The 72,089-nt window shown below is 37.8% G+C and overlaps 2 protein-coding genes across 6 annotated transcripts; both read left to right on the top strand.

Annotated features, from left to right (window-relative positions):
- Positions 1–6,860: 6,860 nt before the first annotated feature.
- On the top strand, positions 6,861–10,254 carry LOC129514822 (mitotic spindle assembly checkpoint protein MAD2A-like; the record flags this gene model as incomplete). Its single annotated transcript, XM_055333525.1, has 3 exons — positions 6,861–6,976; positions 7,945–8,048; positions 8,742–10,254. Coding segments are annotated over 3 exons (393 nt in total), but the record flags the coding sequence as incomplete, so codon positions are not given.
- Positions 10,255–25,057: 14,803 nt separating this feature from the next.
- LOC129514825 (rho GTPase-activating protein 20-like) lies at positions 25,058–59,874 on the top strand. Of its 5 annotated transcripts, XM_055333529.1 has the most exons (14): positions 25,058–26,550; positions 27,481–27,648; positions 37,839–37,988; positions 40,459–40,499; positions 41,117–41,198; positions 45,856–45,933; positions 48,349–48,409; positions 50,962–51,147; positions 52,729–52,904; positions 54,227–54,388; positions 56,145–56,254; positions 56,776–56,965; positions 58,379–58,490; positions 59,449–59,874. In XM_055333529.1, exons 6-12 carry the CDS (start codon positions 45,907–45,909, stop codon positions 56,816–56,818), a joined length of 765 nt encoding a protein of 254 aa, XP_055189504.1. In that variant the 5' UTR covers positions 25,058–26,550; positions 27,481–27,648; positions 37,839–37,988; positions 40,459–40,499; positions 41,117–41,198; positions 45,856–45,906; the 3' UTR covers positions 56,819–56,965; positions 58,379–58,490; positions 59,449–59,874. The 5 variants fall into 5 exon arrangements, with proteins under 5 accessions (XP_055189504.1, XP_055189506.1, XP_055189502.1 ...); XM_055333531.1 differs by lacking the exon at positions 40,459–40,499; XM_055333527.1 differs by lacking the exons at positions 40,459–40,499; positions 41,117–41,198 and adding an exon at positions 38,904–39,004.
- The last annotated feature ends 12,215 nt before the right edge of the window (positions 59,875–72,089 follow it).

Below are 72,089 nucleotides of genomic sequence, written 5' to 3'. Positions count from 1 at the left end.
CCAAGAATAGAGTATATTTTTAATTTCTTTTAGGACCACAGCTATGTTTTCCTTCTCACAGCAAATGGTAAGATATCATCAGTATTGGGAATTGAAGTCCACAAAAGAGAAAAAATAGTTCTTCAATGACCAAATGTGATTTTCAGAAGTCATGTTTAGTGAGTGACATGATTAATCTTGCATTTAAAAAGGAGTCAGAAATGATAAAAGGAAGAACATCTTCCTTCTTTTGAACTACATTTCACTCCACAAATACTAATAAACAAAGAGTAGAGAGTCATGTGAAAAACCTATAAAGGATAGTTCAATACAGGAACTTGCATAGAATTATTTTCCATTAACTAACTAGAACCTGCATTAATGTAAATGAAATCTATTTTAGCTTCCAGGAATGTCATTGATTCTTTAAGGGACCTAAAAGAATAAAGAATGAATGTATAAGAATAGTAATATGATGGTAATGTGTAATAATTATACATCTACCTAATTGCAGGATATAGTGCAAAGTGTAATCAGTACTGTTGTTGTGCCCAAGATTGTGAATCCAAGAAACCACCGAGGAGCTGACAACAATGCAAGCGCACGAGGGTTTATTAGCAAGCTCGAGCTTGGGTCCAAGTATACCTGACACAGCGGAACAGGGACTTGGACCCCGAAGTGGGTTACAGCTGGGTTTTTATGGGCTGGTCTAGGGGATTTTCAGAAGGGATGGAGGAATTTCTCAAGTTCTGTTTACATTCTGATATGGGGCTTTCAAGGGCATTGAGCTCTGTTCTTATTCTAATAGGGGACTTTCTACCATGGGCTGGGCTCTGTTGTCTTTCTGATATGGGATTCCCTGCCAAGGACACTGAGGACATTCTGCAGTTTTCCCCATAAAGTTCAGCTCTTATTCACAGGGGCCTAAAATGGCTGTACTTGTGCTAACGCTAAACTTGAGGTGGAAAAGCTTTGATTTTTCTCGGCCTCCACACTGTGAAGAGCAATTTAGTAATCATTAATAATTCTCAGGTGTTTCCCTCATAGCCCAGTGATACAAAGCAATTGTTGTACATTTTCTGCCGATATCAGCCATCACTTTAAAATTGGTTTTGTTTATCTTTACTGAGTACAAAAATTGGCTGTTTTTTATATCAAATAACTTTTAAATATGAAAATATTTTGATATTATATTACATATGTTGTACTTAAATTACATGCTGTAGCCTTCCACAACTCACCCTGATACTTTTGGTTTTCTTACATGCGAACTGAAATGTCCTTTGAAAAAAATCCTTCATTAGCGGTTAGGTCTCGTTTTGTTGACATATCCTAGAGATATGATAATTCCAGAAAGAGGATAAGGAGACAAGAATTTTAATCACTAAATCACAAAATCTTTTATAAAATTGAATAACCTCCAGATGCTATCCTTTTTAGCCTTGTAAACTAATGGAAACATATTTCAAACTGTAGATTTGTCTTCCCTTTAATGAGGTCACTTGTACCTTTTAGTGGTCTACAAGTAGCAAGCTAAATAAAAGAATGTCTTCTTTTTTTTTTATACTCTGATAGCACTAAAAATGAACACAGCCTCTCTGCTAAGCTTGTCTACTGTTATCTCCAGCCTCATAGGCATATTTCATTTAAATTATTCCTTGTCTTTCATGAACATACACATTTGGTCTTGGCATGTAGCTGGGCTAGTGGCCATTTTTAACGTTGTAGCATAATAGACCCATGGGAGGAGAAAATAGTGTTCTATTTGTTAGTACTTCTCAAAGTACTTTGGTTTGCATACAAAATTACCTGGGGATCTTGGTAAAATATAGCTTCTGACTCAGGAGGGCTGGGGTAAAGCCTGATGATTCACATTTCTAATAAATCTCAGGTGACCCAGTGCCACTGGTCCACTGACCCTCACTTTGTTTGCTAGGTATGATCAAAGTGATGTATTTTCATCTTTTCTCTTGAATTGAGTGCAAGCTTAGGGGAAGGGACCTAACCTATCTTTATCTATTCTTCAGCAGGGCGAAGCGCAGCACTGGGCATCTGGTGGGCGCTCAATAAACATATGTTGCATACCAGACGATACACCAAGAGTAAAGACTCCCTGTTCTCTGGTGCCCTAAATTTTGTTTTCTCTCAGAATGTATAACAACAAGGGACCCTCTTCTCACCTAGTAACGTGATCTGATTACAAGTCAGAGTAGTAAATTGAAATTATAAGGTTGCACCAGAAGTCACAGAACCAGGATGACAATTATACAACTTTTTTTTTCACCTCTTCCCTGCTTTCCTTTGTCTAGCTAGAACATATTCTAGGAGTGGTGCCCTCTTCAACTCCTCATGGTCCAAAGTGCTGAAGTATTAAGCCTCTTAGAGGGAAAGTGAGGGAGGAGCACAGGAGGCTGAGGGTAACACCTTGAAAGTTCTCTTTAATTTGAGAATATCAACAGAGGGTCACCCAGACTTACACATGCATTGCTTTGACCTTCTTCTAAGATGTAAAATTGTTTGTTCTTGAGGTTATTTATCCACAGTTGTTTTTTTAAGTTAGAATTGCTCCTAAGCATTTTTGGAAACTGAAGAGGTCACAGGTGTGTGGCTGTTGCATTTTGCCCCTAGATCATTAGGCATCCACCTTCAAGAGTGTACAGTGAAGCCATCCTGTGGGATGCTTGGGCAGCTTGCCTTCTTCGTGTGATGGACATGTAGACAGTCTTATACCCACTCTGTGCTTAGAAAATCAGTGTTAACAAAAAGACATTAAAGGCATTCAAATTGGCAAAGAAGAAGTCAAACTCTCCCTCTTTGCCGATGACTTGATACTCTACATAGAAAACCCAAAAGCCTCCACCCCAAGGTTGCTAGAACTCATATAGCAATTTGGTAGCGTGGCAGGATACAAAATCAAAGCCCAGAAGTCATTGTCGTTTCTACACACTAACAATGAGACTGAAGAAAGAGAAATTAAGGAGTCAGTCCCATTTACAATTGCACCCAAAAGCATAAGATACCTAGGAATAAAACGAACCAAGGAGGTAAAGGATCTATACCCTAAAAAGTATAGAACACTGCTGAAAGCAATGGAGGAAGACACAAAGAGATGGAAAAATATTCCATGCTCATGGATTGGCAGAATTAATATTGTGAAAATGTCAATGTTACCCAGGGCAATGTACACATTTAATGCAATCCCTATCAAAATACCGTGGACTTTATTCAGAGAGTTAGAACAAATTATTTTAAGATTTGTGTGGAATCAGAAAAGACCCCGAATAGCCAGAGGAATTTTAAAAAAGAAAACCATACGTGGGGCCATCACAATGCCAGATTTCAGGTTGTACTGCAAAGCTGTGGTCATCAAGACAGTGTGGTACTGGCACAAAAACAGACACATAGATCAGTGGAACAGAATAGAGAACCCAGAAGTGGACCCTGAACTTTATGGTCAAGTAATATTCGATAAAGGAGGAAAGACTATCCATTGGAAGAAAGACAGTCTCTTCAATAAATGGTGCTGGGGAAATTGGACATCCACATGCAGAAGAATGAAACTAGACCACTCTCTTTCACCACACACAAAGATAAACTCAAAATGGATGAAAGATCTAAATGTGAGACAAAATTCCATCAAAATCCTAGAGGAGAACACAGGCAACACCCTTTTTGAAGTCGGCCACAGTAAGTTCTTGCAAGATACATCCACGAAGGCAAAAGCAACAAAAGCAAAAATGAACTATTGGGACTTCATCAAGATAAGAAGCTTTTGCACAGCAAAGGATACAGTCAACAAAACTCAAAAGACAACCTACAGAATGGGAGAAGATATTTGCAAATGACATATCAGATAAAGGGCTAGTTTCCAAGATCCATAAAAAACTTATTAAACTCCACAGCAAAGAAACAAACAATCCAATCATGAAAGGGGCAAAAGACATGAACAGAAATCTCCCAGAAGAAGACAAAGACATGGCCAACAAGCACATGAGGAAATGCTCTGCATCACTGGTCATCAGGGAAATATAAATCAAAACCACAATGAGATACCACCTCACACTAGTGAGAATGGGGAAAATTAACAAGGCAGGAAACCACAAATGTTGGAGAGGATGTGGAGAAAGGGGAACCCTCCTGCACTGTTAGTGGGAATGTGAACTGGTGCAGCCACTCTGGAAAATTGTGTGGAGGTTCCTCAAAGAGTTAAAAATAGATCTGCCCTATGACTCAGCAATTACACTGCTGGGGATTTACCCCAAAGATACAGATGCAATGAAATGCTGGGACACCTGCACCCCGATGTTTCTCTCAGCAATGTCCACAATAGCCAAACTGTGTAGGGAGCCTCGGTGTCCATCGAAAGACGAATGGATAAAGAAGATGTGGTCTATGTATACAATGGAATATTACTCAGCCATTAGAAATGACAAATACCCACCATTTGCTTCGACGTGGATGGAACTGGAGGGTATTATGCTGAGTGAAGTAAGTCAATCGGAGAAGGACAAACATTATGTGGTCTCATTCATTTGAGGAATATAAAAAATAGTGAAAGGGAATAAAGGGGAAAGGAGAAAAAATTTTTAATTTAATTTTTTTTTTTAAATTCCTGAGTCATATATATATAGATATATGTTTTCTGTTTCAAGAGGTTTTATTTTTAACATTCTATTAATTGTATTTTTATCATCTTGAGGGCTAAATCACCCAGGGCTATACTCAGATTACTTAGCCTGAAATGTAAAAGTAACTAAGAATCTATGTCACCTTAATTTGATGAAGAAGCAAGGCCTGCCTAAGCTACTGGTTTTTAGGTTGTCTTCTTTAAGACTACACTGATGACATTTCACCTCAGTTGTATGTAGACCTTCCTATTTAATTTGTCCCTTTTATTTTAGTGAGAATGGAGGAATTGCTCTTCTTAGAGGCAAATTGTTTGATCTCTTTGAATCCCATCCTTCTAGCCTTCTTAAGGACTTTACCCTAGTTCTTCTCTGGTATTTCTGACTCCTTTTGTTTTTGAGATTTTCATTGGTTTCATCTGTCTTCAGTTTTAAAAGAAAAATCTTTCCAGCCACCCCAGATCTTTAAGTGACTCCCCAATCTCTTCCTTTTCAAACCAAAATTGAGAAAAAGTTGATTTTTGTCAAGGGGTCAGCAAGACTGACCCCCCCATATCCAGCAAGTGGCCTATTTTTGTACTACCTGCAAACTAAGAATGTTTTCAGACTTTTAAAGGCTAGTTTTAAAAGAAGACAAGAGACCTAGGTGGTCCAGAAGCCCTAACTATTATAAGATTTTTTTGTCTCTTGAAAAAAAAAAACAACAACTGTGTATTCTTGAGTATATTATCCCACATTCCAAGATTAATTCACGGCTCATTATGAGGCCCTCTTACTATAGTCTCTAAGATGATTTCTGACACATACATAACATCACTAACAATCTTTGTGTAGTTGACTCACAAACATACATCCAACCCATCTTCTCTTTGCTCATATAGTGACTCTCTTGATATCCACATGTGGCTATCCTAGTGATACTTGAAAACTAAATTTAAGGGGTCCTGGCTGGCTCAGTCAGTAGAGCATGCAACTCTTGATCTTGGGTTGTAAGTTCCAGCCCCACATTGGGTGTGGAGATTACTTAGAAATAAAACCTTAGGGCAGCCCGGGTGGCTCAGCAGTTTAGCACTGCCTTCAGCCCAGGGCATGATCCTGGAGACCTGGGATCGAGTGCTACATCAGGCTCCCTGCATGGAGCCTGCTTCTCCCTCTGCCTGTGTCTCTGCCTCTCTCTCTATGCCTCTCTCTCTCTCTCTCTCTCTCTCTCTGATGAATAAATAAATAAAATCTTTAAAAGAGAAGAAGAAAAAGAAAACCTTAAAAAACAAAACAAAACAAAACAAAAAAACAACTGTAAGCATCATGTCTCATTTCCATTCTCTTTCTCTCAATGAATGGATCAACCTTCCAACCAGTGGTATAAACCAGAAAGTTGGAAACTATCCCTGAGTATTTCCTCTTCCTTAGTCTCATAAGTATCCAATAAATCTTAACCATTTTAACCGCAAAATCTCGACTCTACCTATCCTGATCCATCTCTACCAATTTATCCTTCCTTAAGCCTTCAGTACCTCTAGCTTGAATTACTAATCAATTAGCGTCCCTAGATCCTCTCTTTACTTCCATTCTACTTTCCACACATCACAGCCAAAAGGATAGTTCTGAAATAGAAGTTTAATCACATCACACCCTACTTCAGACACAGTAATGACTTCCTGGTTCTTGAAGTATAAGTTCTTTAATTTATGTGGTCTTGTGTAGTTGACCCCATCTTGCACAAACCGACCTTGTTCATTCTCCCTTTCTTAATTGTATTTGTATTACCCTTTCAATCCTCTGGTCAGATACTTTTCACTTTTCAGTATTTAAGACCTGTACCCTTTTCTGTATCCTTTTGCATATTTAATGGTATTTACTTGTAGAACTGAAGTCAAGTGAGAATTCCCTGAGAATTTTCCTATATTCTCTCATTGGATCACATACTGCACCTTCTTAGTATTTATTACAATTAAAATTTTACATTTATTGCTGTAGTGATTAGATTAATGCTCATCTTCTGCAGTTTACCTTGGATTAGAGTATACTGCATGTTCACTACTCTGTCCTTAGCATTCAGTACTAACTACATCTGGTACGGATACTGAGAATTGGAAAAGGGAGCTAGGTTATTGTGAGGCAAGTTTTCTGTACAGGTTGGAGGAGTTCCAAAATACCGTGGTGGGAATTTGCTAAGGGTAGAAAGTGAGACCTGGAAAGAGTTACTTTGTAATGCAGTGAACCAAAAAAGATGCCTTGTTATGTACCGCAGATTGATTATACAAGTGTTCAGTTCAGAAACTGGTGGTAGTCATCTCAAATACTGAAAGCGGTGAAGTCCTTGAAAGGTGGCAGTTTGATATTGAGTGCGACAAGACTGCAAAAGATGACAGGTAAGTATGAATTAAACTGCTTCCACTTTCATAGATCTTTTTTTTCCAAAACTTGTTTTCTTGACTAAATGAGTTCTAACTATATTGAACTCATTTCGTGTAAGGTAGTTTGTTTCTAGCTATGTTAGTTTCGATCTTTCATCTCCCATGAAGAAGAATTAGACTCACAAACTGGGCTCACAAAAGAGTCGTGCCTATTATGGACTTGTATAGTGTACTTTTAATATAATTGCCCTTAGTCTAAAATCCATAAATTTCAACCTTTAGTATTTATGGTGCTATATGTAAGCTACATATGATGTATTAGGTGGGCCATTTAATGGATGTTGTCAAGGTACTTTTAACCATGAAGTATTATCCTAGACTTTCTCCTAGCTTGATATGCAGCTCTACTGTATTTCATTTAATGCTATGAAATTCCTAAGACACTCTGAACTGAAGTTCTTAGATCCCCTGGATGGGAAATGCCCCTCATTATATGCTAATTCTTAGCATTGTCCTAGGCATGCTTACCTGTAAACTCAGAACTCTCTCTCATAATGAAATGTAGTTTGTTCCTGAAGCCTTTGGTCTATTTTAGAAAATATTTAATTATAAAAATAACTTGATATAACATCTTATTTGAAGCACTACAGAATTAGACATTTAGGTATTCCTAAAAATGCCAAAATGATTATGCCAATTAAAGATCTTAGATACTACTTGTTTTCTTTATTTTACAATAAGCTGAATATTTCCTGACTTGAAGCACTTGGCAGGTTTTCTAGTCATCTGTTATTTAATGACCTGATACTAATATCAGGCGTAAAAACTGGAATAGTAAATGAAATTATAATCGTTATTTAAGAACTCCTTTTGAATGCATTAATCTGAGTTTTGAAGCATTTAATCAAACAAATAATCTTAGCAGTGTTTTAAATAACTTGTTAAAACTTAAAATGAATCAACTCATTTGTTTTCTTCGGTAGCACACCCAGAGAAAAGTCTCAGAAGGCCATCCAGGATGAGATCCGCTCCGTAATCCGACAGATCACAGCTACCGTGACGTTTCTGCCGCTGTTGGAAGTCTCTTGTAAGTATTATATGACTTCACGTTGGTTCAGATTTGTTGTGGAAAGACTAAGCTCTTACTTTAAGAATTAACAGTTTTGTTGAATTTTTTAATTATCCATGTCTGGTATATAAGTGAGAAAAACATCATGAATCCATTTTATTTACAAGTGCTGGATAGGGAAAGAATGAAAGTTTTCTATAGTACTGCTGAATATTTTGATGTAATTTCTTCCATTACTTTTATTTTATACACATTTCCTTGTATATAATTAAGACTTAGGTATAACTGTGTCTTTCTTTTCTAGCTTAGTTACTCCCTCATTCATCAGATATACCCTAAATGCCTACTGTATGCCTGACACGGTTCTGGGCATTGGGATACAGCGGTCACAGAACCAAGATGTTCTCTTTCTCTGGCTTAGATTCATGCTGTCTCGTGATTAATTATGTACTTTCTGCAAATATCTTTAATGGCTTTTCTCTTTGAAGAAAAAAAAAAACAACTCGAGTTTTTAATTAAGTAAAAAGGAGTACAGTATTTTCTGTACTAAAATTTCCATTGATGAAAAGCAATTAGCTAATATAACTGATTAGAGATCAAGCTAAACTAGCTTTTCTGACATGATAGGTGGCTCACATGTGAGGGAGACAGGAAGGATAGTTGTACCTTTCAAAAAATAATTGTACTTTAATGATCTTATCCCCAATTTAGGTTCATTTGACCTACTGATTTATACAGACAAAGATTTGGTTGTACCTGAAAAATGGGAAGAGTCGGGACCACAGTTTATTACCAATTCTGAGGAAGTCCGTCTTCGTTCATTTACTACTACTATCCACAAAGTAAATAGCATGGTGGCCTATAAAATCCCCACCAGTGACTGAGGATGAGATAAGGACAGTGATGTACTTGTAGTTCTTAGATGCGGTTTTCCTGAAACCAAGTCAACTATAGTTGATAATTTTGTATCATTGGTTAATTTTTAGACTGGGAAAACTTAACATTATACATCTATTGAACTGTGCATAATTGTCCCATTTTTGTTACCTGTATGAGTTTATACAGGGTTGGCATAAATTATTGCACGTTGTTCAAAAGGGAACTAGCAGATCACATCAGCATTGTTGTCAATTCCTTGAAAGTGGTAACTGTAGATGGATAACTTTTGCCATAAAACTAAATGCCTTCTTAAATCAGACCTTTTTTTTGGTCAAGGACTTTGACTCTGGAATATAGGTAGGAAGATATTAAATGTAAAATACAGCAACAGAAGTCTGAATATTGAGAGTCTTTGTTTAGATTCTGAAATTATCTAATGATAATCTGCAAGTAATGAAACATTGCTCATAATAGGTCTCTGCCATTTATTTCATTTGTATATTTTCCATATTGAAAACATTTCCAATTATTTGATTTTAATTTGTTGTAGAACTCGAACCTACAAAGCTACGTATATTGCCACTGTTTAAATTCCTGTGATACAGAAATCTTAATTTTTTTTATGTTTTATAAAATCAAGCTTTAAATGATGATGAAATAAAGTTAAATATGTATGTTTAAAATCTGTCTTAAAATATGTTTATATTGGTGTGATATTAACACAATAGAATGGATTCAGTATAGCAAATATTATCTTGTGCCTACTGAGGCCTAAGGATACAAACTTGAATAAATCTGGAGGTACTTTCAATTTAACGAACAAGCTTTGTTTATATCCCTTTAATCTTATAACCTTAGACTTAAAATAAGCATCATTCTCTGTATAAAATAATACATGTCATTTGGAATTAATTCATTTTAGCATGTAGTGGACTAGAGAACTTTTCTATCCTCTAAGCCTTATTGCCAGCCTAGTTTTCCTTATTTTTTAAGGGTCAGTTTAAGGCAAACTTCTGACGTCTTTTCTAATCTCTATTCTAAATGTTACCTTGTTTTGTAATTAAGTGCTTAGTATCAGACACCGTTCTAAGCTTTTTATATGAATTAACTCATTAACCTTCACTATAAAGTAAAAACACATAGCCTGTATCACTCATTCAGAAATTACAAAGTGAGCACGTGTTAAAGTGCCAAGTATTAGGATGAATGAAACAAAGTCCTGGTCTTTCTGAAGCTTGAGGTATGGAGAGGAAAATAGATGGCAAGCTTCCAGGCAGTTACTACAGAGGTTTATCTCATTATGTATTTGTCTTTGTTTTTTCACCTGAGTAATCTAATCTCTTCAATCCAGTTGCCTGCTTGTTAAGAATCCAGTTGCAGTTCTCTCCTTGCAAGACAAATAAGTGCCAGTATTTGATGACAGGTATAGTGAATGCTATTGTGAAAGCCCATTGCCTTGAGAATTGTTGAAGCTATCTAATTGAGGTCCACCCACCTATGTCCTTTTCCTGAATAAGAAAAGCAGTTCTGCAGAAATGAAAATGATGTTGAATTAAGGTATGGTCAAGAGTCTGGTTTTCCGAACATGAGGTATGTTACAAAGTGGACACTAGTAGATTAAAACATTTGAATTCTGGGCTGTTTGTAACCTCTAAACATGAAACATTAGGTTGAGAAGGAAAGCAGAACTGGAAGTTCAGTAAAAATATGAAGAGTTAAAAATTCTGGTCCTACTTTTGGGACAAAAGTTTGAAATTCTTTTTAGAAAGCAGTAACTGCTTTAGGAAACACTAAATGCCTCTGCTAAGTAACCAGAAATAATGTGGTCATTCCCTGAAAAATGTTCACCTGTAGCAACTTTCTTAATAGATCACTGATAATACTTAAATTTCTGTCAGTTGTTTTTAGTTGCCAAATTAAATGATCCTAATATTACCACTTATAATTTGTGACTTATAACACTACTGACTCCTACTAGTACATATATTGGAGCTGAGTAGGAGCCAAGCTACAAGATTTATTGGGAAAGCTCAATTGGAAAAGCTTTGGCCTATGGCCCAACTAAACTCGTCCTGCCCTCTTTTCCTATACCTTGAAGTCTACCTTAAGAGGAAGATATTTAAACCAACAGATGCAAGAATTGCAAATGACCTATGAACAGTGGGTATTATATGTAAGTGATGAATCACTAAATTATACTCCTGAAACCAGTATTACACTATATGTTAACTAAAATTTAAATAAAAATTTGGAAGAAAAAAAAAGCCCTACATGACTTCCACACCACGTTAAACAGAGAAAAAAGGTTTTACTTTCACCGCTTACACTGATTGAATGAAAGCAAAACCATGAAGTGCTAGGCTTCCTTATAGTTGTGCGGCAGTGGCAGTAAGTGCATATCAAACGTCATGGGCTACCCTACATTGCAGAGCCTTCTTTGCAGTTACATTAGAGCTCTATCAGGCTTCTGGTGGAAAACACTGCTCACTGCTTTGTAGTACAACTTGAAATCTGGCATTGTGATGCCCCCAGCTATGGTTTTCTTTTTTAATATTCCACTGGGTATTCGAGGGTTTTTCTGTTTCCACAAAACACTTAAGATAATTTATTCCGACTCTCTGAAGCAAGTCCATTTTATTTTGATAAGGATTGCATTAAATGTGTAAGTTGCCCTGGGCAGCATTGACATTTTCACAATATTAATTCTTCCTTTTCCTGAGCATGGAATATTTTTCCTCCTCTTTGTATCTTCCTCAATTTCTTTCCAAAGTGTTCTGTAGTTTTTAGGGTATAGATCCTTTATCTCTTCTCACCAGACAGTATTAAGATTCTAAGAGAGTCTGATGGGCCTGCCCTGGACTCTTGACTCAGTTTTGCTTACCATAGGTAGAGGAATGGAAACATGTTCCGACTGGGCCTATCAGGGTCTGAAATAGAGCTACAGAAGGGACTGAACCACACGTCTCCAGGATTCTTCTCCCAGTGTCATCAATTGAAGAGAACCACACGTCTCCAGGATTCTTCTCCCAGTGTCATCAATTGAAGAGAGGAGTCAAGCCTCCATGGGAATTCACACAGAGGTGTGTAATAGTCTCATCTATTAATTGGCTTTTGCACAAACAACAATAGAATAGCAATTCTTTCCCAGCAAGTCTGTGGGTTATCTGGAGTGCTTGTCTTCTTATGCAAATCTGCAGGGCACATGTCTCATTCTATCATTGAAGGGGCAATGAATGCCTCACCAGGACTCCTAAAGCTTATCTTCAGAACTTTCACACTGACATTTTTGCCCATATTCCACTGATGCAGGTAAGTCTTAAGGCTAAGCCAAACTTCAATGGGGCCAGGAAGTACACTCTTCCCATGGACTTGGGAGAGGGCTGTGTGAAAATCTGATGAAAGTGATAGTATACAGGAAAGATCAGGATACCTAAATAATGCTACACTGTAACGCGTTTTCCACCAGATGTCACTAATGCTACAATATTCAAATTAAGGTGAACTTTTAACTTTAATATTCAGCCTTTCCTATTGGAAATTAACATTGGGATTTCTGGCTACAAAGACATAAAGACATCAGAGGAAGAAAACACAGCACCTGTATTGGCTAGGTAATATTTCATTTAATTTTCCTGCTTTAGTGCACAAGTAGAATTGCAGGATCAATGGACGCACAAACAGCTCTACATTTTTTAAACTTTAGATGGTCTCTTCTGTCCATGATCAAGAAGCTCATTTGGCTCCTCAGCAAGCACATCAAGAGAAGTGTTTCTTCACCTTTCCTAATGGCTCCTACCCTTTTACATCCTTTTAGCAATTGAATGTCCATAACAAATTACTTTCCATTTACTGTACTTTCCAAAACTCCAGGTTTCTTTGGGAGCATTGTAATTACACTGTGCTCAGATGACTTTAACCAATTAATGGCACAACCAAAAGACAGAGGACTTAATCCTGTAATCTATCTATATCGTTCAAAGAATAAATCAAGTGTGAATTTGTGAGCAGTGGTGTAACACTTTCCCAACCAGTCAAAAGAACTGTTCATTAAATAACCTTTTACTCTTTAGGGAATTAATTTTTGGCTAAAGTTGTAAATAATAATATCTTCATCTTTTCATTAAATATGTAAAGTTCTGTTTTAAGTTATTTTTGTTCAATGTAACCATGATAAAAACTTGTGTGTTGGAATAACTATGGAATAGAAATGCTGCTAAATTTCAAATTTTATTAGTTACATCTTCTTAGAGCAGATCTTTATTTTTTATTTCTTTTTTATTTCTTTTTTACTGGAGTTCAATTTGCCAACATAGAGCATAACACCCAGTGCTCATGCCGTCAAGTGCCCCCCTCAGTGCCTGTCACCTAGTCACCCCATCCCCCCACCCACCTCCCCTCTCGCTACCCCTTGTTCCTTTCCAGAGTTAGGAGTCTCTAAGAGCAGCTCTTTAAAGATCTTTCCATTCTTCATGAATATGGCTTTGAAAGCCAGCAGCATTAACTGATGCTTATTAAAAAAAAATCTAGTTGGGAAAGCCACTTAATCTTCATTAGAGTTGACAATCCTCTTCCAATGTGGCAAAAGCATTGTAGCCTTAGCAACAAAACTATTAGAAAAAGCTTAGGGAGGAAAATGTCAAGAGTTGACCCTCTGATTACACAAGTCAGTTTATGTTACCATTTCACCTATTTTTGTGCTCTTACCATTTGATCTATTTTTATACTAGAGAAACATAATTTCATTTATTTGTATAAAGTCCATTCATCTGCGTTCATCCGCACCATTTTGCTACGCAAGCTTGTTTGCACAAAGGAACGCATGAGATCAAAATCTTTATTGTTTTGGCATTTTATCTGTGCTAAAAAAAGCCTCTGAGTATAAGCACGACCACTCATGCTCCACTTCCATGCAAGGGAAAGACCTCGGGGCAGCCCCAGTGGCACAGCGGTTTAGCGCCACCTGCAGCCCGGGGTGTGATCCTGGAGACCCGGGATCCAGTCCCACATTGGGCTCCCTGCATGGAGCCTGCTTCTCCCTCTGCCTGTGTCTCTGCCTCTCTCTCGCTCTCTCTGAATGAATAAATAAATAAATCTTTAAAAACAAAAAAAAAAAAGGGAAAGATCTCAAACCTCTTCAAAAACTAGTTATGGACATACCCAGTGGCTACCTAGACATGGATCTGAATTTCTTTCTGAATGGCAGTGTCACTGACTCACATGCATTATTACTTAATCCTCACAACAACCCTAGAGGGGGTATTGTTCCCATTTTACACGCATAAAACCTGAGACTCAGGAAGGCTAGGTCATTTGCTGAACTTCAGACATCCAGGGTCTAGCCCCAGGCCCGACCCCAAACCAATATTCTTTCTCACTGGTTTTCAGAAACTAGGCAACAGGGGAAGGTGCCCTGCTCCAGCGGCAGGGACTCAGCCAGAAAGACTGGAGTACTACATGACTCTACCAGCAAGCTGAGGAAGGAGAACTCAACACTATTTGAGTATTGAGTTGCATTAATTTTTTTAAAAACACTTTTTCAAAATAAGCTATCATTAAATGTTTACATATACATAGTATTTTGCTGTATAATAGCAGCATGCATTTTCTTCCATCAATGTTTTCTTCTCTCATTCTTTCACTTGTTTTTGTAACTACATGCTGTGTTGGAATTTGGGCTTCTTTATGGGTTGGAACCAGTTTGAGAAAGAGGAGAGACAGAAGGCGATTGAGATGTAGGTTATCATCCAAATTACAGGGTTCCCTAGTAAAGCTGGGTAGAGGCTTAGACCTCATGCAAAAACAGGGTTTGCTACTGCATCTCCATCAACAAGCCATGGGATGGCCAGACAACTGCAGTTGTCCTCACTCAAGCCCACTCCAATAGGGGACCAAGAAACTCTTTAAGTACAAAAGCTCTACACAGCTTCTATAGGTCTTAAAAAGGTCTGTTCTACGTTGCTTGGGATGGTGTGAGAAAGTGAAGAGAGTGACCCCAAATCTCTTCTCCAACACCATGTTCTGTCATCAGGATTGAGGTCGAATCCTGAAGAGGGGAATAACACGCATCCCTCCGAATGTTTGCCAGCTTTTTAATTTTTTAAATATATTACATTGTGGATTCCACTGGCATCATGTGAGTTGTTTTAAGTAGCATACTCACAGGCATTTTTTTTCACTTTTAGTAATTATGTATGTATTTTCATCTGTAGTCAGAAAGATACCTGGTTTTTTTTCCTAACATGTTTTAACACATATTACCCTGAGCAAAGATTGTAAAGTCCATGCTGAATACTTAAAAACATGTGTTTGTAGAAAAGTCATGAAGGCGGTGTACACATGATGGAAGGCTGAGAAACAATGTCATAACCCTTTGTACTCCGGCATCAGAAGGGGACCGGGCAGCTGTCTCTCTCAGTCGAGTGGTGCATGCTCACAGTGCAGCTGTGCTCACACAGTTCCCAAGTCGGCTTCTCCTACACAGAGTCCTTCTGGGACTGCTTGAAGGGCATTTTGCTTTTTGCCCATAAAAGACTAGCACCATGAGTCAGATAGTACTAAGCTGAAAGTTCACTCTCTAATTCTATTTCTTATCACTAATTATGCCCAGTCATGTTGTCCAAAATAGCTCACCAGACTTTATGAAATGAATACAGAGAACTATATCAATATTAAAATGTCCCAAATTTGAACAATATGAAACTCATTTTTGTTGCTCAACTTCCCCACAAACTAAATCCCCTTGCAAATAAAAGCTCATAGAGCTTTTATTTAAAGTCCAAATGCTCTCACTCTCCATTTTATACAATTGGCTCAGTGTCAGCCAGAGGCTTTTATTCAGAGCCAAGGTTCCTATAGCTGCAGCTGTGTCCTGGGATTTCACAGGAAAGAGCATAGCTTCTTCAGCCTCCTCAAAGTTGCTTCAAATCTCTAATTAGTTCTAGTCTCCAAGGGGTCAGCCGTCACAAAAGAAACTGCATATCCACTATAGAAGTTGTCACAAAACTGTGGTACCCCGATTAAGTGACTAATGTCATCTGACATTGCTATCGGCCAAAGAGCACAGCAGATAACTTAGTAGCACCTATGCTGGAGACAGCGAGGACCTGGTCTCAGTCCGGTGGCAAGCCAGCCAGCTGCACCAGCACTGAATCCACGGCCTGTGAATCTGTATGACTGAGCAGAAAGTGCCCATCAATAGTTGTGCTTCCACGTGTTTAATATAGGTATTCCTTTGCTTTTGCTGTTGTTACTGTTTTGGTGATGTGTGCAGTGGTCTCCCATATATATTACCTACTTTCTCTCAGAGAGTGACATTTGAGACATTATTGCCTTCTTCAAAAATGTAGATAGGTATTCTGGTTTCTTCATTTCCTTGTGTCTTGTGTCTCATGTTTTGGCTACTTTGGTACAAGATGGTGAGACCACAAGTCTAGAGAAAACCTCTACTCCCAAATTCTTCCAAGTCTGTTCTCTCTAGAACAGGGAAGTACACTCTCCTCTGAAAATGCATGAGGAATGGGATAATGAACATCACCCTACTCCCTTAGTACTATGTTTAACTTACTAGTATATGATGTTTTATTTATTCTGAAAATGATAATTGTCATCTCTCTTCCATAGACGTTTCATTCCTACCTAGGCAGGTTGAGTTGGGCCAGGCAAAGCAGTAGTTGGCCAGAATCAAGATTCTAAGAAACTAAAATATTGTGATCACAGTAAGAGACAATGAGTCAGGATTAGTCTTTTGTCAAGAAGTAAAAGAAGGATAACAGAGTTTAGCAAAACTTTAAGGAGATTCTAGATATCACAGATTAAAGTAGTCAAAAGTTAGTATTCCAAAGAGTTGCACCATTGAAAAGATAGAACGCGAGCACAAACCCAAAAGATTCCAAAAAACTTAAGTTCAGGGCAGAAATTTTTCTAGTCTCTTTTATTCCTTCCTGCCTCTGTAGGATTGGACTACTGGTGTATGGAGAGAGATTGCAGATGGGAAGGAAGTGGTGCCAAGAGCTGCAGCTGCAAAAAGTTGAGTTGGTTTTGTTTCTTCTAACTTTTAAACTTAAAATTAATACATACACATGTTTGAAAAATCAAGCAGTAGAGAGTGATACCAAGTGAAAAGTAAATTCTCAGCCTGAACTTGTTCCCCGACTCATTTCCAGCTCCCTGTTTTTAAGTATTTTCTGTTCTCCTGGTGGTTATCACAGTACCTCTGAAATATATGTTAATACTTGATTTCTCCTTTTATCTTGTTTATCAACTTTAGATAGCATCTATTGAAAGATGAGAAACTTATTTCTTTGATCCATCCATGTCTACGTTTTTCCAGTTACATTGCTCTGATATTTCTGGTGATTATCATTTTAAAGAGTATACTTAAACTCTATTTTGTTACATCAATTTTAGACAGTATATAATTGATTTCTTGCTATATAAATAAATAGGTGAGAAAAATCTGTGACATTATCTTCCATATCTCTCTGCTGCTTTAATATTCAGATTTCCATTGTTTCATATTATCAGTGTTAATATTAGTCAGATTCTCTTTTACAGTTGTTGTCTTCCAAGCTTTGTTTTTATGTTGATTCTACAAATTAAAATAGCATTTCCGTTTTTCCAATGATTAAATTACTCCTTACTGAAGGACTAAATAGCTCTAGTTATTGAGAAAAAAAAAGGTAACCTTAGGTCAGGAAAACTGAAAGATGAATGTTCCAAGTGTCAAGGTCAAATGGGATTCCTTGAACTCAACCTTCAAGACTTTCTATTAAATTCAATTTGGTCGATGATACCTTTAATATACAAGAAATATTTATCTGCCTTTGTTCTTATTTCATAGCCACCTCTTTTTTGGCTTCTTGACTCTAAAGATGTTAGTTGGTTTTGTTTTCTTAATTTTTTTTTTCCGTTCTCTTGTTTTCCTCAGGAGTCTACTGTTATAATATCTGTTCCACTTGCACTTTTTTTTTTATTGGTTTATTCTAAATTTTCTGGGTCTTTTTCCCAAATATGCAAGTGATGAAAAAGGTTCATCAGCACTGGTAGCATGATTTTCCACTGTGGTATTAGACCTCTTTCTTGAATGAAAAGATGGATGGCAGGGTCTTTGTACATATAAGCTAGTAGTACTGTTTTAGGGTACATTTCGGTATTTTGTTCATCATGTATTTTTTGAAAATTGACTTCTAAAAATATTACATTAAAATATCATATCTTCTTTACTTAGTTTTTTGGTGCATCTCAAATTTTGTGTGCCTGGTTTCACTCACTGCAGTATCTCTGCTTTGGGACAAGGACCTGGAAGGTTAAATGTAATTTCCAGATATGGTCAGTAGAGGGCAGCAAAGGGTAGTGGAGTGAACACTCAACTGCCAAGGCTTGGGCATCCCTTTTTTCCCTCTTTATAGAGATCGATTAGTGGTAGTAGAAAACCCAGAGTGCCAGAATCAGGAGAGAAATTACTCATAATACTGATCCAGGATGGGTATCAAGCTTAGAAGGCAGTGGAAATGTTTAGCCACAAATTCATAGCCTGGTATCTATCAAAGAGATGTGAACCACTGGACATTAGGAGGGGAATCATTAGACTTTCACAGTCCTGACTCTTACTCCCAGCCTGTCTAAAACCTAAGATCTCGTTCTGTAAAGTACCAGGAGTCTCGTATCCACATTGAGAGCTGATGCAAATTTCCTGTCTGACAGTCAGTTCATGGTACCAGCAGTGGCTCTGGGTTCCACAACCAGCCATTCCCGGGAGAAGAGGCTGAGTGGGACATGGGCACCATACGTAAACTCTGACAGTTGATGAAAACACTCACTTATGTGTCAGTTAAATAATTTGGGAGCCAACCTAAATGGGATGTGGCTTAAAATATATTTTCTTTCCTTTTCCAGGAGGGAAACATTCTTTAGGCAAGGAAAGATTATAGGACTTTGAAATTAGACAAACTTGACTCTATGGATTATTAGGTATGTGGTTTTCAGTGCCTTAACTTTACTAAACTTCAGTTTCTCCAACTATAAAGTGGAAATACTGATTCTTACCTCACAAACCTGCTGCAAGGAAATGAGATGATGTCCATAAACTGCCTGGCAAAGAACTTGGCAATTTGTAGTTACTCAATTGGCATTACTACAATCTCTCCCTATCTTTGGTCATGGAGAATACCCATGATATTGTTACTATTTTTGAATAAAAAGTCTCATCGTCTCCTATAAGCATAACTAAATCATTTGAAGGATTACTCTGTTAGATATCATACTAAGATTTCTGCGCTATGATCTCATTTAATTCTCATAACAACCCTATGAAGCAGGTGCTTTTATCACCTGATTTTATAAATGACAACAGTGAGGCTTCAGAAGTGTAACTAGTTTACCCAGTGTCATGTAGGTAGTAAATTATGAGGAAGGATTAAAACTATGTAATTTGATTCCAGACCTCATGCTCTTGCCATTACATAATGTTTTCCAATGTACACATGTAATCAAAGATTTAAAATTTTAAGCGAAGAAATCAAAGAAGAAGTTTAAAAATACTTGGAGACCAATGAAAATGAAATGGTCCAAAAACTTTGGAATCCAGCAAAAGCTGTTCTAAGAGGGAACTTTAGAGCAATCCAGCCCTACCTCAAGAAGCAAGAAAAATATCAAACAACCTAACCTTACACTACAGAAGCTGGAAAAAGAAGAACAAATAAAACCCCAAACCAGCAGAAGACATAAAATAATAAAGATTAGAGCAGAAATAAATGAAATAGAACCAAAAAAAAAAAAAACCCAAGAAACAATGAAACAGATCAATGAAACCAGGAGCTGGTTCTTTAAAAAGATCAACCAAATTGATAAACCTTTAGCCAGACTCATAAAAAACAGAGAGAGAGGGGACACCTGGGTGGCTCAGTGATTGAGCATCTGCCTTCAGCTCAGGGCGTGATCCCAGAGACCCAGGATGGAGTCCCACATTGGTCTCTTTACATGGAGCCTGCTTCTCCTTCTGCCTGTGTCTCTGCCTCTGTCTCTCTGTCATGGATAAATAAAATCCTTAAAAATAAGACAGAGAGAGAGAGAGAGAGAGAGAACTCAAACAAGATCAGAAATGAAAGAGGATTTCTGTTCATGTCTTTTGCCCATTTCATGATTGGATTCTTTGTTTCTTTGCTGTGGAGTTTAATAAGTTCTTTATAGATCTTAGAAACTAGCCCTTTATCTAATATGTCATTTGCAAATATCTTCTCCCATTCTGTAGGTTGTCTTTGAGTTTTGTTGACTGTATCCTTTGCTGTGCAAAAGCTTCTTATCTTGATGAAGTCCCAATAGTTCATTTTTGCTTTTGTTGCTTTTGCCTTCGTGGATGTATCTTGCAAGAAGTTACTGTGGCCGACTTCAAAAAGGGTGTTGCCTGTGTTCTCCTCTAGGATTTTGATGGAATCTTGTCTCACATTTAGATCTTTCATCCATTTTGAGCTTATCTTTGTGTATGGTGCAAGAGAGTGGTCTAGTTTCATTCTTCTGCATGTGGATGTCCAATTTTCCCAGCACCATTTATTGAAGAGACTGTCTTTCTTCCAGTGGATAGTCTGTCCTCCTTTATCAAATATAGTTGACCAAAAAGTTGAGGGTCCACTTCTGGGTTCTCTATTGTGTTCCATTGATCTATGTGTCTGTTTTTGTGCCAGTACCACACTGTCTTGAAGACCACAGCTCTGTATTAGAACCCAAGAAATCTCACAGAGGTAGACATAGACATGGCCAACAAGCACATGAGAAAATGCTCTGCATCCCTTGCCATCAGGGCAATACAAATCAAAACCACAATGAGATACCACCTCACACCAGTGAGAATGGGGAAAATTAACAAGACAAGAAACCACAAATGTTGGAGAGGATGCGGAGAAAGGGGAACCCTCTTACACTGTTGGTGGGAATGTGAAATGGTGCAGCCACTCTGGAAAACTGTGTGGAGGTTCCTCAATGAGGTAAAAATAGACCTGCCCTACGACCAGCAATTGCACTGCTGGGGATTTACCTCAAAGATGCAGATACAATGAAACGCTGGGACACCTGCACCCCGATGTTTCTAGTAGCCATGTCCACAATAGCCAAACTGTGGAAGGAGCCTCGGTGTCCATCAAAAGAAGAATGGATAAAGAAGATGTGGTTTATGTGTACAATGGAATATTACTCAGCCATTAAAAATGACAGATACCCACCATTTCCTTCAACGTGGATGGAACTGGAGGGTATTATGCTGAGTGAAATGAGTCAATCGGATAAGGACAAACATTATATGGTCTCATTCATTTGGGGAATATAAATAATAGTGAAAGGGAATAGAAGGGAAGGGAGAAGAAATGGGTAGGAAATATCAGAAAGGGAGACAGAACATGAAGACTCCTAACTCTGGGAAATGAACTAGGGGTGGTAGAAGGGGAGGAGGGTGGGGGGTGGGGGTGACTGGGTGGCAGGCACTGAGGGGGGCATTTGACGGGATGAGCACTGGGTGTTATTCTGTATATTGGCAAATTCAACACCAATAAAAATAAATTTATTTAAAAAAAAAGAAATGAAAGGAGAAATAACAAACAACACCACAAAAATATAAAGGATTTTAAGAGAATATTATGAGAAAATTATATGCAAACTAATTGGACAACCTAGAAGAAATGGATAAATTCCTAGAAACATATAACCTCTCAAAGCTGAGTTGGGAAAAAACAAAAAATTTGAACAGACTGTGTATCAGAAATGAAATCAAATCAGTAATCAAAAAACTCCCAAAAAACAAAAGTCCAGGACCAGATGGCTTCACAGGTAAATTTTACCAAACATTTAGGGACGCCTAGGTGGTTCAGCAGTTGATCATCTACCTTCAGGTCGTGATCCCGGAGTCCTGGGATCGAGGCCCACATCGGGCTCCTTGTGTAGAGCTTGCTTCTCCTTCTGCCTGTATCTCTTCCTCTGTCTTTCTCTGTCATGGATAAATAAATAAAATCCTTAAAAAATGTTTTTACCAAACATGTAAAGAAGTGTTAACACCTACTTTTCTCAAACTACTTCAAAAAACAAAGAATGAAAGCTTCTATGTATTCTATGAAGGCAGCATTACCCTGATACCAAAACCAGATAAAGACACTACAGAGAGAGAGAGAGAGAGAACTACAAGCCAATATCTCTGATGAATGTACATGCAAAAATCCTCAACAAAGTATTAGCCAACCAAATCCACCAATACATTAAAAAAGTCATTTACCATGATCAAGTGGGATTTATTCTTAGTATGCAAATGTGATTCAATATTCACAAATCCATTAACATCATACATCTCATCAACAAGAGAAGGGTAAAAAACCATGATCATTTTAATAGACTCCGAAAAGCATTTAAAAGTACAACATCCATTCATGATACAAACTCAACAAAGTAGGTTTAGAGGGAACATACCTCAGTAGAATGAAGACCCTATGTGAAAAAACTACAGGTAATATCATACTCAATGGTGAAAAAGTGAGAGCCTTTCCCCAAGATCAAGAACAAAACAAGGATTTCCACTCTCACTACTTTTATTCAGCATAGTACTGGAAGTCCTAGCCCCAGCAATCAGACAAGAAAAAGCAATAAATGGCATCCAAATGGGTAAGGAAGAGGTAAAACTTTAACTATTTGCAGGTGCCATGATACTATATGTAGAAAAGCCTCAGGATTCTACCAGAAATGGACTAGAACTGATAAACGAGTTCAGGAAAGTCACAGGATACAAACCAATATACAGATATCCACTGCATTTCTATACACTAATAATGAAGAGCAAAAAGAGAAATTAAGAAACAGTCCCATTAACAATTGTACCAAAAATAATAAGATACCTAGAAATAAACTTAAACAAGGAAGTGAAAGACATATGTATATATATAAAAACTATAAAACATTGGTGAAAAAAAATGAAGACGACACAAATGGAAAAATATTCCATGCTTATTGATGAGAGAACAAGTATTAATAAAATGTTCCATACTCAAAATAATGTACAGATTTGATGGAATCCCTATCAAAGTACCAATAGTATTTTTCACAGACCTAAAACAAGTAACTCCTAAGCATGCATGGAACCACAAAAGACCCCAAATAGCCAAAGCAATCTTGAAAAAGAAAAAAACTGGAGGTATCACAGTCCCGGATTTCAAGATATATTACAAAGCTGTAATAATCAAAACAGTATGGTATTAAAAAAATGGACAATAGATCAATAATACGGTATTATGGGCATAAAGATCACCTTACAGTATGTCTTCTATTTGATATTTAGGGTGAAAACATAGGTGTTCGGTGAAATAGATGAAAACAGACCCGGGCGGCCCGGGTGGCTCAGCGGTTTAGCACTGCCTTCAGCCCAGGGCATGATCCTGGAGGCCCGGGATGGAGTCCCACGTCGGGCTCCCTGCATGGAGCCTGCTTCTCCCTCTGCCTGTGTCTCTGCCTCTCTCTCTCTCTCTCTCTCTTTCTCTCTCTCTCTCTCTCATTCTGTCTCTCTCATGAATAAATACATAAATAAAGTCTTTAAAAAAAGAAAACAGACCCTATCATTATTATTCTATTTAGAGCTCATTCATCAAATTAAAATAACTCACAATGGTATTATGGAAGAAATTAAGCTTTAGCTATTACTGCAAAGGTAACTGTGACATGGTAAAAGAAAGCTCCCTTTATCTTTCTCAGACAAACTTTTCTCTCCTTTGCTTTACTACAAGGAGAAGATACTATCAAACACTGTATCCTTCTCAATTAATTCCTTAAAACCAGTGACTCACAATCCTGGTTACATGTAAGAATCACCCAAAGAGCTTTTTCCAGATCTGAAGAATCAGAACCTCTGGGGGAGGCAGTTTCAGAATGAGTGCCTGAAAAGCCTCCCAAGTGAGTCTGATGCATATCAGAATTGATCAACTGGACGAGATTCTAAAAGGAGAGGAGTTTTCCTGGCCTCTAAATCTCTAACCTCTCTGAAGGGAGACGCAGAGAATGGGACATAATCTGAGTTTGGGGAAGGTGCAGAGAGAAGTCTGCCTATATTTTTTACCTGAAATAGATTATTTTTTTACCTGAAATAGATTTTGACAGGTGCTTGATGGGAGGCCAGAAAGTGTTGCCCAATGAGCCTCCATGGTTCTAAATACAGTCAAGCATGGCCAGAGACTAGCACTTGTCCTTTAAAAGTGGTGAGAAGGGGCGCCTGGTGGCTTACTTGGTTAAGTTTCCTGACTCTTGATTTCGGCTCAGGGTTAGGATCTCAGCGTCATGAGACAGAGCCTCAGGTCAGACTCCACACTCAGCACCATTTGTGCTGCTTCCTCTCTCTCTCTCTCTCTCTCTCTCTCTGCCCCCCACATCTTGTGCACATGCACTGTCTCTTTATTTCTCTCTCTCTCTCTCAAATACATGAAATATTTTTAAAAAATAAATAAAAGTGGTGAGAAGCCTGGAGGCCACTATCTACATGCCACCTCTGTGTTAGTTTGGTTTTAAGATGAGAAGCCTTAATAAAGTCTAAAGTGGACTACCAGGACTTGTGCTCTCACCTCTACCTAATTTACAGGCTGATTTCACTCTCCTGTACCTTCTGCCTGTGTCTCCAATCCAGCAAAGTCTTCCATGTTTCTGAAACATCAGTTAGTCACATTCTGTCCCTTCAACTGACAAATGTATCTTCCCTCCCTTCCCCCTTCCTTCCTCTTTCTCTCTTCTATGTAATCCCAAGTTATTCTTTAAAGGTCATTTCAAATGAGCTCGTCAAAGAAGCCTTCCTCTCTCTCCATAATTGAAATCAGGTGTCAAGTCCCTCTCTAAATTTCTCATCTCACTCTTTAACTTTCCTCTGCAGTACTTTCCAGAGGCTGTGTTAGGCAGTTCTTGATGGCATTCTCTGTTTAATATCTGTCTTCCCCCCTCCTCACTTAAATCCTGGTTTTGTGAGACTTGGGCCTGGCTCCCTGTTGCCCAGACCTATCAAGTGCCTTTCTCCTAGTACAGGTTCAAACACTATCTGTTGAATGAATAAAGTAAATAAGAGAAAGACTATTTTATGTCATGCCTTTTTCCCTGTCCATCCCTGCCAGAAAACTATTTCATTCACTTGTTCAATACAGAATTTTTTGATTCCTCTGATGTGGCAATGTTTGTGAGAATTTAATGGTAAATCAGACATAGACTCTTTCCTGGAGGTCCATGGAGTCTAGTGGGGAATAAAAGATAGGTTTTCACGTGCCTGTTACAGGAGCCTGTAAGGGAAACCACAAACTGTGTCTGTAGGATCAAATTTCAGTCCTCCACAGTTGTCAAAGAAAGACACTGCACATATGGGAAGAGTGGGGGAGGGGCCCTCACAGGAAGCTGCATGACCTCCTGAGTCAGCTGGATTTGAATCCTTCATGTTACGTCCCGGCTGCTCGGATTCAGAGTCCAACCTGTATGCGCAGGAGCCTCCTCATCTGTAAAACCATCAGTTTCCTAGTGGAAAGGGAACACTGTCTTCATGTAACATGTTTTTAACAGGCTCCTGTAGGTGCTGTGACACTGAAGGAGTCGAGGTGGCAAATCATTTCCCATTTGGGAAATGCAAGTGAAATCCACAGTGAGATATCACACTACACAGCTATCAGAATAGCTAAAATAAAAAATGACAACACCAAATGCTCGTGTGGATGAGGGGAAACTGAATGACTCATACAGTACTGGGGAGAATGTGAAACGGCACAGCCATTCTGGAAAACAGTTGGACAGTTCCTAAGAAATAAAAAATAAAACTACAAACAAACAAACAAACATAGCTAGCATATGACCTGGCTCTTCCCGTCCTGGGCATTTAGCCCAGAGAAGTGAAGACTTCACGCTGACACCGAAACCTGCACGCAGATGTTTATAGTAGCTTTCTTAGTGACAGCCAAAAGCTGCAGACACTTCGAACTCCTTCAACAGGTAGTTAAGCAAACTGTGATACATCCATATCATGATGTACTACTAAGGGACACAAAGCAATGAACTGTGAATACTTGCAGCCGTCCAGATGAATCTCCAGTTACCTCAAATGGGAAAAAGCAAATCCCCGAATGTCATAAACTATGTGATCCCCTCTGTATAACATTCTTGAAATGGCAACATTATACACATGGAGAACAGCTTTTGTGATTGCCAGGGAGTAAAGAGGTGGTGGAGGGGGGAAGAAATTTGTGTGGTTGTAAACGGGGAATAGGAAGGACCCTGGTGGTGATGGAAGTGTCTCTGGAAGACTCCATCTGTAAAAAAACGGATGTCATCTCTCTGTGTTATTTCTTATAGCTGCAAATGAATCTACAGTTATCTCAAAAGAAAATGATTACTTTTAAAAAATCAAAACTTGGAGGCCAAGATAGGGAAACCGGTATGTCAGTTTGGCAGTTACGACATGAGCTTTGAATCTGTGACATCACAATGGCAGTGACCGCGGACCGCTGCAGAATCTTCAGGCTTCAAGCATTTGACAGTACTCTGCCAAGTGCTGTAGACTCCCTGGATTTCCCGTCCCGCGAATTGAAGAGAAAAGGATGTTCCCATCAATCAGAAAGCACGCTGAGCTTGCAGGCGCTCACCCAAGGCTTCAGCGCCCGAGGTAGTCTTCTGATACACTGTTTCTGACCATCCAAACAGCCCGGCAACAACAGGGACTGTCGTTTTCTTTTGTTTCCTCTAATACATAGAAACTAATTAGTAACTTCAGCACCAGCTTCCTGAAAAGCTGCTCCTGTTCACAAGATTCAGTGCTGCTGAGCAGAAGGGAGCAGGATTTATACATCCTTGGGGGAGGCGGAGACACTTTCTTGGCTCCAGCAGAGAGCCAACTCTCTCTCTCCATGAGACAGAATTTTCAGCGGGTCTATGAAAATACCTGTCCTAGTTATGAAAGAATTTTTACATTCTGTTCAATTGAGTTGTTTTACCTATTTTGACCAGGAAGTCCTGTCAGACCTCAGCCAAGTAATGGCTAAACTCTTGTGTTCAGAAACTTTCTGAGGTTTCCAGTATTTTTGCTGATCTTTGAGAATTTTTACCCCAATTTTGAATATTGAATTAGATAAGATGGGGGTCAATTTCCAGGATCTTCAGTTATCTTCATTTTTATCTTAACATAAAAGCAAATTGTAATTGATTCTTCACACATTGTTTTATTTTATATTAGGCCACAATTTGTCCTGTTTGTTGTTGTTCATTCAGCTTCTTGTAATCTGCTCTACCTTTGACTTCTTGGCTCTCGCCTACCTAATGGCTCATGATTAGCTTTGCTGCTTTCTCCACCACACCTCTAAGTGTTGGCATGCCCAAGGGCTTCGTCCTTGAAACTGTCCTCCCTCTACATCAGTTCCCCAAGTGACCTCACCTCTTTCTATAGCTTTCTGTAACTCAGGGATCCCTGATTCTGAGCTCTGGAGCTCTGCTTTGGGGGTTGAGACTACATTTCAGTGTTGTGTGAACCTTGAAACTTGGCATTAAACTATATTGTGTTTGACCAGTAACTAGCTGCTCTGTGTTTGATGTGTTGCAGGAATAGCTCGACTGTGGAGGTGGACACCCACAGCAAAAGCACTACATCATCTGAGGGTGCCACTCGTACCTTGCTCATCCATGGCCCCGTTGAGCTCAAGAAAGGCTGGAGGAGGCAGAAGTGGCAGCTTTTCTTGTACAGAGATTTATTACTGATGTCTAATACCAAGTAGGTGTACCATGTTTCGTGCTCTTGTGATTCTCAAAAAAATTGCATTCCCATTAACCCTTACTATACGAAAACATTACATTTTTTTCCCTTTTGTGTTTGCCAATGCTTGAATCCTTCATTCCATGAGTACTTCTGGAGGTCTTGTTTTGTGTCATGTCCCTGCAGCAAATACAGTTGACAATGTGACAGGCCAATGTCTCTCCTGCCTGGGACTTACAAATGATAAAATAAGAGGGGGAATGATAATGATTAGTGCTGCTGATAGAAGGTGGATAGGGGGCTGTGCGGAGAGGGTGGGAATGTGTTAGAGAGGAATAGTCTAGGAGGGCCTTCTGAAGTGGAGCATTAAAACCAAATCTATGAGAGGAGAAGCAGCCACATTCCCAGACAATGTGCCTGAGCCATCGAGGCACAGGCCTATGTGGGTACAATCTGACCCCTCAGAGAGAGGGGCTCAGGGAAGCTAGAGCGTGGGCCATGCTATCAGATATGATAACCTCAGAAAGTTTCTGAACACAAGAGTTTAGCTATTACTTGGCTGAGCTCTGACTGGAGCCTAGAGCATGGGCCATGCTATCAGATATGATACTGTGCTCAGGGGTCTAGTCACACAGGGTCTTCACAGGCCATGGTAAAAAATGTGGAAATATTTTGCTGAAGGAGTTTTAACTAGGGGACTGACCAAATCTGATTTATATTTCTAGCAAATTTTTCTGACAGTTGGTAGATAATAGATGGATGGGTAAGCAAGAGTGGAAGCAGGGGGAGTAGTTAGGGGAGGCAATAGTCCTGATGGATGGTATCAGGTCTCTATCTTAGCAGCTTAGTAAAAAGGAAAGATGGAGCAGGGTAGCCCAGGTGGCTCAGCGGTTTAGCACCACCTTTAGCCCAGGATGTGATCCTGGAGACCCAGGATCGAGTCCCACGTCAGGCTATCTGCTGGGGGCTTCTCCCTCTGCCTGTGTCTCTGCCTCTCTCTCTCTCACTCTCTCTGTGTCTATCATAAACAAATAAATAAATTTTTTTTTTAAAAAAGAATAGACTATGACCCCTGCTCCCAACATTTGTAAGAAAATGCCTCTATCTTAGAACAGAGGAAATCTCCCTAGAATCCTGCAAATCTCCACAGTTCACTGGGGCTTACTTTCTGGCATAAAGGTTAAGGTAGTGGAAAGCAAGAAGGACATTCATCATGTTAATTCAACTATAGTAAAGGACTGTAGTTTAGAAATAAAAACTGCAGTTTTCCTCCTCTTCCTTCTTGAGTCAGTTTACAGTAGATTAACACTTTCTAATTTCTGCTGAGATAATCCAATTGGGTCAGTGATTGAGAGTAAAGAAACACAGTAAGACCTTAGAAGAATCTAGTGAAGTATAAAGCTTTGTTGTAACACATTTTAAAGATTTCCAAGCTAGCAACTGTCTTTATTAATATAATGCCTTGAGATTTATCTTCTCACTCCCAAGATAAATCCCATGAGAAAGCCTGATGGCTCTGGGGACAGAAATGAGGCTGAGGGTAGGAAAGATGAAAAGGTTACTTCACGGTCAAGTGGTTACAAACATGGGCTTATGAGTTAGGCTGTCCGGGTTCAAACCCCGTCTCCTGCATTTGACAATTTATTTAAACTTTCTGTGAGTTTCCTTATTTGTAAAATGGAGCTAATAGAGACCATCTAGTGTAGTTGCTTGAGGATTAAATTTTTTATATTTATATTTATAAAATATTTAGAACAGAGCTTGGCATATGATAAGTGTTCAAAACGTTATAGGAGAGTAGAAACCACACACTGGGCTCTAGGATAATTCCTTGGTTCAACTAATCCTGGTGCTTTATTGAACTAAGGTTATTGGATGGCTTTTTTCAGGTCAATGTATTTGGAAGTTTCCACACAGGATCTTAGGTGTCTGTATATACACAGATACCTATATTAGAAAGAAAAAAATCTGTAAAATCAAGCAGATACCTGTCTATCATTCCCGTTGGCCATATATTTTTGATGTGACAATGCCTTTGGAATTACCATCTAGAAAAATAATTTTATCTGTTAATTGATTATGCTCCATAAAAATCTTCAAGCACACAGATACAGGCACTTGGATGTAATGTTGAAAAAAATGTTGAAATAAAAATATGTGGAAAGATGTTGGTATCCATCATATTTATATTCATTCTGTCCTAAGCTTTGAATCTAGATTATACTTCAAGTGGGCTTCCTAAAAGATTATTTTTATTTCATAAATCCCATTGAAGAGCTTTAGCTTTAATTGTTCCATGAATCAGTGGAGTCATGGGGATTTTTGCACATGAGGTGTCTTTCATCTCAGTTTAGTTCAGTGTTTTCCACATGTGTTTCTGAATAGTAAGGAGTTCCAGAGTGGAGGATCCAAGTTCCCCAGGCATCCCTTATAGGACTTGTAACTATTTAAATCTTAAGCCCACCTGCAAGCCAAAGTTGTGAATTAATCAAATTAATTAATTAATCAACCAAAATAAATCAATGGTGGTTTTCATCTTTGAGGTCAAAGATTAGGCAGAAATTATCAAAAAGTCGTTTCACCCCTTCTGACTCCTCAGAGAAATGGCAAGTATCCATGTCTTACATATAAGACCTCCGGACCACTGATCTGGGATGGATGGATGGATGGATGGATGGATGGATGGATGGATGATTTTTCAGTTGGGCTCAGTCTGTAGGCTAACAGTTTTTTCGTTTTAGCCAGAATCTAAGGGAAAATGGTATGGACAAAATTTTAAGAAGGGAAATTGAAAATAACCTATGCTTTAAAGGCTAGAAAATATTTTTTTTAATTAAGGTTGAAAGTACCTTTTAAATCTTTCTGATTTAAAAAGCTTATTTTTTTTTGTTTTGACTTCATCTCTCTCCCTCTCACTCTTTAAAAGATTCATTTATTTTAGAGAGAGAGAGCAAGCATGAGTGGGGGGAGGGGCAGAGGGAGAGGAGGCAGAAGTGGCAGCTTTTCTTGTACAGAGATTTATTACTGATGTCGAATACCAAGTAGGTGTACCATGTTTCGTGCTCTTGTGATTCTCAAAAAAATTGCATTCCCATTAACCCTTACTATACGAAAACATTACATTTTTTTCCCTTTTGTGTTTGCCAGTGCTTGAATCCTTCATTCCATGAGTACTTCTGGAGGTCTTGTTTTGTGTCATGTCCCTGCAGCAAATACAGTTGACAATGTGACAGGCCAATGTCTCTCCTGCCTGGGACTTACAAATGATAAAATAAGAGGGGGAATGATAATGATTAGTGCTGCTGATAGAAGGTGGATAGGGGGCTGTGCGGAGAGGGTGGGAATGTGTTAGAGAGGAATAGTCTAGGCTTCTCTGAGGTGGAGCATTAAAACCAAATCTATGAGAGGAGAAGCAGCCACATTCCCAGACAATGTGCCTGAGCCGTCGAGGCTGAGGGACTTGCAGGCCTACGTGGGTACAATCTGACCCCTCAGAGAGAGGGGCTCAGGGAAGCCTGATTTGACTAGAGCCCAGAGCATAGGCCATGCTATCAGATATGATACTATGCTCAGGGGTCTAGTCACACAGGGTCTTCACAGGCCATGGTAAAAAAGTGGAAATATTTTGCCAAAGGATTTTTAACTAGGGGACTGACCAAATCTGATTTATATTTCTAGCAAATTTTTCTGACAGTTGGTAGATAATAGATGGATGGGTAAGCAAGAGTGGAAGCAGGGGGAGTAGTTAGGGGAGGCCATAGTCCTGATGGATGGTATCAGGGCTCTATCATAGCAGTTTAGTAAAAAGGAAAGATGGAGCAGGTTAGCCCGGGTGGCTCAGGGGTTTAGCTTCACCTTTAGCTCAGGGAGTGATCCTGGAGACCCAGGATTGAGTCCCACATCAGGCTCTCTGCAGGGAGCCTGCTTCTCCCTCTGCCTGTGTCTCTGCTTCCCTCTCTCTCCTCTCTGTGTTTCTCATGAATAAATAAATAAATCTTAAAAAAAAAAAAGATGGAGCAGATAGATGGAATGTAGGAGAAAGAATCAACTGTGTGCACTTTCCTCTCAACCCTGAACACAAATGCATCGAATATCCAGTCTAGAACATGATGATTGCTCAATAAACGTCTGGGAGCAGGTCATGGAAGGTCACCTATTTACTTACTCCATCTCTGTTTGCATTATTCACAAAACATGGAAGACAAAGAACACTCCCACAAACAAAATATCAAGAAGATTTTTGGTCATGAGAAAAAACTAACTCCCTCTTTTTTTACTGCTTTCACCCTAGATCCCAGTTATGCCATGTCATAGGTAAGACATGCTAGTAATAATGTGGCAAAATGCTATACTCATCTGAGTTATATTAATAATAATTTATCAGGGGCTTACTACATGTCAGATATTATGCTAAAAAAACTTTATGTACCTAATTTTGTCCAACCTTACAACTACCCTGTGAGATGGGAGTATTTTCATTTTGGAGAACCTTGATGCTCAGAGGTCTAATGGATCTGCCCAGGTTTCCATATTAGTAATGGACAGAGTCTACATTTGAAATCAGGTCTATTTATTTCAAAGCACAGGCTTTTATTCACTATGTGGTGCTACCATTTCTCTTCTCTCTTTTTTCCTGAATTTCATACAACATTCCATGAACACCTAGATTCTTTCATTATTGAATTCAACCCTTCCTTTACATTGAGTGAACAACTAACTCCAATCTGCTTGGAAACAAATAGATCAGAATGCTTAGCGAATTGAAAAATGAAGGAAGTATAGCTATCAAAAAAATCAGAGGCAAAGATAGTAGTAAAATATATTTGAGACTAGGGAAATTGCCCATAGATGTAACCTTGAAGGTGGTGATGTCATAAGGAGGACAAAGAGAAAAAGAATGTCCAGGCCTTGGCATGAGGTCCATATGAAAGACTCTCTTCCTCTTGATAGAGGGCCCAGTCATTATTTTAAAAATGCAGACTAGTTACCATTCTCTTTATTTAACCAAGGTGAGTATGGGAGACCAAAATATGTGGGATGCATGCTGGGAACCACACTAGGAACATCACAGATGCCTCACCCACCTGGGTTTCTCAGTGATTGAGCATCTGCCTTTGGCTCAGGTCGTGATCCCTGGGTCCTGGGATCGTGTCCCACATTGGGTTCCCCACAGGGAGCCTGCTTCACCCTCTGCCTATGTCTCTGCCTTTCTCTGTGGATCTCTCATGAATAAAGAAAATTTTTCTCACAGCACTCCAAGGCCATATTTTTTATCATCCACAGGCTGCAGAGATGAAAATGGGGACAGAAGAAGTCTCAGAAATGGTCCAGTCATACATAGGGAAATCATGCAAGAGATTCCAACCCAGGCCTGCCTTCATCACAAGGCCATGTTCTTCCTCCCATACCATGTTGTACCCTTCCATCCTTAGCCCAAGAGACATGTTAACAAATAGCAAACTCATTTCCTGGTTGTTAGGACATTGCAGACCACTCATATTCAATTTATAAGGGGAATATGTTCTTCTTTTTTTTTTTTTTTCATCTTTGTAATTATTGTAGCATTTAGGGAGAGGAGATGACTTTCCTTTTCTTACTAGAACTATTTATTGTCCTGGGTGCTGCTTACCTCTCAGCGGGTTTTACAGAGCCTACGATGTTCTGCTAAAAAGATTTTTATATAAAGATAGTGTTGTTTTTCCACTAGAGAGTTGCATCTATTGAAGGGCTGAATTTTTATTTCGAATGGTTCATTATGACAGAACAAGTTGAACATTTTTCATCTTTCACATATTGCTTTTGAGATATGCCCTTATGTCTACTCAAGGGTTTTTATGTGACAAAATCTTTATCAATTTATTTGTTAATGTTCTTTGAAAGAGACTCAGTTCCCAAAAATTTATCTTATATACTTTATATTATACATTGGTAATATTAGAAAATGTAAGTGATCACAGGCATTTGAATTTCATATTTAAGCCAAGGTCTTTGATATAGAGAGAACACAGATTTTTAGAATTCCGAGTTTGGGATATCATCATGGTCAGGTTCTGGTGAGAGCTCTTTTTCTGCTTGCATGTGGCTGCCTTCTCACTGTGTACCCCAAGGCATTTCCTCAATGCATGTATGTACACACATACAGATCTCTCCCACTTCTTACAAGACCATCCATCTTACTGGATTAGGACCTGACCTTGATGATCCCATTTAAACTTAATTACCTTCAAAAGCTCTATCTCCAAACATGATGATACTGGCAGAGAGGGCTTTCTGGTAAGAAGGCGGGTGAGCAGTAAGAGGGAGACACAATTTCATCCATAGCAGTAGCAAGCAGCACTTAATGCTTGCTACAGTCTTTAGAAAACTACTATGAGATCATTCCCATAGTAAATATTTGGGTATATTTATGATCACTGTTCATATGAAAAAATTTACCTTTTTTTCTAGAAGGAAAAAACTAAAAAGAAATAGCCCCTGAAATAACCAACATCTTTCATCCCTGTCATGCCTTGGTCTTACATGGAGGAATCAATACCTTCAATCAATCTATTCAAATGAACAATCTGAGTTTAGTGCCTAATTTTTCCAATTAGCCATAAAAAGGGGGTGGGGGATCCCTGGGTGGCTCAGAGGTTTAGCGCCTGCCTTTGGCCCAGGGCGCAATCCTGGAGACCCGGGATCGAATCCCACGTTGGGCTTCCGGTGCATGGAGCCTGCTTCTCCCTCTGCCTATGTCTCTGCCTCTCTCTCTCTCTCTCTCTCTCTCACTGTGTGCCTATCATAAATAAATAAAATAAAAATAAAAAAATTAAAAAAAAAGGGGGTAGGGTGACCCAGGTTCCATTTTAACTCAGCCCACCCTCAGGCTTCAGCTGGAGACTCTCTCATCTTTAGGTTGACACTACAGAATTTAACAGAAATTGAATAAATAGTTGATTAATTTCTACCTATTTTTCGGTCAGAATTAGTGAATTTTGGCTTGTGTGTAATAATGAGGGGAATTAAATGTTTGTTTCTTCACAAAGATATTCTATTTCTCTACTTGTACAAGATGTTAATAATAGTGAAATTTTTGGGGGGATTTTTGTCACTTCTTTCATACACTAGAAACTTGTGTTCGCAAGAATTGAAGTCAAATGGAACCTTCCTTATCATTTTTGATATTCATTAGAATACTAAATAAGTTATTTTTCAAATAAAAATTACTTTAATAATTAAAGTACTTTAAAAGTTAAAATAAAAACTACTTTATTTTTAAGAACAGTATCTACTTGGGGCCCTTGGGTGACTCAGTGGTTGAGTGTCTGCCTTTGGCTTAGGTCATGATCCCGGGGTCCTGGGATCAAGTCCCTCACCAGGCTCCCCAGAGGGAGCCTGCTTTTCCCTCTGCCTATGTCTTTGCCTTCTCTCTCTGTGTGTGTCTCTCATGAATAAATAAATGAAATCTTTAAAAAAGAGAGAATAGTATCTATTTGATAAAATATTAAGATATTTGTACTAGTAGAAACCCGTGAAGAATTTAGAAAAAGGGACTGAACTTAGCTCACACCCTCTTTAAACATCACATTCCTCATCATGAGTTATTAAGGAATGTAGAAATGAAATAAAAACTGAATTTAATTTGGTCAAAAGATGAAGATGACTATTAACTCACTGTCGGTGAAATGACGAATAGTTACAGAATAGACTATGACCCCTGCTCCCAACATTTGTAAGAGAATGCCTCTATCTTAGAACAGAGGAAATCTCCTTAGAATCCTGCAAAACTCCACAGTTCACTGGAGCTTACCTTCTGGCATAAAGATTAAGGTAGTGGAAACCAAGAAGGACATCATGTTAATACAACTATAATAAATGACTATTTTTACAAATAAAAACTGCAGTTCTCCTCCTCTTCTTCTTGAGTCAGTTTACAGTAGATTAACACTTTCTAATTTCTGCTGAGATAATCCAATTGGGTCAGTGATTGAGAGTAAAGAAACACAGTAAGACCTTAGAAGAATCTATTGAAGTATAAAGCTTTGTTGTAACACGTTTTAAATATTTCCAAGCTAGCAACTGGATTTATTAATATACTGCCTTGAGATTTATCCTCTCACTCCCAAGATAAATCCCATGATAAAGCCTGATGGCTCTGGGGACAGAAATGAGGCTGAGGGTAGGAAAGATGAAAAGGTTACTTCACGGTCAAGTGGTTACAAACATGGGCTTATGAGTTAGGCTGTCCGGGTTCAAACCCCGTCTCCTGCATTTGACAATTTATTTAAACTTTCTGTGAGTTTCCTTATTTGTAAAATGGAGCTAATAGAGACCATCTAGTGTAGTTGCTTGAGGATTAAATTTTTTATATTTATATTTATAAAATATTTAGAACAGAGCTTGGCATATGATAAGTGTTCAAAACGTTATAGGAGAGTAGAAACCACACACCGGGCTCGAGGATAATTCCTTGGTTCAACTAATCCTGGTGTTTTATTGAACTAAGTTTATTGGATGACTTTTTTCAGGTCAATGTATTTGGAAGTTTCCACACAGGATCTTAGGTGTCTGTATATACACAGATACCTATATAAGAAAGAAAAAAATCTGTAAAAACAAGCAGATACCTGTCTATCGTTCCCCTTGGCCATATATTTTTGACGTGACAATGCCTTTGGAATTACCATCTAGATAAATGATTTTATCTGTTAATTGACTATGTTCCATAAAAATCTTCAAGCACACAGATACAGGCACTTGGGTGTAATGTTGAAATAAAAAAATGTGGAAACATGTTGGTATCCATCATATTTATATTCATTGTGTCCTAAGCTTTGAATCTAGAGTATCCTTCAAGTGGGCTTCCTAAAAGATTATTTTTATTTCAGAAATCCCACTGAAGAGTTTAGCTCTAATTGTTCCATGAATCAGTGGAGTCATAGGGATTTTTGCACATGAAGTGTCTTTCATCTCAGTTTCGTTCAGTGTTTTCCACATGTGTTTCTGAATAGTAAGGAGTTCCAGAGTGGAGGATCCAAGTTCCCCAGGCATTCCTTATAGAACTTGTAACTATTTAAATCTCAAGCCCACCTGCGAGTCAAAGTTATGAATTAACCAAATTAATCCATTAATTAATCAAAATAAATCAATGGTGGTTTCATCTTTGAGGTCAAAGAAGATTAGGCAGAAATTATCAAAAACCCATTTCACCCCTTCTTACTCCTCAGAGAAATGGGAAGTATCCATGACTTACATATAAGACCTCCAGACCACTGATCTTGGATTGATTGATGGACAGATGGATGGATGGTTGGATGATTTTTCAGTTGGGCTCAGTCTGTAGGCTAACAATTTTTTTGTTTTAGCCAGAATCTAAGGGAAAATGGTATGGACAAAATTTTAAGAATGGAAATTGAAAATAACCTATGTTTTAAAGGCTAGAAAATATTTTTTAAATTAAGGTTGAAAGTAGCTTTTATCTTTCTGATCCAAGCTTATTTTTTTGTTTTGATTTCATCTCTCTCCCTCACACTCTTTAAAAGATTTATTTATTTATTTATTTATTTATTTATTTATTTATTTATTTATTTATGAGAGAGAGTAAGCATGAGTGGGGGAGGAGCAGAGGGAGAGAGGAAGCCGACTCCTCATTGAGTGGGGAGCCCTACACAGGGGCATGATCTCAAGAGCCTTAGATCGTGGCCCAAGCCAAAACCAAGAGTTGGATGCTTAACTGAGCCACCCAGGTGCCCCTGGTTTGTCTCTCTTAAGAAAAAAAATTGTATAACTATTTTTATAAGTCATGTATCAGGTACCTTTGTTCAGCCCCTCAAACACTTTTTGAAGTATGCAAGTCATAAATGAATAATTAACTGCAATAATAGCCATGAAATTATGTGTAATAAGTAACAAATCCAGCAATAGCAAATGAATTAATGGTTTTCCTACAAAGCTCTAAAATATACAGTGGTTACTCAACACTCACCATTCAAAAATATGGCTATTTGCTGCCTTTAGAGTAAGTGTTTTCAGGTTTCCAAGCCAGAGTTTGCTCAACACACACGTTGCAAAGGCCCATCTAACCATTTGCTGTGTGTGCACAGAGGGTAATAGAGATGCGGGAGACATGATTTGCCCTGGAGCAGTGAGAACTGGTCTCTAATGAGCACAGCTGCTCCCATAACATTTTTGAAATGAACTAATTGAGGTCTTGTTTGGGATCTTTCTAGGTATAAGAAAAACTTTAAGATAAAAAAGAAAATACCACTGAACACCATGTGGATTGCCAACTGCATGGATACAGTGGGAGATGCCAACATCCGTTCTGGGAGGTCCTTTGTGTTGGGCTGGCCCACGGTGAACTTCGTGGCCACCTTCAGGTAAGACCGATGGCTTGGTGTCCTGTATCTACATGGCTTGAAAAGGATAACATTGTAATCTATTGTCTACCAAGCTGGTGACTCAGTTTTAGACCTCCCATGACACTTGTTTTGCCTTGTACTCGGCCTAAGAAGGTGCTTATAATCACATGGAAGCAAGTAGATAATGTATAGTGGGAACTACTGGAGTAATTTCCTCCAGTTTTGATCAATGGTTTTTCAAATGGGCTCTAGTAGCCACTTGAGGAGTTAGGTGTTCTAGTTATGTGGAAGGAGAATCAACAGAGTGAGGTTCAAGGTCTCCTCTCCAAGATCCTGCCCTCTGATTCCCAGGGAGTATCTGCATTTTTAAATCACCAGAATAGATTTCTTGAGCAAGTACTATTAAAGGGTCCAATTAAATTTGAAAAATTGCTTTTACACTCCCAAGTTAATTCCCTTAACAACAGTATGTAATTATACAAATAAATTGATCATGTCGTTGAATACTAGGTTGCCTGAATTGCTGTGTACAGATTATCTTAGTTGGTGACGATCTAAAACAAAAATATGATTCCATTGAGTAGAGGTTAGTTGTGTAAGACACATTCTTAGGCTGACATGAGGATGGGGAATGTGGCTCTCGACCCTGGATATCCTGAGCAGACACCTCTGAGTTTACAGGGATCATGCCACACTTGCATCTCTGTTTGAAACATCCACACCCCAAGCCTCATTCCTGTTTTACGTGGTTGCACTTAACACACTGCTTTCTTCTCCTCACCCCACTCCACCAAAATCTCACAGGTCATCATAAAGGTAAGACAACAAAAATGTTTACAAGTTGTTAATTTATTAATCCTATAATGCAGCTGTTGACTTTGTGAAAATTCAAAGCTTATTGGGAAGAAACATGTATTTATATCCTCTCTGCAGGTCTTCTTTTCCATAAAGATCATCAGTTCCCATTGCTTAATGTCTTCTCCAGGTCGCAAATGGAAGGAAATAGTTTCAAATGGGAATATATAAAGTCTTTGGTAAGGGAGTTTCCAAGATAGTTTTTTTCCCCTAATAGGAGGAAAATGTGGAAGCCACGTTTATACATGTTACATTAGTTAAAAAGCTGTATAAATACATAGAAGGCACTTATAACAACACCTGGCACCTAATGCTTTTGTTACTGATTATTATTACTGTTCTGCAGATTGGCATGAGTAACTAGAAGCTGTGTCTATGCACCCAGGCAGGTTGGGACACTAAATGGGCATTCTACTTTCTTGGTGTGACAGGTCCTGAAATGATAATGGAGGGGGTGGGGAGCAGTGTTGCTGGTAGAAATATAGAATGTGGCAGCCACCGTGGACAGTTTGATGGCTCCTCAATAAGTGAAACAGAATTACATATGACCTCCAGACACATATCCAAGAGAAAGGAAAACTTATGTCCATGCAAAAATTGATACACAAAAGTTTGTAGCATCATTGTTGACAATAGCAAAAGAAAGAAAGAAAGAAAAAAGAAAGAAAGAAGAAAGAAAGAAAGAAAGAAAGAAAGAAAGAAAGAAAGAAGAAAGAAAAGAAAGAAAGAAACCAAGTGTTTATCAACAAATATACAAAACGTGGTGGTACAGGAGCTAGGGACAGGAGAGAAGGGAGAGTGCCTGCTTAATAGACACATGTTTGCTTTGGGTTGATAAAAATGTTCAGTCACGATGATTGCACAAAACTGTGAATGTACTAAAGGTCACTAATGGTCAATTTTCTTTTATGTGTAATTTACCACAATTAAAAAAAATGCTGGTAAGTGATAAGTCCATGTGTGAATGAGCCTTAAGACATTCGCAACTTTGGATATTAAATGCTGTGAAATTTTTAGCAGAGAAAATACTGATCTCTAGTAATTTTGCATCAGTGGATTGATCTTTCTCAGAAGATCACAGTGATGAAGAATAAGGTTTTTAGGAACTAATTTAACATTACAATCTGCCATATGTATAAAGAAATAAAAATATTACAGGTGTTTTTTTCCTAAAAAGATATTCTTGTTTCTGAGCCAAGACAGTTCCATCAAAATGCTAAATTCCTTAAATATGATTTAATTTGAATGGTAATATTCTTTATATCCAAATAGCCCTTGCAGCTGCAGGAACACTCTGAGCTATAATTAACCCTTTTCCAGTTCTGGAAACTAAATATCAAAGTGCTTAACAACGTGCCCGTGATCACATAGCTTGCATCACATAGTCACAATTAAGCTTTCAGATTTGAAATCAACTTTTCTTCCACTTTAGGATCTACTTCCCATTTCTTTAATACCACTCACAAAAGAGTGGAGTCCATCAAAAGCCCAACTCTAAGGGAAGTACAATTTATACATCCACATCCCTTAACAACAGGCTGCTGATATTTTTAATCTGGAATGGTGATCTTAATATGTTAGTAGGAGTATTGTACGTTCCTCAATTTTTGTGTTCTCATTTTTTAAATTGCAGTTCTTCGGAACAAAAGGAAAATGGTGTTCTTACCTTCAAAGGTATTTTGTCAGTATAGTTATTATAAGTCTTTAACCCATGATGAAAAAATGTAAATCTCTTCAAAGCAGTGCCCCCAAACTATACTCCCTCCCCTTAGTAGAAATTGTTACACTATCCTCCAATAATTTCTTATTTAATTGTACCCTGGCCATTACTACAAATAACCTGCTCTCCTTTACATGCATATATTGCTTATTTTTGATGAAATTCTGGTTATCACTCTCATCTTCCCCCACTCTCCAACCTCATGATTATAGCTAACATTATTCTCAAAACATATATTAAATTTCCATAAGTGCAGCTTACTCTACTGAGTAATGCTCAAAGCAACTTCTCATTCCTACATTGGAAGGTGCTAGTAGGCCCTCCGGTCTAGGCAGGAAAGCTTTGGTGACTGGATCTGCTGGTCAAATCTCACATGATCTATTGTTTTCTGAGTCACAGTTTATTTTCCTGAAATATTTTTGCATGTTTCCTTCCAACCCAAAATTTGGTTTTGCTGAGCTTATTTATATGCATTTAAAAATAACGAAGTATGTTGAAAATATGAGCAACATAAATCGATTTAAAAGTAAGGTAATTTACTCTATTTTGGGTTGCTATTGAATTCGATTAGGTACATCATGCTAGCCAAAGAGAAGGAGTAGCCAAAAAGCATTCCCCTCAAAATCTTCACAGAGGACAAGAACTGTGCCTGTGTAAGTATTTTTAAGACCAACAATTCAATTCTGAGTTCCTAGTTCTGACTGAATGAAACATGGAGATAGAGGTGGAGACACAGAGAGGGAGGAAGCAGTGAGTTGGGGAGGGAGCAAGGAGAGAGCAAAAGATAGGAAAAGAGAGAGAATATTTAGAAAAGTACCACGCAGAAAAATGTATTTTCCCCCTCTACATGTACTTCTTTGTAGACCTAAAAACTGCGTCCTAGGTAATATGAAGCAAGAGGAATACATACTACAGTGCTTAAGCAAGGAAAGAGTATTGGATGTTAAATGTCTATAACATTTCTCTGGATCCTTCTAATTGCTTATAGTGGCTTGTAATAAGTGATTTAGAATCAGCCATTTTTTTCCAATGGCCACCAATGGTCTGGATTGTCTCCACAGTTCTTTATCCCATCCATGATATAAACTCAGAGAATAGTTGTAAATATAAAAGTAATACAAAAACACCCCGTATACTCTTTATATAGATTCACCTATTGGTAACACTTTATTCCATTTGCTTTATGATTTATTTTCTTTCTCTGTGTCTATTACATGTATGTGTATACTTACGTTTGAGGGTCATACATATACTATGGCCCTTTTTCCTTAAACCTAAGCATTTCTTAAGAATAAAGATATTCTACAGTTATCATCTTTAGTGAATTTAACCTTGGCATGATACTTTACTCTGCAATTCCCATTCTCATTTTGTCAGTTGACCTCAATAATGTCTCCTCTCTAGTACAGGATCCACTTAAGGATCAGGTGTTTCATTGAGTAGTTATGTCAAATGCAGAGGAGTTTTGAAAAGTCTTTTGTTCCAAGGAATTATCAGGATTGAATTGAACTAAGAGGGATGACACTTTTAAGGGATCAACATATTTCTATTTCATTTTCTTTATACCGTGGAGAGAAAAAAATCAATTGACCCAGTTTTGTGTGTAAAATTTGATTTCTGAAATTGTAGTACAGTAGCCAAGACATTTACAATGATGAACAAGATACTTTGGGTATCTTTAAGTGGTATTTTTTGTAGTTGTTGTTATAGTTTGAAGTAGCTCTAGATCACACAAAACAGTATTTGAAGGTGGAAAAAAAAAGGTATTCCTGGCTAAAGCAAAAGCCATGCAAATATTTTGATCTGTTGCTAAGTGCCGGCTAGATGCACTGCATGAAGGAGAGAGAATTCTCTAGCAGCAGAGCACATTCTTGTCTCTGCCTTTGATATCAATTGTGGCAGTGGTTTACATTCAGAACTTTCCTTGGAAAATTACCTTGAAATTTTTAAAACTCAACTTTATTGAGGTATAGTTTGGGTGAAATAAACATTTCTGATGTTCTTCACCCATTCTTAAAGATCCAAGTTTCCCACTGCACTGTTTCACTTCATCGTAGAGAGATGATTCTTAGCATTTCTTGTGCAGAACTGGTGCAAACAGATTTACTTAATTTCTTTTATCTGAATACAGCTTTATTTCACACTGACTCTTGAAGGATATTTTTGGGGGTGTAGAATTTTGTTTGCAAATTTTTTCCTTTTAGTCCTTTAGAGATGTTCCAGTCTTTTGGTCTTGATGCTTTCTGATGAGCAGTCTGTGATCATTCAAACATTAATCCTCAGTAGGTGATTTGTCATTTTTTCTCTAGCTGCTTTCAAGTTTTCTCTTTATTTTGGGTTTTTTAGCAGTGTGGCTATGAAGTACCTAAGCATGGATTTCTTTGAATCTGTCCTATTTGACATATTCTGAATTTCTTGAATTTATAAATTTATGTCTTCACCAAATTTGGGAAATTTTATTCATTATTACATCAAATATTTTCTTCCTCATTATTTCTCTTTCTCTCCTCCTGACAGTTCAATTCTTTGTATATCAGACACTTTCACATTGTTCAGAGATCCCTCAGGCTCTGTTAATTTTTTCAATCTTTTCCCCCCTTTTCTTCTTCAGACTGGATAATTTCTAGTATCTATTTTCAAATCACTGACTTCTTTTCATCATCTCCATTATGCAATGTAGCCTAGTCAATAAATTTTTTAAAAATATTTTTCAGATAGAAATTTCTATTTTTAAATATTTTTCCTCTCAAAAAAGGAAAAGACTTATTTCTATACTAAGATGCCTTTATTTTTGTTTATTGTGAGCTATGTTCATTTGCATCATTGAGTATTATTGTAATAGCTGTTTTTGGCTAATAGTCTAAGCATCTAGATCATCTCAGGTGTGGCTTCAGCTCTTGAAAGTTGATCACATTTTCCTGGTTCTTCATATATTAAGTAACAGTTTGACTCATGAACAAAAACTAACTTTTCTTTTTCTTTTGAATTATTTCAAAAAATATTTTATTTTTCTGAAGTTTATTTTTCTAATAATAAATTTATTTTTTATTGGTGTTCAATTTGCCAACTTACAGAATAACACCCAGTGCTCATCCCCTCAAGTGCCCCCCTCAGTGCCCATCACCCATTCTCCCCCAACCCCCGCCCTCCTCCCCTTCCACCACCCCTAGTTCATTTCCCAGAGTTAGGAGTCTTTATGTTCTGTCTCCCTTTCTGATATTTCCCACACATTTCTTCTCCCTTCCCTTATATTCCCTTTCACTATTATTCATATTCCCCAAATGAATGAGACCATATAATGTTTGTCCTTCTCCAATTGACTCACTCCACTCAGCATAATACCCTCCAGTTACATCCACGTCAAAGCTAATGGTGGGTATTTGTCGTTTCTAATGGCTGAGTAATATTCCATTGTATACATAAACCACATCTTCTTTATCCATTCATCTTTCGATGGACACCGAGGCTCCTTCCACAGTTTGGCTATTGTGGACATGGCTGCTAGAAACATCGGGGTGCAGGTGTCCTGACGTTTCATTGCATCTGATCTTTGGGGTAAATCGCCAGCAGTGCAATTGCTGGGTCATAGGGCAGGTCTATTTTTAACTCTTTGAGGAACCTCCACACAGTTTTCCTGAGTGGCTGCACCAGTTCACATTCCCACCAACAGTTTAAGAGGGTTCCCTTTTCTCCGCAACCTCTCCAACATTTGTGGTTTCCTGCCTTATTAATTTTCCCCATTCTCACTGGTGTGAGGTGGTATCTCATTGTGGTTTTGATTTGTATTTCCCTGATGCAAGTGATGCGGAGCATTTTCTCATGTGCATGTTGGCCATGTCTGTCTTCCTCTGTGAGATTTCTGTTCATGTCTTTTGCCCATTTCATGATTGGGTTGTTTGTTTTTTGGTGTTGAGTTTAATAAGTTCTTTATAGATCTTGGAAACTAGCCCTTTATCTGATACATCATTTGCAAATATCTTCTCCCATTCTGTAGGTTGTCTTTTAGTTTTGTTGTCTGTATCCTTTGCTGTGCAAAAGCTTCTTATCTTGATGAAGTCCTAATAGTTCATTTTTGCTTTGTTTCTTTTGCCTTTGTGGATGTATCTTCCAAGAAGTTACTGTGGCTGAGTTCACAAAGGGTGTTGCCTGTGTTCTCCTCTAGGATATTTGTTTAGAGAGAGTTCTGTCTAATGGAATTTGTCTGTTGGGAGAACCTACAACATGAAGGAAAGTATACATGCATCCCTTGAATTACTATTTGAATTACTATTGAATTACTTTTGGACCATCTGTGATATCAAGCAATTGCATTCAATTCATAAGAAGAAAAATACAATGAAAGGACAAGGAATGAATTATGAAAGAGTTTCTTTTAACTTTGTTTTTAATATTTTCAAGGCCTGTGGATGTCCACTTGTGCTGTTTGGGTCTTCTTTATGCACTGTTTCCCAAGGACACAGGCCCCATTGCCTAAAAATGTTATAAAAACTGTATGCATAGTAAATGTTCTGGTTACATATTCTCTTATTTTAAAATGACTTTTGTAATTCAGATAGTTTCATAGATCTATCTCAGATTCCTATTAACCCCTTTCAAAAAATTTTCTGTAAAGTTTTCCTAGTTGTATGGAGCAGTTTCTCAATGTATGGTCTGATAGAGAGCTAGTATAAGTAACTACTCGCTGGCAGAGTTGTGAACGGAACATAAACTTCTAACATTTCCAGTCTCATTTCCTAGACTCATTGGTTTTATTTGTCTTAACAGATTTCAAGAATGGAAGTCTTAGTTAACCATGATTCCTGACACAAAGAAAATATGGACTAAATAGTAGTTTTTAAAAAGTGTTTCATAGCCAGTTCTTACTCTGATTTTACTGAAACTATGTAATTACAAAGGAACTAAGCCATACTATAAAAACACAACTCAGTAAGACAGAAAAGTATCTAGTGCCTTCCTTTAATACTACCCCCTCCCTCCATTTTGGAAATAGCCTTATGGAGCTGAGGGTCACCCCATGTGCCCTCTTGGAATTCTCAGTTTTTCTCTTCCTTGCTTAAGTTGCTATATTTTGTATGCCACAAATTCTTGGAGGGAAATATATGTTTTACTGACATATTTCCTACTAGCTTCATTTTATATAAAAAAATGAAAATATAATTAAGGGTTTGTGTTCTACACATGCTTTACTTTGTCCTTACCTGAAAACAAGCTTCACCTTGGAGTATGGGTAATAATTTGACAACAATTATTCGGTCACATGCTTTAAATTTAAAAAAATTTGTAGCAATTTTTCTTATTTATTTTTTACAGCCCATAACTGTAACAGTGACAAATTCAGACACAGCAAATGACACCATCAACATGTTACTACCAATGCTGAGAATAACTGTAAGTTGCCTACAAACTATTTTTAGTTTAAGAACCAACTTTAAACTTTGATTTTTGAGATTTGTGTTTGTGTGTGTATGTGTGTGTTGTGCACCTCCCATCATAAGACAGCTGATTATTATAGATAACATAATCATATTTTGTCCTTCAAAATTTAGAAATTAAAGGCAGCAAAGCTATAGTATTAGCTTATACATGAGTGCTATTCTTATATTCCCATTTTAAACTTTCAGCAAATTCAAAGTCATAGCCTAAAATTAGGCTATAATTTTAGAGTACAAATAACAACATGCAGTTTATTGTATATATTTTTAAACACAGAAAATAAAATGTTTCTAAATTTCTAAATATTTCCTCCTCTATTGGACTCTTCTTTCTGTGTTCTTTTTTTTAATTTTTTAATTTTTTATTTTTTATTTATTTATGATAATCACACACAGAGAGAGAGAGAGGCAGAGACACAGGCAGAGGGAGAAGCAGGCTCCATGCACCAGCAGCCCGACGTGGGATTCAATCCCGGGTCTCTAGGATCACACCCTGGGCCAAAGGCAGGCGCTAAACCGCTGCGCCACCCAGGGATCCCCTTTCTGTGCCTTCAATTCTGAAACATCCCCATCCCTATTGGCCCTAGTTATCACACAAGGAAGGACTCAATCCATTTAATGAATCCTAAATTACATGTTCTGTTGTACATTTTGACATAAAGACCCCATGGCTACAAGCTACCTCCTTTTGATTCAGATCCTGAGGATGAGGCAGCTCATATCCTTTATGAACTGGTAAAGACAAAGACAAGTTCTGAATAAGACCATGGATCTCGGGCATTTGTACATATCACTTTCATCTTGTTTTGGTTTTAACTGTCTGTTCTCCTTTACGTTTTGATGGTGCTGGTGTGAGTTGCTGATATCTTTTTATGAAAGAGAAATATATTTGAGGATGAGGTTTTATAAGGGAAAAAAGAGGGACCGTGATAGATGGAGAGAAACAAAGGGAGCGCTTGGAAAGTACGGATTCTTATCTAAAATCCTCTGTAAATGTGACATGACATAATCATAAGATTGTTTGTAAATTCTATCTGACCCAATGGTATAATAAAGCCCTTTAAAATTTCAGAGCAACTAGAATTTGGCAGAAGAAATCAATGATTTCTGTACAAACAACATTTAATAATACATCCAATATAAAATTGAATTTCTATGTACTGACTAAAGCACATCTCTACATACTTTTTTAATCTGTATGATCTATAAACCCTAAGTAAGAATTAAATCCTGGAAAAGAGAGTGAGTGGTTTGAGGGATGAAACTGGGGAGGCTGATTAGTGATATAACTCATATTATTTCATGTTTGTGATTTTCTTTGCTTAAAGTGATCAATGTCACTAGGCAAAGAATTTCTATTTTAATGAGGAACTGGGGTTATTTGATTTTATGTATACCTGATTTAAGGGATTCCAGCATAGCATTTCCAAACCCTACCCTACCTTATTAGCTCTTACTTATTTGCAACACAATTTTGAGCACATTTAGCTGTGTGTGTGTGTGTGTCTGTGTGTGTGTGTCTGTGTGTATCTGTGTCTGTTCCCATACCTATGACATTCCTTCATAAGGTGAAGGCCATGATTTTTAATCAACAGTCAAGGCAAGCATGGTAACTATTACCAATAATTCCATTTCAAACATTTTTTGCTTTAGTCTCCTGGAAGACTCTTTAAAATAGTTCAGCAATCTTTATAAATTAGAATTGTTCGTTTCAAACAATTGGGATTTCCAGTATTACTGGGCAATAATTCTGCTGGGAGTAATCGTTTTCTGCATCTGACATGTTGTCTAGACTCCTCATCCTTTCTCTCCCTAAAGTGGGGCTACCCTGCACCAAAGGCAGTGGCTGACTTCCGTCCACTATCTCCTCAAGGTCTCTTGGGCATTTGTCTCCTTTTGCTCAGGGCTGCTGAGCTATTGATGCCTCTCAAGTTACTTTGCTCAGGAATAGTCATAGCAGAGTATATGACTCTCTGGACAACATGCATGTCTGGGCAGGGACATTTGGAGACAAAAGCCAACACTATCCAAGGAGTCTAGAGACAGCAGAAGAGAGGACTCTGAGATGAGACTTTTCCTCCTTAGTAAAGGGGCACAAATCTCATTTCTTATGCCATGGGCCACCCACAAAGTGGGGGGCTAGCTGTACTGTGGTTTCCCGGTCTTTATCAAAAATGACAAAAATCTGGGACAGTCTACTGGAAGCTGTGAGGGGAACTAGTTAACAAGTACTATAGCTACCTCCATGGACCAAATAACATTTATACTGGCCCCAATTCTTTCTTTTTGGAAACACAGATATGCTAAGGAAATGTGTTCTTCAAGTACTGTGAAAGATTTGTTTTGACACCTAGTTCTTTTTGTTTCCAAGGGCTCTGAGAAAGACTACCAGCTGTGGGCGAGTTCTGGCAAGGAAGAAGTTCCACTAATTGGTAAGTGTCAGGGAAAATCTAAGATTGAATTGATTAGGTTCAAAATTGTAACTCTAAGTTTCAAAGTAATGGTTGTTCTTTCTTAAGCTTCAAAATCCTTAAAAGTGAAAATCACATGCAATATTCACTCACATTTTATTAAATAATTACCAGGTACTATTTCCCAGGCATTGATAACATCTCTTCATTCAGCAGCTATCATCTAGTGAGGGAGAGAAATGTAAATTTTTGTTTCTACTTCTTTTTACCTGACAAACAGAGCTGTCTTGAAAAAGTGTGATTATTTATTATTTACTTACTTATTTACTCACTTAGGTATGAAAGCAAAATGGTTTGGAATTTTTCCCATACATTTATTTTTCATATTTCAATCTTGAATTCTAGTTCCTAACTACTAAGAAGCCTCTATTTTGTGAGAATCCTCTAAAATCCAGTTATGTCTCTGAATCCATGTATAGATATGTATTTAACACCCTTGCCCTGTGCCCAGTTTTCTCTGCATCATAAGGAAAATGAGATAATCACATTTAAACTCCTCTAGTCTTCACTGATGAAATTGCCTGCACTTTGCTGTTTCTCAGGTTTTTTCCATCGCTGTTCTTAAGGTTATTGATAAACAGATTGCACCTCTTCTAAAATAGTTATTAGCACAAGTTCTCCGAAAAAAAAAATGTTTGGATTAGCAAAATTGTTTAGTGTTTCCAGTAATGGAAGGATTTTTAAAAAAGAAAAAGAAGACAGGATCGGAAGCAGACCTTGAAGTATAGTAATGGATGGTCATGGTGACAATAATGTCTTCTAGAAACCTTAAAGCATTCTTTCTTACATGAATTTTTTTATCCTTTTAATAAACCTGTGAAGCTATAACTCTTTTTCAAATAATCTGGAAATCTAAACAACCAATTTCTTAAAAAAAAAAAAAAAAACAATTTCTTTCTGCAAAATATATATTCCCAGTCTTAGACTATAGAGTCACAAAGCGCATCACTGAGAACAAAATCCCCCAATACCACTTCCTGTTTTGAATTAATGTTGACATCTTTGTAAAAGTTGGACAGGGGCAGCCCTGGTGGCTCAGCGGTTTAGCGCTGCCTTCAGCCCAGGGTGTGATCCTGGAGAGCTGGGATCCACTCCCACATCGGGCTCCTGCATGGAGCCTGCTTCTCCCTCTGCCTGTGTCTCTGCCTCTTTCTTTCTCCGTGTTTCTCATGAATAAATAAATAAAACAAAAAAAAAGTTGGTTAGCAGTAAAAAGGAAAAAAGCTAATTACTTATATATTTTTAATAAAGTGCATTAATTTAGATAAAACGATATAGATGATAACTTTTTAGACTTTGAATAGCTTCATACATGGAAGCAGCTCTAAGGAATCCGAAGAGCCTGTCATTCATGATGATCCATTAGCAGCATTCAAAATGCATTTTTTTTTAACATACTCTCAATTCTCAATTGTGGATTAACTTTTGGTTATCTTGGTTTGGTTGTATTGCTATTGTAGAAGCTTCTTTTTCCCTAATAGAGGGAAGTCCCTGTGATTCTTGTGAACATAGCATTTATGACAGATGAAAAGAACAGCAAAAGCTCCCTTAGGTACATTCAATAATTAATCAGAAATGACAGAATGAGAATTTTCATTCTATTCTTAAAAAATGAAATTCATATCATAGCATAGGGTCTTTGAGAATTCTCTAGAGAGGAAAAACATTTTGAAGCATTAAAGAGCAAAATAAATCACTTGGCAGGCAATTCTGGATGGCTCTGGGTGTGGTTTTCTATTCTCTAACCATCGTTTTACATATAGCTTCTGGGTTTCCAACTTTGCACAGCCTTCCTTCTGATCATTGCCTGGTCAGACACCCCTTGGAGGGAGGGCAGCAGTGGGAGGGAACCATAAAGCATAAGGGCAACCCATCCTACTACTCTACAGTAGCTCTGGCTCAAGAATTGACAAAAGGAAATGAAAAAAAAAATCTGTTCAACTGACATTATGTGGGAGAGAATAGTGAAGATAGGAATTCTTAATATATATATTCCAAATATTTTTTTTAAAATATTAACCAAAAAATAAAAATAAATAAAAAATAAAACATATTAACCACCAATGCTTATTAATATATTCACTCTGATAAGTTTGTGTGTGGACAAGCATTTCAAAGAATGAATGTAAGGCTCGACAGGGTCAAGTAATTTGCCTAAGATGTATAGATCTAGTTAGTGTCAAGGCACAAACTAGAAAACCTTAAACATTCTCAGATAGAAACACAGCAAAAGTCAGCATTGTTTAATGCATTCATGAATATATGTATTCCAAGCAAAGTAACATGTTTTAACTTTTTTTCTCTTCTTAAAATCTTTCCCTTGGGCACACGCTTTCTGTAGGGTGTGCCCGACAAGGGTGCATATGATGCTCACTCAGGAGGCACAGCCTTCCTTATCTAGAAGTCCCAGAAAAATAGCAACATATAACAGGGTGATGCTTACTCTCATGGTAAGGTAGGTTTGATGACAGCCATCATCATCAGCCTGAATATTCAGATATTTTTCCATACAGGACACGAACATCCCTATGGAATTAAAATGAGCCATCTTCCATCTACTAAACTGCTACCAAAGGAACCAGAGGACTCCATCTCTCCTTCCACAACTCAAGAGTCCCTACTGGAGCAGAAGATCACAGAGATGCAAATTCAGTTCATGCTGAAGCCCAGGCACCCAGCCCAGAACAAGCAAGGGAAAGGTGAGCCACTTGCCTTTCTTCAAGTGCCTTCCCTTGGCTCATGTCTCCATGCTTAAACACAATTCAGACACACAGTTTATTCTTTCTGGGTGAGCTTATTGTCATCGATGAGGAGGAACAGTATAGGCAAGAACGCAAAAACTACCCAAAATCAAGCTTAGAAAAACTCAAAAATCTGACATCAAGACTCAACTCCTTTCTATGAAGGTTGTTTGCTTATTTTAAATCTTCTAGGTAGACCATTACTCCTTTCTTTCCCTATATCCCCAGAGCACTTTCAAGGCTGCCCTGAGCCATGCCTTCTGCTGAGTAGTATATTATATATTTAGTTGATTGAGTTGTAGGCAGAATCATTTATATTAAAGTTTAGCAAACTGAAGCTTTAGAATGTTGAGCTTCCTAAGTGGCAGAACCAGGATGCTTCTGGTACAGTGCTGGCACCCACATGAGTGGAGGTGGTAATGCACTCACTACTTCCCAGAAAAGCCAAGTGTCCAGGTGTTTAAGGTTATTTAGTGAAATGTTGCTCATCTGTTTATCCTTCAACAGCCTGGCTCATCTGTTGACTCTTAAAGAATTCAGTTATTTAAGCAGATAATTTAAGCAAGGTATCTTCAAAGGGAAACATTCACAGCTGAGCAGTAGAAACTTTGAACTCAGCTTTTCACTGCTGATCACCTCTTCTTTGGAAAGCTCTTCCTTTGATAGGGAATGTTGACTCATTAAAAATCACCTCTGAAAAGTGGTGGTAAATAAATGCATTCATAACCTCTCATTGTTTTTCTATGTTTTCTTTCAAGCCTTGTACTTGTGTGTAGGTGTATATATACATGTATGTTTGAGTGTGTGTGTGAGGAAGTGTGTTTCCACACTTCATTGTGGTTTAGGCTCTTTTCAGTAAATGTTAAACCTATTTAACCGAAAACATCATCTTTGGGTGGGTTGGTGGGGTATGACAAGAGAACACACCCACCACATCACCACATAGCCAGCATGTAATGACTACTTCCCAAGGACCCTGACTGCAGAAAGTCATTCTTGGAGATGGGTCAGAGCAGAGGAACCAGAGAAGTAGGGGTCAGGGAGCTTGTGTCCTTAGAGACAGATCCTTTGGATGGTAGAAGCTTGAGCACTCAGAAAGCCAAAGAGGAAATCTGAAGCTGAGGGGAGACTGGCTGTGGAAGTAGAGGATTACCACACTCAGTTTGATTTGAATACCAAATCCTTCTAGCTTTTAAAATCAGATCTGACACCTGAACCCAATGATCACACCAGTAGAAAACAAACATCTATAGGTTCAGTGCCTCCTGATGCAGTGTAACAGACAGTAACTGATGGCACAGGAAATACTGACCTTGAGTCTGATCAAGTCTCTAGGTTTAACCATCAGTCTGAAGGACATGGGCAAGAACTCATCAACACCATGAGGATGCTATTAGCTAAAATCAGAACGTGGAGTGTTGTACACAACAAATGACTCCCTTTCCCTCTTCCAGCCACTACAATGAACACGCTGTATGATGGCAATGGTGAAAATAAGGCTAAGTGAATTAAAATACACTGATCTCCCTTCTTCTTTAGATTCAGGCCAGAAGACCACAAAAAGCAGTGCTTTCGGAAACTTGGCCTTTTGGCGGCGCGCTGGCACTTGCCAGAACAACCAGTGCACAGCTGTTCCTTCTGCAAAACCCAGACAGCTCTTTGGAGTTTCCCTCACAGATATCTGTGAGAATGACAACTTGCCCGTCCCAATTCTGGTTGGTCTCAATTTGGTCTTTTATTGCCTTCCTGAGGAGGGGGAACACGGAGAGGCTATGTGTTCCCATGGAAACCTACCCCAAATGGAGAAAGCATTAGACAGCCCCTGGCTGTGGCTGAGAAGCTTTGGTGGTGTCATTTGATTTAGCTACTGCAGAGTCATGAGGCCAATACGACAGGACAACGTTTTGTCCATTCCACTTGTTTCCACAGAGACCCTTGTAGGCCTGTTCAGATCAGTCAAAATGGACTCTGTGTGCATGAATCATCTTCACATTCTGCCATTGTCTTCCTGAACTGACAGTAGTCTCAGGTCTCCTTCAACTGAGTCTACTTAATCTAACAACTGAAAACATCTTACCTAAGCATAAAGACTCATCCTGCATCAAATATGAATCCATTAATCCTAACAGAATATGTTAAATGACAGCCACAGAGTTAGGCCTGTGTTATCTCAAATCGGTGTACTGAATTGTCAGTGTGGAAATTTGCTGAGTACCCAGGACCTCTGCAAGCACTGCACTAGATTTGGGAATGTTATGCTAGGTGTGAAGAAATTTGCCACGTTAGTTACATGCTAGCTACTACCCCAGTCCTTGCATCACAGCAGTTTTAGGGGGTAGCTAGCACTATCATCCTCCACACTTTACAAATGAAGTAGAAAGGTTTCACGACAGTTTGTATGTGTGCCAAATCACACAATAGATCAAAAGCATAATAGGTTTCCGATCCCTTGGTCTTTCTGACTCCAGCCTTTATTATCTTTCTACACTGCAGGGCAAGGACATGAAGATAGAGCAAAGGACAGTGAAAGACTCATGAAGGGAATGTAATTGGAGAATAAGAAGAGAGCATTTGAGCTTGATTTTAATAGGGGAAAGGAAATAGAGATAGTAGGAATGGATGATGCAATCACTTAAAGAAGAATCAACAAATGGGAAATGAGTATGGCAAAAAGTATTCCATACTTGGGGGAAGAGCATCTATGTAAGGGAATAAGGAGAAAAGACTGGTAAAGTAGGAGGCAGGTGAGGATTCCACAAAGGCCTTGAAACAGGGAAGTTTGACTTAAAAGGGTAAATTCAATGAAAAAATCTGATCTGATTAAATACGTGATTACAATGTTTCAGTGTATGAAGTAAGGTGGATTTTTGGGTAGAAACAATAGAGAGACATTAACTAAAGAATCTAAATTGACTTCAGTCCTTCCAGCTCTAAAACCGTACACCATCACATTCCCTAGGTCTTTCAAAAAGGAAGCAAGCTTTTGCTCTGAGCTTGGGATATGAAATGCCATATACTCTACTTTTTTTCCCTACAGGATATGCTCTCCTTTATCAATAGGAAAGGACCACTCATGGAAGGCATCTTCAGAATATCAGGAAGTAGAGTATCACGCAGAATTCTGAAGGAGAAACTAAGTTTTGAGGACAGAGTGAACTTGGACAGCGAATCTGTTCTTGTGGTAGCATCTGTTTTAAAGGTGGGGAAAGTTCTAGCTTTATCCACACATGAGTAACTGAGGCTGATTGGTGTCTTTCATTATGATTGCCCAAGGAGCATCACAGGCATAACTGATTAAGACCTTGACACACTGGAAAACACTTCATGAAATCAAAATTTAAGGAGGCTACTGTAGGAGTTAAAAGTCCCATACATTAGAAATACTTTCTGTTTTCACCACACACTGCCCACCTGAAGACTCCCTGCAAAATACTAATACTAGTATGACTACTAGTAATAATAAATTTCAAAATATCCACTGGCACATACATAATGTTTACCAAAGCAAACATCCTGCTTTTGATGACTTCCTCACCACCCTCCTAATGAAGGCAGTTTACAAAAGAAAAATCATATGAAACATTTGAAAATAGGTATAGAAGTTTACAATAGTAAGCAAATGTTTACTTTATGAGGAATCCAAAAAGGCTCAGTGAGATAACCAATCATTCTTAAGCATCCTTGTCTCCTGCCTCTTAATGCCTTTTACTTTATAAGTCATGGTGGAAGGACTTCACCATTTGTGCCTCCTTTCACCACATCCTAGGCATCCCTTTGTTAACATTTGTGATTTCTAGCCCACCATCCAAGGTTATAACGACATGGCAACCAGCTCTTGCTACATGCCTTTGATAAATACAACTTTTGAAGTAGGTGCAACAGACAAAAGTAGTTTGGAATTCTGAAAACTCAATAGATTGACTCAAGAAATAGATTAATTTTTAAATTATACAGCTAAATGACAGATATCCAGTTCTATTCCTAAAAGAGAAATGGAGAAACAAGTGAGAACTAGAACAAAGAATTTAATCCATCTACCTTGGCACTTGCTAACAGCTCTGAACAAAACTATGATAATGCAGTAATGATGACACTCTTAGAATCAAGGTCATATTTGGTCCTTCCTTCTCACATTTGATCTTTCCTTGTACCCCATTACTGTTCAACTATATGATAAATAGCAATAGTCCCTAACCACTACTATACTGGGCTACAGTAAAACACACCAGTAAATAAATAAATAGGCATCAAGAGACAGGGGAAAGAATGATGATACATTAGGTACTCGGATAGCATGATAAGTGTTGCCCTCCATAAGGTGCACACATGGAATTGATGTTTCTAGCAAGACTTAGTAGGGTCTTTTCTATTTCCGTGTTATAAGCACGGACTAGGAAGATGGTGACCACGTGTGCATAGAGTTCTTAGACATTTCAAAAGTTTTCCCTTCGTAAAGTTGACTAATCTTTGAGGAGAATCAGACTTTGCAACCTTGACCTGAATAGTATCATGTCAAGCTATCTGGAGAATTGGCCTACACTACAAATGAATATATCCTCAGGACCATCACGAGTTTGCCATTAGACTGTCTACTTTTGTACAGTTAAGGAAAGGAAGATTGAAACAATTAAGAGAGTAACTTTTGTAGTAGTTTGCAAAAAAGCACACAAAAAAGTGCCACATGATAGAAGGGAGCTTTGTCTTCCTTTCCACTTAAAACTAGGCTCTGCTTTGATGATTTCATTTTTTTGTTGGAAAAAATCCACACACCTGCTTTTGCATGTGCAATAAAGAGTCAGAGCTGAGTTCCATGTTGGTCACAGTTTGGGTATCTATGAAGGAAGTAAGGACTGAACTGAAGTTTTCTACTAAGTGTTTTCTCTGTAATATTTCCAATATATATATGCTATTATATATATGTGTGTGTGTATATATATATTTTTTATCTTCATAAGGATTTTCTTCGAAACATCCCAGGAGGTATATTTTCCTGCGACCTCTATGACAAATGGCTTGGTGTTATTAATGAAGGGACCAAGGAGGAGAAAATAAATGCAGCCCAGAGGTAATGATGCAATAATTACTCTATTCTGGTCATGTCTCAGAAATACAGCCAATATACTATTAAGTATATATTGGCTTACATTTTGCCACTTTTTCCACCAAAATAATGATCAATGCCAAAGAATTTCAATTCTTCACACCCATGGAGGCCAGTTTCAGAATACATGCATGCCTTATGGCTATTATTGCTCTTCTCCTGACCTTATTAATGTGGAATCCTTAGCCATTGTACACAATCTGAATATATAAAACTGATAGACAAAATTCAGTGTCCTAAGAGAGATGCTAGAGCATCAACAGCCAGTAGTATAACCTTAAGCTTGTCAAATATTTAACCAGAGAGGGTTAGCTCAGAAATTGAATTCGGTGAAACATTTTTTTGTATACATTCGTGCCTGGAACTCTGCTACAGTGGGTTGTGTACTAGATCTAGAAAGATGTTCTCTGTTCCCCGTCTCTATGCTTCCAGCTTCCTAAGTGCAATGACTTGCCTTATTCAAAAGTGCATCTTTCTGACTTTAGGCTTCTAGCCCAGCTGCCAAAAGCAAATGTTGTTCTCCTGTGATACCTTTTTGGAGTGTTATACAACATTGAGCAACAATCCTCATCCAATCAGATGACAGCTTATAATTTATCAGTGTGTATAGCTCGAAGCATTCTTTGTCCATCTAATTCCTGCAGCTTGGAATGGGAAGACATCTTCATAAAAAAGGTAGAGAGCTCTCATTTGTGTCCTCTGGGGTTTAGAATCCATGCTTTGAATCTGAAAAGTTTAGTAGTAAATCAGATGGATCAGTTCTGAAAAGTGCACATCTTCATAGGCTTCCTTGGAATGGCAGATTTCGTTATCCTACTCTGGTTTAATATGGGAAGGGGTGTTGTTAAAGTGGGAAACGCAGAGCAGTTGAGTCGCTTCTTTTCCATCCAGGAGATACAATACTAGACTGACTAAACAAAAGAGAGAGAAGAGTGGTGTAATATGATAGAAAAGAACTTTGGCTCTGGAATTTGACAAGCCAAGGATCAATTCAGCCTGATCCTTGAGCAGGGAGCTTGTAACCTTGGGCAAAGCCATGGCTTCCTCATGACACAATGGTAACAACACCTAGCTCCTCTGGTCATTACTGGCACATCCTAGGTGGCTTGGGCACTATGAGCACCAATGGCTCCAAACACATTGGCCTTCCTCTGTAAGTTGTGGCTCATTTAGAAAAATTGTTGGCTACTGTTTTGCCTCTGCTACATCAGACAGAAACTAGAGTATTCCAGGACATCCTAATGGAACCACACATGCCTAGTAAGATGATAGAATTTCCCCACAGTCATATTGAGAGCTAGCATTAGGCAAAGCAAGACATGAGAAGGGACTGCACTGCAGAAGGACAGACAGACATGTTTTCTCTCCAGCCGTGTTTTTCCTTAAACACACACACACACACACACACACACACACACACAGGAATCTCCACTTTCCAACTAAGATATTTCCTCATTTAAGAAATGTGTTTCAGGGATCCCTGGGTGGCACAGCGGTTTGGTGCCTGCCTTTGGCCCAGGGCGCGATCCTGGAGACCCGGGATCGAATCCCACGTCGGGCTCCCGGTGCATGGAGCCTGCTTCTCCCTCTGCCTGTGTCTCTGCCTCTCTCTCTCTCTCTCTGTGTGTGACTATCATAAATAAAAAAATAAAAAAAATGTATTTCATAAGTTTTTGTCTATGCTTTATACATTTTAATAAGATATTATACAAAAGTTACAACCCAATTGTACTGGAAACAAAATTTTAAAAAATTAGTAGATTTTAATAAATTAGGTTATTTGAAAACTATCCTAGTTTTAAAAATATAACCATTGATATCACAATGTAAGTTATAAAACTAGGCCACAGATGAGAACTTTAGCCCACTGACTAGTAGTATTTCAAATCCGTACCCAAAGTACACCGGAAAGTATCACTCTATGTTATTTTTCTTAGAGGACTCTGGTTTCTATATATGTTTATCAACTCTGAATTCTTCTTAGAAGTCTTTCACATTAATGGTTAGATCCAAGATTTATAAACAAAATGTGACTTATAGCTATGTCCTATGAAAAAGAGCACCCCATTGTTGCCTTTTTCATTACAGGTGTCTCTTGTACACTTTTTGATTGAAAATTGCCTCAAGATATTTGGAGAAGACATCACTTCTCTCTTGGGAGAGAATTCAATGAGTTGTGATAACAATGAGAAGGCTGCAGGTATTGTGAATAATTTAAGTGGCTTTAGCCAGATGGAGACAGCAAGGTTGCTGTGGGTCTGGCAGATACTTAGCCCTGTTCTGGAGCCCAGAGCATCCCCAGGGCAATGATTCCCAGCTGCTCCTTCTTCTGAAGGCTGGCTCACAGGTCAAGGGAGGTTGCACACTGTTGGAGACCCAAGGAAGCATAGAAACTTCAAGCAGTTTCTAACAGTATTAGGAGATAGCATGTATGATACAGGGTTTGGGAATTTTTTTCTAACAAAATTTTAAATGGATGCCACATATACATAACATTATATAGGTAGTTAAGCATATAATATGCAATTATTTAATTATATTTGTAATATATAAATGTGCACTGGTTGAAACCAGAGCATAAAGCTTTTAATTCTCCTCCCTCTTCTTTTTATTCAGTGGCTCTAGAGCCAACACTGGATTCGCGTGCTCTGTAAAATGAGTTGAAAAGAACCAGCATCACTGAGAGAAAAGGACTTGACTTGATGTCAAACAACCTCCCCCAGAGTACAAACTCCAGTGTCTCCATTTATCAGCTATATGACCTTTGGCCAATTACTCTAGCTCAGTATCACTTTATTCATGCCTAAAATGTGGATTAAAATAATGTCTAAATCTTAGAAATGTTGTCAAGATTCAATAAGATAAAGGATGTAAAACGCATTTCTAAAAAAGCAATTAATAGAACTAGGAGAAGTTCCCCTGAGACTACTGCGAGTACTATTGGAGCCTAACTAATTGTAGCTAACTGGCAACATGCCATTTTGTAAAACAGAGTTTAGATTCAGAACCTAGAGGCAATATCATTAGTCCCTCCATAGTTTTGACATGTCTTCATTTTTTCTTTAGTGTAATCCATGTCATCTGGAATTAAGATGAGTCTAGTGTCATGTCTGAGACTACTCTGATATAAGACAAATGTTTGTTTTTTATTTCCCCAGTGACAGAAAAACCACCTGTGAATCCAAGCAGTGAGAGTGACAGTAATTTCCCAAAAGGTACAACTGCAGAATGATACCAAGTCCCCATCTGGCATGGGTCCATCCACCTACATGTCTACAGTTTACTAAGTCACTGACGACTGGAATCTCCATATGACACTTGACACTTCTTTTTATTTTTCCAATGAATGAAAAATGAACCCCTTCCAAGACCCAGCTATTTCCATTTAAAGTTTTTTCCTTGCTCCCATATATTCATATTGAGGATATCTTCCCACAAAATATCTCCTCTATCTTCAATGCCTACCATATCTATCTTATTACATACTTTTTTGTCTGCTTGAGATCCCTTCTCTCTGTCTCCTTCACTGCTCTCTCTCACTCATGCGCACCCTCTTAATTAAATAAAAATCTTTAAGAAGATCATTTCATTTGTTTTCCCCTCTGATTTTGGTACCAAGAAGTAGGTCCTACTGTGACAAATACCTAAAAATGCCAAAGCAGCTTTAGAACTGGGTAAGGGGGAAGGCTGTAGAAGTTTGGAGGGCCATGATGGGAAAAGCCCACATTGCTGTGAAGGAACTATTGGTAGAAATAATAGATGTTGAAGGCGATTCTGGTAAGCATTCAGAAATAAAAGCAAGAGCTTCAGAGATAGATTCTATCTTCTTAGAGAATACATAACTAATCAGAAACAGATTGTTCGAAATATGGATGTTGAAGATCTTTCTGTGAGATCTCAGAATGGAAATAAGGAACATGTTATTGGAAACCATAAAAAAGGAGAACCTTGTCATAAAATGGCAGAAACTTGGCTTAATGAGTGTTCTAGTATTTTGTGGAAGTTTGAACTTGGAAACAATAAAATCAGATATTTATCTGAGTAGACTGCTCAAGAAAGTTTTAAAGGAGCTTGTTTCCTCCTGACTGCTTATACTAAAATTCAGGAAGAGAGAAATGAGTTGAAGAAGGTATTAAGCAAAAAGAAGTCAGGACTCAAAGATGTGGAAAATTCTCAAGTTTCCTAATTTCTCAGTTTGTCATTTCTGCTCTAGCACTTGTGCTCATGCTCTTGCTACCCCTAGACAGTTCCCTTCTTGTCCTCTTCCCATCCAAGTCCAACCTATAGAGTCAGCTTCCCAACAAAGTCTGTCTTGATTTGTTCAGTCATGTTGGCATTTTCTCTTGTGAATTTCTGTAGCCTTATAATCATTTTCCTGTGATTTTTGTGACATGTGGTCTTTAATGCCGGTTTCTTTTTTTAATGTTACATTTTCTGAAATTGAAATTTCAATTTTACTCTTTTGTCTATGTATATATGTATATCTTTTCAGCAATTCTAGGTCCAGCCTCAAATGCTTTTTATGGATAACACATATGTAATCCACGGGTTCTAGAATATGAGGAAATAGAAAATGTGAGTTCTGAATGGTTCTCAGATGGTTCTCCATGGCACCTACAAGAGCAGGGCTAGAGCAGTGGGAAATTTAAGCAAACCAGTGGAGCCTTGCTCTGGTCACTCCACAGCCTTGAACAAGCAGCTCAACTCTTTTTTTTTTTTTTTTAATACTTTTTGCTTTATTATTTCATTTATAGATCTGAGCAAAAAGTTTTGTGAACCCAAAAATATTGGTATAAATGTGTAGTATGTTTTAGCTTTGTCTCTCTTAGGAGAACACAGGCTTCTGCACCCAAAGAGACTGGCACAGTTATGTCTAGATAATTGGGTCAGCTTATTCTTGATTGGATTGTGTGCAAACATGCAGACTACATCCATAGTGATCAACCTCTTAATTTTTTCAAACAACTCTGTACCAATCTCATAAATGTTAGTTCCCGTCTAATATTTTCCTTAAAAAAAAAATGGTGCCTCAGAATGAACACCAATTTTATAGCATTAATAGTTCTTTATAGACCGCAAATTTTAGATTTCTTTCCAAAGCACATGAATGGATTTTAAGAAAATCTGTAAATGGCTATTACTTAAGAGGAAAGTATTATCCTTAAGAGAAGATTAGAATTTGGAGGGAAAAACAACCACAACTTTTATCTAGAAACTTGTTATCTTCTCCCTCTGCCCCTTCTCCTGCATGCTCTCAGTCAATCAATCAATAAAATCTTTATTTCAAAAGAGGAAATGGGCTCACACATTTGTGGAGTCTGGCAAGTCTCAAATCTATAGGGCAAGCTTGCAGGCTAGAAATTCAGGTAAGAATTGATGTTATAGTCTTGAGCCCAAATTGCACAGGCAAATGAGAAATTCAGGCAAGGTTTCTATGGCACAGTCTTGAGGCTGAATTCCTTCTTCTATAGGAAACTGGTCTTTGCTCTTAAGGCCTTCAACTGTTTGGATGATGCCCACCCACACTACGGAATGTAATCTGCTTTACTCAAAGCCTACTAATTTAAATGTTATTCACATCTAAAAAATATATTCACAGTAACATCTACACTAGTTCTTGAACAAACTATTGGGCACCATAGCATAACCACGATAACATATAAAATTAACCATCACAGTGTGTCATTATCTATTAGGCTCTGTTTTCTACCTCTTTTCCTCACTCAGCTCCACTTCGTTTCACCTTACTCCACCAAATAAAACGCAATATGATTTCAGCCTTGTGAGGGTCTCCAATCTGCTACAGACCTAAAATCTCTGAACTAATCAGGAGTTCAAAGAGCTCTCAAATGACACAGCCACAAAGACCAAATTCCCAACAGCTTTGTGTATCAGAGGTTTTCCTGCATGGTAGGTTTGGTGGAAGAGACAATGAGTGAAAAGCAAATGTATATGTTGCAGGCTGATCTCAAAATGTTAATACACATTTGCCACTGAATTCACATCATGGATGGTGTATCATTTGTGTCATTATTGCTCGAAGTAAATTTTCATGAAGTCTTTAAACCTGTACCCTGATACATATGTCAAGACTGATGGAGTGTGGCTAGGTAAGGGTGGATCTGAGCTGCTCTTTCATTCTATATTTGGAATCTCAGTAGTCATCTCCTGGATTTTTTTAGAGCAGAACTGATACAGCATTCAGGGGCATTTCAAACTCTCGAAATGACATTTGAAAGCATTCAAATGAATACAAGTAGCTGCATAAAGTAAGCACTAAAACGTGAGATTAACTATTGCTATGCTTCATGAGCCCTTTCATGTTTTTCTTCTAGCACCGTGGTAATAATAAAACTTAATCGTAGCAGCCTTGGCAGTTTAAAAACAGCACATAGGTATTTCCGCATTTGATTCTTCCTCCAAATAGCACCATGGACAAATATTGTTCTACAGATATGAAACTGGGGATTCAGAATTCAGATTTCACTTGCTGAAAACAAATAGTAAATACAGGGTCAGAAGTAGATCACAGCTTTATCCACTACATCATCTAGTCTGTTAAACATTCTCAATTGCTGTTCAGGGAAATAAAAATCATTATGTTTCCAAAGTAAATTATGAACCAACAGCCCCGAACGACTTGTGTTTGAGGTAAGAGTTCTTACACAAGAAAAAAAAAAAAAAAGCAACTATTTGTGGCATTACCATGAAAGTCTCTTACTGTGAACTGTCAGAGAAAAAAGTTAAATTTACATGACTCTCATTGATTTAAAATGTAACATAAAAAAACTAGAAGAAAAAAGAAATGGTGTTTTGTGTTATGATAATAAAGGAAGTAATTTTGTGTCTGGTAATTGCATTGGAAAACATTTAAAAAATAAGTACAACTCAAACTTAACTAGATCTTTGAAGAAGTAGAGGAAGGAGGAGATTCATTCTGAGGATCAGCTTGATCTTTGCTTCTGTAACAGAGATCAAAAGATGTATTGTTATTTGAGAGGGAAAAGCAGAATTCCATTAGGACTGAGATGAAGGATGGTGGGAGCAGAGTAGCTGCTTTCCAGTACTTCCTAATTGGGTATCCTGTCTCCAACAAGATACTCTTAATTGATTATTCAAAATCTTAATTCCAGTAATTAAGCCATTTAGACGTCGGAAGGATGTTAAACAGAGTCCAGTAAGAGCAACAGGATTCAAAGTCACTTCAAATGACTAGAGTGGCAAAGAGATGAAGGGATTGGAAAACAGGAAACTTTTTTCCTGGCCCTCTAAAGTTAATCTGCAGTGCCTCAAATGACTCCATTTATCATTCATGGGCCAGATAATAGGTCTCAGAAATCTCAGAACTGGTTCTCTCTATATAAATCCATCCTTTGGGGGATCCCCGGTGGTGCAGCGGTTTGGCGCCTGCCTTTGGCCCAGGGTGTGATCCTGGAGTCCTGGGATTGAGTCCCACGTCGGGCTCCCTGCATGGAGTCTGCTTCTCCCTCTGCCTGTGTCTCTGCCTCTCTCTCTCTCTATGTCTCTCATGAATAAATAAATTTTAAAAAAATAATAAAATAAATAAATCCATCCTTTGTTTTAGATACAAAACCTAATTATTCCCATTCTGTCCTCAGCACGCTGACTTCTGAGCCCAGCCCAACTCACAATCTGCGGACTCAAAGTGTAGTTAGGGGCCTGAATTATGTGACAAAATGTTCTTAGTTTTACTAAAATCAAACTCATCACACATAATACAGTAAGTTCTGAAGTTGGTTTTGTTGTTGTTGTTTTTAAAGCACAACCACAACAAATGTAAGTGATAAAGCCCCAACTGTATTTCCTTTCCATGACAATGAACAATGTAATGTTCTCTATTTCTGAGAGAATCATATGTTCTATAGAAAGTAATTTAATTAAAAGAAAAAAAGATCATTTAAGAAGGCACATCTTAGAGCAGTACAGACATTTAAAATTTGGGCCACGTATTTATGTTTTAAACTGCAGTTCTTACTCATTCTCTATCTTTTGCCACTTGCTTATCTCATTGGACAAGCATATTCTCAATAGCCTTTATCTCTTTCTCCATATATGGAATACCAATCACATACAGTTGAAAATCAGGAAGAAAATTAGCATTCTATAAACACCAGTTACTTTCTTTCATGGTGCTTCACTTTATTTACTATAGAGCTTTTATCGATATTGCCTGGAATGACTTGCTCTTTAGTTGAGTTTATGGTTGATTTTTATCTCAACAGACTGTAAGTTCCATGAAAGCAGAGACATTTTCTGTCACGTGTTCTTCTAGAGCCTGAGCCCCAAAGAGATGTGCTTGGCACATAGTTTTGTTTTGTTTTTGTTGTTTTAGAGAGAGAGAGAGAAAGCTTATGCATGGGCGGGGGTGGGGGATGGGCAGAGAGAGGGAGAGAGAAAATCCACGCTCAGCATGGAGCCAATATGGGGCTCCATCTCATGACCCTGAGATGATGACCTGAGCCAGAATCAAGAGTAGGACACTTAACCAATTGACACTTAGCCCACCTGGGTGCCCCAAGGTATTCATGTATTTTAATAAATTCCAGGCACAGGACTAGACACATTGTGGACATTACCTCATTTAATTCTCAAAGTGATCTTGAAATGTAAATATATTATCCCTTTTTCACAATGAGGAATCAAGGCTTAAAGGAATTAAGTAACTTGTGAAAAATCAAACAATAAGGAATTTAGGTCTGCTGTGTGTTCTGTTTGGGGACCATGTTATAAGAAATGTTCCCAAAGTAGGCCATGGCTATAAACAAGATGATTATGGGTACTACACAAAGTGGCATTAAGTAACAACAGCATCAGACCATAAAAAAATTATTCCCTTTAAAACTTCTTTGTAATTAACTTTATTACATCAAGGATAAAGTCTCAAATTGGTGCCGGTTTGTATTTATTGCTCCCGCAGTAATTGCTTCTCTCTTCTCTCTCTCTGTCTCCTTATTTCACTTAAGGGCAGGTAAGAATATAAACCCAGACTTTGTTTGCAGTGTATAAATTTTCTACAAGTTACTTAAGGCAATTAGTTCTGGTTTCTGATTTGCAATAGTTACATAGTTCCATCATAAATAAAATTTTAGATAAAAGCCTTAAATTTACTTAAGGAAAAGATTAATTAGATAAGAGTACAGGTGGGCAGCCCAGGTGGCTCAGCGGTTTAGCGCCGGCTTCGGCCCAGGTCATGGTCCTGGAGACCCAGGATCAAGTCCCACATCGGGCTCCCTGCATGGAGCCTGCTTCTCTCTCTGCCTGTGTCTCTGCCTCTCTCTCTCTCTCTCCTCTGTATTTCTCATGAATAAATAAATGAAATTTAAAAAAGATAAGAGTACAGATGATACATTTGGCAAGAATATGGAGGTGGCACACAAAATCTGGTTTAGAAAACCCTGCTCTAAAGCAAATTTACAAAGCCCTAAAATAGAAACAATCAATATAAGGCATTGCTATGATAGGGAAACTCAGACACCTAAAATAATTATCTCCAAAGAGCTTTAAAAGTGGTGTGCTTGAGGTACAAAAAACTAACTCTACATACCTAGGGAAAATACCACCGTGATACAAATGCTGGGCATATGATTAAGTTATAGTTCCTGACTAATGCTGCCAAAAATACAGTGGGGGCATATATAAGTAATCAGAATACAAGTCAGGAAACAAAAAATGCCCCAAAGAAGAAATACATGTGATGTGAGAAATCACACCTTGTTCTCATTAAATTTGTTAATTGTAATTAATAATGACATATCAATTATATATTTGTTTAAAGTTATAATATATGAATTATATAAATGTTATTAATTAACTTACTTAATTTCAATTAATCTTGTCATACATGCTCAGAATAATAAATATCCTTTGTAAGTCTTTTAGGTGAAAGGAGAAATAAAAACAGCTTTAATCTCATTTTACATAGTACACAAATGTGAAATATTCCCACTTGCAAAAGTGCTGGGCACTCTTTCTTATAATTGCAAGAAAAGCCTCAATGGGTTTGGCAAACATGACCTGCTGAATTGCCAACCGTCTAAAAGTAATCAAATTCATAACCCTGGTAAAGCTTCCCAATCTTTAATATGGCACCAAGTCAGTGCTTCACTAAGGTGTGGTGCTGCCTGAGAAACTGTCCTCACTTATTCTACTTCTGGGTAAACCTTTAACAATGAAGGGACTGGATTGGCTCTTATACTCTTTATGCTGACATCTGTTTACAGGGAGTAGCAGAGTAAACTCACGTGGTCCAAAAGCCTGGGCTTCCTGTGAGGCCACCTGTCCGTCGCTTGCTACTTTCCGCAAACAGCTTCAAAGGTATAAGCTAACACAGGACATCTGCTGCTGTCCTACTCCGGAGAGGCCATCTGATGACATGGAGAGCATGGACCTGAGAGCATAGGCTCTGCGTTCAAATTCTAACTCTGCCGTTTATTTGAGCAAGTTGCTTAATTTCTCTTGGCCTGAATTACTTCAACTGCAAATGGGTGAAAGAATCTTATTAGGAGATGTTGAACATTAAGTGAAATAAAGCAAGAGAATATTCGGTGAGGTTATCCGGCACATAATAAAACCTCAATTATCATTAGCTACGATTAGCCTGCATTATGAAGTACAGTGTTGTCTCCTCAGGGCTTTCCAGAGCCCTGGGGAAACATGAGCCTTTTAATCTTCCCCTCTTGTGCCCCTTACCTAGTGGAGTGCTTCAGGCATGTGACTCGGGGCTATTTCCTCAGCCCCTCAAGTTCTCTCTCTCTCCCTCTCTCTCTCTCTCTCCTTCTCCCTCTCTTTCTCTGCTGTATCGCCCTTGCCAGGAGAGTGAATCTTGAAGTACTACCTCCCCCAGTGGCTCAAATACTTTTCCTTCTGCTCTACAACCAAAGAGAAAGGCGGCATTAAAATTCAAACAGGGGGGAATCCCTGGGTGGCTCAGTGGTTTGGCGCCTGCCTTTGGCCCAGGGCCAGATCCTGGAGACCTGGGATCCAGTCCCACATCAGGCTCCAGGCGTGGAGTCCGCTTCTCCCTCTGCCTGAGTCTCTGTCTCTCTCTCATCAATCAATCAATCTTTAAAGTTCAAACAGGGATTTTGTGATTTCTCCAGAGAGGCGACTTTCACATATCCTCTGTAGAATCAGTCTGGAATGTTCTTCTCATTTACCACTCTCTTCTTTAGCTGGCATTTAATACAATGCTTGCCCTAATCTTTTTATAGCCACTGACTGCGCCTCCCTGGAAACTTCCACATTTTGTTTCTGATAAACAGCATGTTAGACATTTGCCCAAACAAAACAAGGAAAGTGTTTGAACTCAGCCTGTGCTATTTTTGCATACTTTTACTTTATAGACAAGTGCTACAATAAAGACAACGTGTAAGTTTAGGGAGGTAGAGCATGTAAGACCCCCAGACTTATTGGCCTGTGTACAGAACAAAATGTTTAATCCTTCAGAATATCTATCTGGAGGAAGAATCATTCCTGAAATGTTATAGCTTCAGTTGTGTGTGCTGAGTGTGAAGCAGGCCCCCAGTGGCTGTAGCCATTTGGCTTTTGGAGAATCAACTGGACCTGAGAAACCACAGAACAAGATCTTCTCTAACTTGTTTTTTAGTGGTAAAAACCTGAGGCTGGATTGTTCAAATATCCTTAGATTCTCAACATACCAGAGTCCCCTTATTGTAAATTCCCTCTTGGGGCTTAAGCAAGCATAAGTGGGTATCTGTTGCATATATATGAAAGAATCCAAAAAAAAAAAAAAAGAATGCCAACTTTAAAACTGAAATTTTAAAACTTTTAAGGATATTAAACTGGTCATCAATATATTAGGCTTCTATATGTCTTAGCACATTTTTTTCACTATAAAAAACTCATCTACTTGTTTCAAGAGCCAACAGGTAGGGTCAACTGCCTCTACAAAAATATCAGTAAAGAAAAACACTCTTATTCAGTGAATTTCTCAATGTAATGGGGCATATAAAATATGCACATACATAGCTTTTCAGATTTCATTTTACCTTCACCAAAATTATGTTCTCATTAAAATGACCTAAATCTTTTGAATTAAAAGAACAGGAGTTTCTTATAATATTCAATATTCAATAATCTTGTGATATTACTAATATATATATATATGTTAACTCTAGGATTTTAGGCAGTGACATGATATACTTTTGCAAATGTGTATCATTTATTTGAGGCAGATTTTCAGGAATTTGTACTGGGAAGTCATAATAGCTGTTTTACTTCTTTTTGTAATGTATATCTTGAGAAATTTACTCCCCCTATACTTCCTGAAGTTCTTCTTTGTCTATTACAATTATCCTTCCAACATACCACACACTTTCCTGTCGCTGCACCTTTTTTTGATGCTCTCTCCCCTCAAGTAAGTTTGCAAGGAAAACTTCGATTTATCTTGCAGAACCTGATTTAAACATCACCACCTCTGGCAAGTATTCCCTATGGACTTTCTATCTCTACCTCTTTGAGCAGAAGCAATTTTTTACTTTCCGTTTATCTTTCATCATATCACTTTGTGAAACCATCTAGTATTTTTATGATCTGCTCTATTAGTAATTTCAGGTCTGTCATCCAAAGTTATCTATAAGTCCCCTTATGGCAAAAAACAGGTCTTCTTCATAATTGCGTCTTTCTAGCACACTAGACAATTTCTCATTGATAACCGACGTTTAGTACATGTTTGTTGTTGTAAACAAAGAAATTTCAGCTCAGAAAAATGTGAAGAAAATTTCAGGTGATCCTAGAGTAATGGTTCTGAGAATTATTAAAAGGTTCTTAAATACAGTATTAGGGCATTTTGTGGTTTAGATGTATTTTTTCCATTTATGATTCTATTAAAGTTTTAAAAGGTTTCAAAGTAGTTTTATCAATTTCTATTCCAAGCAACAGTGTATGAGAGTTCCAGTTGTTCCATATCTTACGAACACTTAGGTTTTTCACATTATATTTATATATTTATATACACACACCACATATTGCTGGGCTTGGCTTGACATCTTATTCAGTATTTTTGTTTCTAGTGTTTATAAGTGAAGTTAGACTATATTAATCAATCTTTTCTTAATTTGATCATTTATTTCCTCCATTCCACTTTGTTTTTGTTTTGTTTTGTTTTGTTTTTTGGGGTTCTTTTTGTTTTTTTTCTCCATTCCACTTTGTGTATATTCTTCCTTTTTTCTAGTTTCTTATATTGAAAACTTAGATTCACACAGATTCAATCTCTGTATTTGTGTATTTATGTGTGTATATACATATGTATGTGTGTAGAGATATATTTATGTATTAGATACATCTTAATATATTAATATTTATATTGCATATCAATCATATATCCTATATATTCTTATTAATCTTTACTTCTTAATATGTATATTAATATGTAATATAATTAATATATCAATATTGGCTCTATTAATATCAGGCAAAATAGATCTTAAGATAGAATTATTTTCTGAAGATGTTTAGGTTCTAATAATATATATTTAATATATGTACTATATATGTAATATATAATACATATATAAGCTAATATATGAGATAATATATATTAATAGCATAAGCATATCTTATATCTATATCCTGTTACTTATATAACATGCATTTAATATATGTACATTAATCATATATTATATAAGTCTATAATATATAAGTTTAAGATCTAAAGATATCTATCTAATATATATACAAATAAATATTAGAATTATATATGAAAGATATTTGATTATATATTCGACTATTTTTCATTTATATGTAATTTAATATATAATCATGTTACTATATGATATATAATTGATATATATTATTGTCTATTCACTATACATTAATATATTATATAATTTATACTTTCTGCATAATCTGCCCAGATAGGTGAGATTCTTTCTCACCACATTAACTTTCTGTGCTTATGCTACTTGTTTTGTCTTGATTACTTAAAAAAATAAAACCCAGAAGTTCTTACTTCTGAGACAGCTAAGATTGCTTATAGTTACCCTAACTTCTTATGTTTATTTATAAATACTGTGTTGTCATTTCAATTAGCAAGAAACCAAGCTACAACCATTCATTGTTCTCAGGTATTTATGTTAAAAGTCAAATGACCAATCTCTTTTGCTAATGCTTTTGAATTTTCTTCTCAAAGCCAGCCACAAAATTTAGAAAAATCAAGGGTAAATGAATGAACAAATCCAAGATATCCTTTTTAAACTATTTTGTTTTCTTTTTTTTCCTTACCTTACAAACGGTGACAGTAGGAAATACTACTAGAAATAATCTTTTTCGTGTGTGTATTCTATTTCATTATTAGCTCAGTACTATCACAAAAGCTATGAGAGAAGAATTATGAAATCAGACAAGTTTCAACTTTATTGGTTGTTACATTCTGGTAAAAATGTTATTAATCTAAATATATTTATGAGATTATATACTTTTTTAATAATAAATTTATTTTTTTATTGGTGTTCAATTTGACAACATACAGAATAATACCCAGTGCTCATCCCGTCAAGTGCCCCCCTCAGTGCCTGTCACCCATTCATCCCCACCCCCTGCCCTCCTCCCCTTCCACCACCCCTAGTTCATTTCCCAGAGTTAGCAGTCGTTATGTTCTGTCTCCCTTTCTGATATTTCCTACCCATTTCTTCTCCCTTCCCTTCTATTCCCTTTCACTATTATTCATATTCCCCAAATGAATGAGAACATATAATGTTTGTCCTTCTTCGATTGACTTACTTCACTCAGCATGATATCCTCCAGTTCCATCCACGTTGAAGCAAATGGTGGGTATTTGTCGTTTCTAATGGCTGAGTAATATTCCATTGTATACATAAACCACATCTTCTTTATCCATTCATCTTTCGATGAACAAACCATAGCTGGGGGCATCACAATGCCAGATTTCAGGTTGGACTACAAAGCTGTGATCATCAAGACAGTGTGGTACTGGCACAAAAACAGACACATAGATCAATGGAACAGAAGAGAGAATCCAGAAGTGGACCCTCAACTTTATGGTCAAGTAATATTCGACAAAGGAGGAAAGACTATCCACTGGAAGAAAGACCGTCTGTTCAATAAATGGTGCTGGGAAAATTGGACATCCACATGCAGAAGAATGAAACTAGACCACTCTCTTGCACCATACACAAAGATAAACTCAAAATGGATGAAAGATCTAAATGTGAGACAAGATTCCATCAAAATCCTAGAGGAGAACACAGGCAACACCCTTTTTGAACTCGGCCACAGTAACATCTTGCAAGATACATCCATGAAGGCAAAAGAGACAAAAGCAAAAATGAACTATTGGGACTTCATCAAGATAAGAAGCTTCTACACAGCAAAGGATACAGTCAACAAAACTAAAAGACAACCTACAGAATGGGAGAAGATATTGGCAAATGACGTATCAGATAAAGGGCTAGTTTCCAAGATCTATAAAGAACTTATTAAACTCCACAGCAAAGAAACAAACAATCCAATCAAGAAATGGGCAAAAGACATGAACAGAAATCTCACAGAGGAAGACATAGACATGGCCCACAGGCACATGAGAAAATGCTCTGCATCACTTGCCATCAAGGAAATACAAATCAAAACCACAATGAGATACCACCTCACACTAGAGATTATATACTTTTTAGAAAAGCACTCATATATCACACACAACATGTTACTACCCTAAAGGAAAACTGATATAATCCTTATATAACATTTGTATATCATATCCAAAAATAGGGTTTTACTTTCTTCCATTCTGATGTTGTTGGTT

This window comes from Nyctereutes procyonoides, unplaced genomic scaffold (genome assembly GCF_905146905.1).
Source record: "Nyctereutes procyonoides isolate TBG_1078 unplaced genomic scaffold, NYPRO_anot_genome, whole genome shotgun sequence".
In the NCBI taxonomy this organism is placed as follows: Eukaryota; Metazoa; Chordata; class Mammalia; order Carnivora; family Canidae; genus Nyctereutes; species Nyctereutes procyonoides.
The sequence above is the reverse complement of the archived record's forward strand: the minus strand, read 5'-3'. Positions and strand labels throughout refer to the sequence as shown.

Excerpts from the sequence above, each read along its gene's own strand:
- LOC129514825 (XM_055333527.1), top strand. The coding sequence starts at position 38,963 with ATGGAAGGAAATAGTTTCAAATGGGAATATATAAAGTCTTTG. Across the intron at positions 39,005-45,855 it reads GGGAATATATAAAGTCTTTG|CCCATAACTGTAACAGTGAC; the intron begins GTAAGGGAGTTT and ends TATTTTTTACAG. Across the intron at positions 45,934-48,348 it reads TACCAATGCTGAGAATAACT|GGCTCTGAGAAAGACTACCA; the intron begins GTAAGTTGCCTA and ends TTTGTTTCCAAG.